A 72,089-nucleotide genomic window follows, 5' to 3' on the forward strand; every position below is an offset into this window, starting at 1 on the left:
CGTTTCCGTCATTTGGGCCGTAGCATTAAGTATATATTAACAATTAAATTTGGCCTGGCGGCGTTCGCTCCCATTTAGACCCGCAGCTGTGGTCGGGTTGTGACATTTCCGCCATTTGGGCCTTACCATTAATTATATATTAACAAATATGTTTGGCGACTCAAGTCGCCACATAAATACTATTTATTCCATTGCTAAATTGGGGTAGCCCTTTAGAACCTCCACACCCTCGGCCATTAAATCCACTGTTGCGTCTTTGTCATTCTTTCAACATAGCCCACCTTCCTCAGGGAGGTGGGCCATCGCTGTAATATCCTGCAATAATGATGGAATATTGCTAAAAGCGGGGTAAAACCAAACTCACTCAGCCACTCAATTTTATATCAATCACAAATTGTTTTGAATCTGTGACATATTTGTACTTTCACAGTCCTTTGTCGGAAACAGATGTAAAACGCAAATACAGCTGAGAACCAGTCTCAACGACAGTGAGTGAGTGAGTATGGTTTTATGCCGCTTTTAGCATTATTCCTGCAATATCACGACAGTGGAACACAAGAATGGGCTTCACACATTTTACCCATGTCGGGAATCGAACCTGGGTCTTCGGCGAGACGAGCGAACGCTTCAATCATTAGGCTATCCGACCGTCCCCAGTCTCTACGAGAAAGACATATCATTGTGGAGTGTAATATACTCACAAGCAAAAGAAAAGCAAATGGTTTTAAGCAAATAGGTAACAAACACGGAACCATAAATTGATACAAGTTTTAGCATGTAGTGAAGCCTGATGGTGTTGTCAATATTTTGGGTTGCATTTTGGAAGCCCCGAGTAAAAACGATCAACAATGCCACGCCTAACTAAAATTCAGAGAAACCAGGCTATCGGACGTTTGGAAGCTGGGGAGTCTGTCCGAGATGTTGCCCGTCATTTCAACGTTAACATAACCGCAATTTACCGTCTCCTGCATCGATACAATGCTACACAGACCACAGATGACCTTCCTCGGAGCGGTCGTCCTTGGGTCACCACACCTCGACAAGATCGGCAGATTACCCATCAACACCAGCGACATCCGTTCCTAACTGCAAGTGAAAGTGCTCGACAGACCATAGGAACAAATAATCGACACATTAGCCGGGACACTGTGATCCGACGTCTCCGTTCCAACAACCTCAGATGTCGCTGACCAGCACGTCGTCCTGTTCTCCAACCACGGCATCGACAAGCACGACTTCAGTGGGCACAGGGTCATCACAATTGGCGTCATCGTGAGTGGAGGCGTGTCATCTTCTCTGATGAAAGTCGCTTTTGTGTCTCCCATGCAGACGGAAGAGCGATAATTTGGCGGCGTCGAGGTGATCGTTTCGCTGACAGAAACGTTGTGGAAAGGGTTCCATGGGGTGGACCTAGCGTCATGATATGGGCGGGAATTGGACTTAATGCGAGATTTGGATCCATGGGCTTTCTGAATGTTGGTCAAGGTCGGGGACACGGCGTCACCCCCAGCGGTATATCGACCAAGTGATCAGACCCTACGTTGTTCCATTTTTTTGCACAACAACAACAACACATTTTCCAGCAGGACAACGCTCGTCCCCATGTTGCCAGAGCTACCATGGCCTTTCTGCAACAACACAACATCCGTGTTATACCGTGGCCAGCCCTCAGCCCTGATCTGAACCCCATCGAACACTTGTTCCTACAACTGCCGTTGAACTACGCACAGCTGCTCTGGATGTGTGCAGGAGGATCCCTAGGCCTAGGGCCTGGTGGGCCTGGTGGTTTGATTCACTCAATGTACAGGAGATGTGTGGCAGTGATCAATGTTAATGGTGGTCACACCAGGTATTGATCTGACATTTTGGGTATTGACCCGAAACTGTGTAAGCCCTTAACATTTGAAAAAAACCCAATTATGTCATATGCCTTTTAATCCATTAAACTGTCTTGAGTCAAATGATTGTCAATCTTGCCCTATTAGTTTTTCTTGCCTTTACTGTTGAAAAAAATAACATGTATACTGCATACTCGACTTGCGTTACTTGTGCGTGTGAGTATATTTTGGTTTGCGAAGAACGGACTGAGGCATATTAGGCAGATTCTGGAGGACTATGTGTAAATATGTTGAAGTTATGATGGGTGGTGGGTGGCACTGTATGAGGGTGTGTGTTTAGTGTTTAGTATGGACATAGTTTAGAGATTGAGTGAGTATGGTTTTACGCCGCTTTACAAAATATCCCAGCAATATCAGGGAGGTGGACACCAGAAATGGGCTTCACACATTGTACCCATGTCGGGAATCGAACCCGGGTCTTGGGCGTGACGAGCGGACGCTTTAACCACGAGGCTACCACCCCCACCGCCCCGACACAATTAAGTGTGTAGATAATATAGTCATGTATCAGCGCGCAAAACCAAGGCCCCCGATGGTGATTCTTGGTCCCCAGCGACTAAATGGATCAGGTGGTCGGGATCGGAGATTTGGTTCATTCCGTGTCATAATATCCCGACGTCAGGGACGATTCTAATAATATCAATCACTGGTTTGTCTGGTTATCTCTCGATTATTTACAGGCCGCCGTCAAATAGTTGAAATATAGCTGCATGAGGCGTTAAAAACATACAAACACAAGCCACCTGGGCCATAGCCATTAACATAGGTCACGGTGATAAATGTGTTAATGTTGTTGTACAACTACAGGGAATGGATGATGTCAAAGATAATACTTGTGTCACCCTGACCCGTGTTAGCCCTGAACACGGTCAGTTGTCTGTGGCGAATGTTCAGAGCTATCTTGCTCACAACACAATATCTCGCCCAACTTCTCCATCAAGAGGCCCATTTAAGGTGAGGGAAAATTATCAATCGAATATGAACCAATCTTGAACACGTAGGGTGCTGCACCCAGACAAAGAGATTTATGGATCTATAAAGTATATTACTATGTCTAATTCCGTACAGTCATAAACGGTTATTAAGATTTATAACAACCCTGATCAGGCCCCTATGCTTGTCACGAGGGAGGCCGTACATCATGTGATCAGTCTGTACCTTGATCTCAAAGCCCTGCCTGACACGACAGAGAGTAGAACGTAAGACTTTTCTTGCTCTCTTAAAGAATAAGTATATTGTTAAATATCTAAATTTATTCTAAGATTATCTTTCTAGTCAAAGAAAATATTTTATTTGAGGAATTCTGCATGAAACTCTTTGTAAGAGGTCGTGCGCTCCAACTGTATGATGTGGAGGGAGTGTCGCGGATATCCTATATAGATGTGGTCAATGTTCGTTGTTTAATTATTCGTTAAACACATGAGCATGAGCGACGCCCACAGAAAAACACGTAAATATGTATATATTTTTAGATAATAATATTTGGGGTGGGGGCGGGGTTTCACGTAAGGTGGTATTAAGGGTGAGTTTCATATAATGTGTGTATTGGGGTGGGGAGTGGGCACTTTCATGTAAGGTGGTAAATCAGAATAATCCACTCATGTAGGATATGACTGAAACATTGCCAATACAACATCAAACTTTCACTTGCCCACTCATATATATCTTAAACCTAACATGGCTACGATCACCTGTTTACAACAAGCTTCACGCACACAGACACTGAAGACTGTTTGATATATTTATGAATGTACTAAAATGTCCTTGTAGTGGTACATTGTGAGTGTCATCCACGTCGAGGCACCAACCATTCCTTGGGGACATAAGGGTAGAGGAACTTGACCACCACGTGGAAATGGCCAGTTCGGGTGTGGACCTGGGTAGTTCAGACGAGGAAGACCCTTCAGTCCGTGGCAGTTCAGATCTACGCGAGGAGGAGCCTGGAGACAACACGGCCATTGCCAGATCGACAGAGCATGGACCTAACCCTGGAGACAACACGGCCATTGCCAGATCGACTGAGCATGGACCTGACCCTGGAGTCAACACGGCCATTGCCAGGCCGACTGAGCGACAACTTGTTCCTGGAGACAACACGGCCATTGCCAGGCCGACTGAGCATGGACCTAACCCTGGAGACAACACGGCCATTGCCAGGCCGACTGAGCGACAACTTGTCCTTGGAGACCACACGGAAATTGCTGAAGCAGGGAGTCAATCTTTCGTCTCCAGGCCAAGGCGTGGTATGTTTCCTGTATCTGTGTTTATAGGGCTTTAATTTGCTGCGCATGGGTGTAATGTTTTGTCTTGAATATTATGGCTGCTCTCAGTAACGTCAACCGTGTCCTACTCTTCATGAATTTTATACCAAATTTATTTGATAATTGCAGTAGACCATCTTTTCGAGGCAAGAGAGTTAACTGACTTTAAAAGTCCAGTATCACCCTTGCCGAACTATGCTGGAATTCCTGGGCTCGACGTAGCGCCACCAGTTATGTCCCTTCTATGCCTTTCCTATGGACCAATCAGATTCCATCTCTCGTATCACATGCATTGAAATAGAAAGAAATCTGCATGACAGTTTACGAACCGGATTTCGATTCCGTTTCGGGATTGTGATTGGATTATGCATAGATTTTTTTACTTATCCTGCATTACTCCTTAATGCATACTACTGCTTGTTCTTGATAGAGAAAAGAACTGTGTGAAGGTCTTTGTTTGAAGACGATGTTCCAACTAGGCCAACCCTGTCACGCAGCCCCCACGTGACCAAAGGAAGTGACGTCATGGATCCTCACATTACTCTTGTCACTTGTTGAGTGAAGACCTGTTTTTCAACTGTAACATAAGTAGTTCAAACCCTTATGTGTTTTCTCCTTGAGTTAATATTTATTGTCTTGTGCATACGGTTTGTATTTTGTAGATTCCATGTTTGATAACATGTGCATAACATTTTAGCCATCTTGAACATTTCACTTGGCCAGCGTTTATGAACTGGCTTGTGTGGCATATTCTTCTTGCTTGGTACCCCGCGATTGGCGTATCCTCGTAAGTATTGTTTGTTTTGTTGTATGTTGTCTTACGTTTGTCGTAATATTTGTTTCATAAACCCTAGCAGTGGGATAAACAAATTATAGCATACACAATCGGGCGGGGACACATCGTGATTTTACACTGCTTCATTGCAGATATCATGCCCTCCTGCTTAAAGTGCCGGCGTAATATGTCGGTGTGGATTCCCCACCCCCTGTGCCTGAATTGTACATCTCAATGCCTCCAGGGTCATCTATGTAAAGACTGTCTCCTGCGTTCCCCCACAGCTATCAGACGGTACCTCCGTGTGTCCAGGAAACGGGGAAGCAACAGGCCAGGAAACACCGGCGCAAGATGTCTGACCTATCCGAGGATTCGCCCTCTACAAGATGGGCGGCAACGTCCCAGCCTCCACCATTACCATTATGCCAGGCCCCATGGTCTCAGTCTCTATCCAGAGCACCATGACAACCACCACTGCCTCTATCTTTACGGCGGCAACCCCCACCATGACTCCAGGCGTGGCGCTCTCATATCAAACGGCGCCCCCGCCTACGGCACAGACGCCCATGATAAGCGCCTCTCTCCTTCAGTACATACAGTACTTACAGGCCACGCCGACGCCTTTTGCCCCAGCGCCTTTACAGGCGCCTCTACAAGCGCCACCCATAGCGCCTCTGCAGACGCCTCTCCAAGCGCCTATACAGATGGCGCCCATCCAGCAAACAGCGACTATACAGCGCCCTTGTCACCGCCTAGTCGGACGCCTATACATACGCCATCTCTTTCATCGGACATGAATGCCCCTTTTACCTCTCGTTAATCTGTGGACTCGGCTTCCCCGAGTACGTCTTCACGTGGGAGGGAGAGTCGGTCGTCTCGTTGGGATCCTCGATCTAGGAGCCGCACCCCTGTTCGCAGGCGCTCCAGTGGCTACCGTTCCGACACCTCGGAGGGTGCCTTCGTCCCTTGTAATGACCACACCCCCACGGACGGCGAGTCCGTCTTGGCGTGGACCAGGTTGCAGACTGGTTGGCTGATAGACTTAGAGACAGTTGCTCCCTTTCCTGGCCTAGAGGTCCATAGCAAGCCATCCCTTCGGAACCTACCTCGCTCCCACCGGACCCGCTGATCAAGGACATGATCGTGGCCCTTGATGAGGACTTCAGTAAGTTCTCTCATACTCCGTCTCTCAGGCCCCCACGCTATAAACAAGGCGACTACCCAGCTCACGCTCTCCAGGTCGCGGACTATGCTCATGCCTTAGATTAGGATCTACACCACATGTCTGGGTCTAACGGCTCCACCTCAGTACGATTTTCTGACAATAAACTCGCCTACTTGGAGACCGTGATTCGCCACACTCTCAAGCCTCTCTCACTGATGGCGTCGTCCTCCAGAGCCATTCTCCGGGACTCGTCGGAGGATAACCCTCATAGGATAGACCACCTGACCACCGTCGTATCCTACCTCCAGCAAAAAAATCGAGCATATGCGCTCTCATATGCACGCCGCCCTGATTGAGCTCACAACCACGGGGCGCCTGGGCTACTTTTCTCTGTCGGATTCTGACCCAGAGTTCAAGAGAGATCTTCTGCGTCAAACATGGTCCTCCCCTGACCTGTTTAATGGACAGATCTCCAAGACGCACTGCCTTCGACCGAGCCTTCATGGCCCTGGCTAGGGTGTCACAGACAGCCTTCTCTAAGGCGTCCCAGTCTGGCGCATACCAGACACGACGCAACACCCTCCACTCCGGGGGCGGGGCTCCACCTCAACCTCTCGGGCCAGAGGCAGACTGCAGGGACTTCAGGTGAATCGCCAGACATGCACGACTGGGACCACCCACACCCAGTAGTCTTTATTGACGACACTCCTTTAGGAGGGAGACTGAGTCGATTCTGTCAGAACTGGGAGATGCTGAGGGACCCAAATGTCACCAACATCATCTGACATGGGTACCAGCTGGCGCTCATAGACGACCCACCGCTCTTTCACCTATCTTACTAGTCCCCAAGAAGGACTCGGACAAACATTGGATGATCACAAACCTCGCTGCTTTCAACAAACACTACCTGACGCGTCCACCTTACTTCAAGATGACCAAGCTCAGGCTGCTGCGATCACGGATCCAGGCACAGGATGTACTCATCAGCCTGGATATCGAGGACACATACCTACACGTCCCAAAACATCCCGACGACAGGAAATTCCCCCGCTTCATCTTCATGGGAGTCCATTACCAATGGGCAGTCCTCCCATTTGGAAATTCTTCAGCCCGGTGGCTATTAACATGGCTTACCAAGCAGACAGCCTCGTACCTCCATCTCTGGGACATTCAGTTCGAGACATACATAAAGGATTGTCTCCTGAATCATTGGGACACGTCACTCTACTTCGCCACAGGGACTTCACCCTCCGGATCCAGTTGGGTTGGAAGAACCACCTCAGGAAGTCAGAGCTGACACCCTCAAATCCCCTTCAGTTCATCTTCCTCTTCCAGTGCCTCTTCCAGACGCACCTCGACCTCCTCACTGTACCCAGGGACCGGTGGGAGCGCATGCAATCGCACCTGATTCCTGCCCTCCACCCACCACACACTCAGCGCCAATGGCATGTCCTCCTTGGCCTCCTAACCTCAGCGCAGGACCTACAGAGGAAGGCTCCAACTGCACCCAGTTCAGATGGTCCTGGCTTCCTACTTCAGACCCTACACCAGGACCCCTCAGTATCCATCGTCCTCCCGGATCACCTCAAGCAGCATCACCGGTGGTGGACGGTGGAATCGAATGTCTTAGGCTTGTCTCCTTGACAGGGCTTATGATCTCTCTATGACTATTCGTAGATGCTTCCCTATGGTATATCAACAATCTCTCACTGGAGGCGCTTATCTTGGCCATTGCTCATTGGAAGCAGGCCTTCAGACACGCCTGGCTCTCCATCTGGATGGACAACATAACCGTCGTCTGGTGCCGACGGAACCAGGGAATGACTCAATCGACCTCGCTCGTTCAACAGACGTTCCAGTTCTTTCGCCTAGTGGATCATCTAGGGATCCAGTTCCAGGCTCAACACATTCCGGGTGTCCGAAACATCCTAACAGATGCACTATCAGGCAAGGCAAGGTCTCCCCACATGGTCTCCCCAACATAGACCTATTCGCAACCAGCCAGAATTACCAGATACCGACCTACATATAACCGGTTCCAGATTCCCTGGCTTGGGCAGTCAACGCCTTCAGTGTCCCTTGGGAAGGAGTATGCGTAAGCTTTTCTGCCACCTGTATTCCCTTCCAGGGTCGTCCAGAAGATCAGATTGACACAGAACCTCGATCTGATCTATGGTCACGCACTGGTGGCCGGTGAGGGCTTGGTTTGTCAACCTCAGAGAGCTAGCCGATGCCAACTCACTGCCACTCCCAGATTGGCCAAACCTGCTGATCCACCCTCGCAGCAGGCAGCCACACCCAGGACCAGAGAAGTTATGTCTTCACGTTCCGGATAATCGCCGCATGACGAAAAACCCGGATATAAGGCTCTGCTCCGTTCATTCAGGCTGGAAGTCTAAAAGGCGAAAAAGACGGTATTCCTACCGTTGCTCATTACAGCAGACCATGTCAGTAAGTCAAGACTTCATTGCCAAGAATCAACTCCCAGGACAGCCAGATAGATCGTTCCCCATCCCACACCTATCTTTGATTGTGGGTGCAAAGATGAACCAGAGCTCCGTCTATGTCCGGTTAGGTCGCTCCATTGCTTACATCAGACGATCAAAAGAACGCCGTAGACAACGATGATGCCTCTTCATAACAGTATCTGCGACCTCACGACTGGAAGTAAGCCACAACACGATCGCCCTTTGGCTACGAGCTATCATTCTCATTACCTACGAGGCAGCGGAATTGGACCCCCCACGCTCCAACAACCCGAATGAGACCTTGGTGGTCGCCTCCACCATGACGCTACACAACAACTGCTCTCTACGTACCATGACAGACGTTGCATTGGAGGATGTGCAAGGCATGCACAACTTTGGTCTGATAGTAGTGGCCAAACAGGTCACTACTACTACACGCCACTGACCTCGCCTCCAGTCCAGAGCCGGTCTTTTGACCTCAACTGGCTTAATGCCCTGGGCTAGAATGTTCATGCCCCACTTGCATATGGCTCGACACTCCAGTCTAAAACTTAAACTTGAGAGGGTTATCGTCGATGGCAGCATAGCACCTTGACACAACGCATACCTGACTTTTCCCATCCATGAAATGGTCATTGAGGCCGACCACACAGCCGAGGATGGGCTGAGGGAACAGAGTCTGGAAAAAGTGATGAAAGTCCACATCTGAAGGTATGCCCTCCACCAATTCCCTCAGATAAAGATGCATAAAGGAGTAATGCAGGATAAGTATACAAATATACAAGTAAAAAAATCGAGTAAAATCCTGGCTATTTTTTATATTTGTATACTTACCCTGCATTACTGCATCTAAAGAGACCTAGTCATCGCAGAGCTGCCTCCCCACGATGCCCTCTGATGTTCCGGACTCCAGAGTAATGTGAGGATCTGTGACGTCACTTTCTTTGGTCACGTGGAACCTGCTTGACAGGGTTGGCCTCTCAGCTAGTTAGAACACCTTCTTCAAGCAAAGACCTTCAACCAGCTCTTTTCTCTGTCAAAAACTCGCACTTATATTCATTAAGGAGTAATGCAGGATAAGTATACAAATAGAAAAAAATATCTCGGATTTTAGTCCAGCCAAAATGTAACTCCAGACTTGTTAGTCCATCCAAAATGTAACTCCATAATACCAGCCTAGTTCAGCAAAGGTGGAAACTGGTCTTTTACAGTCAGTTAACTCACTTGCCTTTGGAAGATGGCAGTAGACAAGCCTGGTGTATGTGAGAAATTGGAGGCATGGATTAAACGCTTTCATTGAGCAAACCTTAAGAAGCTAATGCTTGGAAAATACTAGTATTCTAAACATTCAAAATATTTCAAATTTCACGAAGAGTAAAGAAGAATTATTGCAAGGTCCTAGGATTAATAATTTAGGATTCTATGAGCTGTGAACCATGCCATGAACCAAAGTTTAATATACCAGTATATAAGATAGCTACGCTATAAATCCTAAAGAACAATGAAGAATAAAGCGTATTTGTATACTTCTGTATTAAGTTACATCATATAATATTCCTACACTTGAACAGTGAATTGAATATATGATAGGGGCCTTGCAGTACTGATAAAATGTTTTTTTGTTAAATGTTAAGTTGTAGCATAATGTTGCAATGGCGGGTTATAAGAGATGACAAATCTGCATCAGTGACCAAACAAAAGAAAACGTGGCCCATTTGAATGATACATTTAATAAAGAAAGTGAAGCTAGTTTATATTTTGTATCAAACGTAAGAGTTTGTTGTTGTACACCATCGTTGATTTGTTGCCAGGTGGTCCAGCCACGGGCATCATTGTTGCCAACTCGAAGTACGTCAACATCTCCACTGGGCAGATGGTACCGGGCACTGTCGCAGAAGGTGAGAAATGAGTACAAGTCACAGCCCACACCCACAGCCTCTAAACATTAGGGTAAGGGGTAGGGGAAGGGGGCAAGGGACGTTTTAACAAATACAAAAGGTCTTTCAAACCCATGATCTAAATGTCAAACACCCAAACCCCAAGGGCCCCGTAGGACTGTGTCTCCAGCACCCTATTGCTAATCGTAGATGCAAACCCATGGGATATTTGGAACTGATGGAGAGTTCACGTCAGAACCGTATGAGGTGACTTGGTGGATCGTTGCTCATAATCCCAGGCACTGGATTGGTGACTTGGTTGACAGGGGTTGACAGGATTGGGTGGTCAGGATCGCTGACTTGGTTGAAGCATGTCATCAATCCCAATTGCTTGGATCGATGCTCACGATATCAATCACTGGATTGTCTGGTCCAGGCTCGATTATTTACAGACCTTCGTCATACAGCTGGAATATTGCTGAGTGCGGCATTAGACAATAAGGGAATTGTCAAGGCATTGGTGTAGCCGTGGTGCACAGGGTAGCTTAAATACCGTTTTTATTTTGGAAACAGAACAAACTAGTGAAAGACAGACAAAATACAATTCCTAAGTTACGAAATAAACATTTGATAAATTATCCAAAATCTGGCCAATTGTCGACAATTTCATGAACATCAACTGGGTCGCGTTGCATCGCTGTGCTATATAATACCACGCTGTGGCACAGTAATGATGTGTAAAAGTCAGCAACTGTGTGAGGTGCTTATTAGCAGTGTTGAAAGGCAAAAAAAATTGCGGCCAAATACAACGTCGATGACGACAACAACAAACATTGGAGTGTGTATCTCTCATAATAAAAAAAAAAGATTTAAAAAGGCAAAAGCTATGTTCTGTATGGTATTCTACTTCGTAACATACACATACGTCTATACGTCCAGATACAGCGGAAGATAGCGCACTGTTGCACTCATCCAGGTTGTTGTCAAGCTTCCATTTTTTGCGAACACCTGGTGTCATCACTGATTTTCGGGTATTCACTGGTATCACTGGTATTCTCTTGCATTGACGTTTTATGTTTAAACAAGGCAACCCGGATATCATACATTTTGAGTAGACAGGACAGGGCGCCAGTTGCCATGAATTACATCACAATCCAAGGAGGTAACTCTTGACTGATTATTGTGTAATGAAAGGTCTATTTAGCTGTACATAAGTTACCCATCTTAGCAATGTAGTTAGTATTAGTATACTTATATCCCTGTAGTTTACTTCCAATATGTTCAGTATTCACATAGGACTTTGTTTCTTCACAGATACTCTCGAACTCCGCCTTATTGAAGCAAAGAAAACGTTTGTTGAAACAGAAATCTACAGAACGATGAAGCAAAAAGTGCAGCAGTTTGGTCATGTGACCCTTTATGGTGCCTCTGGAGAAGGGAAGACAACGATGGCTCTGATGTTGAGTTTACGCTATAGAAACCGAGGTTACCAGGTCGTGTTTGTGGACAGCATTGAGAAGTTTGACTTGGACAGCTCCCTCAGTTCTACACCAAGAGTATTTCTTATCATTGATGACATGTTTGGCACTGTTGGCTTGTCCACTAATGTTCCACTGATTAAATCATTTCTAAACAATCTTATTCTCCATATAGACCAGTGCAAACAGTCCCGTGAACAAATGCAGTCATTTTGGCAAGATGGAGGTAAATCCAGTCATGATGACAAAAGAAAAGGTCAAACAAAGGACATTCGTGTCATTTTCACATCAAAGTCATACAACTTCCATGACGGACTTGCACAACTGCACTTTAGTTGTTTCCCACTGTTTGGGGAAGAAACAATTATGAATATAACTTTACATGATGTCAACTGTCTTTCCCCAGAAGAGAAACAGGAAATATATGAGAGACATAAGAGCATGCTAGATGAATGCTCCAGAGATAACCTACCTGAATACAGAGATTTGGAAACAGATTCGAAACTATTTGGATTTCCACTTATATGTAAATTTGCTTCCTTTTCAAAAAATGTCAGAAAGCTTTTCGAAGAACCCTTGTCTTATTTGAGGGAGGAACTCACTGACATAATTACTTCTAAGAATGATAGATCTGGTGTGTTAGTTCTGATGTTATTGTGTGAAGACAGATTAAAATTGACAAAGTTAGAAAGCGAGGATGAGGACCAGGACTTGGATACGAAAGTCAAACATGTGATAGGTCTCATGCCTTCCGCTACACGCTCTGGGATGTGTCAAGCAGCAAGAAGTTTCCGAGGTACATACTTCACAAGAGGAGACACTGTAGGCTTTGCTCATTCTTCAATCTATGATGCTTGTGCCTGTGTCTTATATAAAGTCAATCCAAGTTTTGTTTTGAAGCATTGCAGTGAAGACTTTCTGTACGAGCGTGTACAACAAGGGACAGTTCAAGAAACCAAAGTTGATGAACATCTTCACTTGATTTCCGTTTCTGAAGAGTATCATGATCTTCTTACCACACGGCTTGCAAATTCTCTGAAGCAAGGACATTTTTCTAAGTCAGTAACACATCCAATTCTTAAGCAAGACAAACTTTCTGAACAACTTCTTGAAAGACTACACTTTGATGGGATGAAACATGATTCCACAGGCAATGCCTGGTTTCATCAAAGAGAAAAAGGAAAATGTTTTTTGTATTGGGCTGTTCTTGGACATAATCCATATTTGGTTACAAGTCTTGAGAACCAAACTGGAGAAGTGTTTACACAAGGCGAGATCAGAGAGGGTTTGGGAGGTTGTGCCCAAGCAAACAACCTGACATTACTACAATGGCTACTCTCCAGGAGTGATGAACATGACCAGATTAGCAGACTGAACAAGCTCATGTTGTCAGCAGCAGAAAATGGAAGTACTGAAACACTGTTGTATCTGCTGAATGAAGGAGCGAATCCCCATACTTGTGACTCGATGATGCAAAACATCTTCCATTTGGTATGTAAATCACGACATGAAAACACACTTCGTGCACTGCTAAATGTATCGGTTAACAAACATGTTATAGACAGTGTTGATGTTGATGGCCACACTCCTCTAATGATTGCAGCAAGAACAGGGTTAGAGGAGTGCTTCCAGCAGCTAATGCCATTCTCAAATCTGGATGTCATGGACACGTATGGAGATGGTGTTATTCACATTGCTTGTGAAGGAGGAAGCATTGCTATTGTTAAGGAACTGCTACCATCAATTTGTATCAACGAAAAAGGAATGAATGGATGGACACCGATAATGGTTGCTGCTATCAATGGACACAAAAGCGTGTTTGACTTCCTGGAATCAAAGGGGGCGATCCTATCGCTGGTTGATACAGATGGTAACAGTTTACTTCATCTTGCCTGTGCGGGAGGCAACATTACTATTGTACAACATCTGATATCAGATTCAAACATCAACCAAAGGGGAATGAATGGATGGACACCAATAATGGTTGCTGCTGTCAATGGACTCAAAAGCTTGTTTGACTTCCTGGAATCAGCGGGGGTGGACCTATCGCTGGTGGATACAGATGGTAATAGTTTACTTCATCATGCCTGTCGAGGAGGCAACATGACTATTGTACAACATCTGATATCAGATTCTAACATCAACCAAAGGGGAATGAATGGATGGACACCGATAATGGTTGCTGCTGTCAATGGACACAAAACCTTGTTTGACTTCATGGAATCAGCGGGGGCGGACCTATCGCTGGTTGATACAGATGGGGATAGTTTACTTCACCTTGCCTGTCAGGGAGGCAACATGACTATTGTACAACATCTGCTCTCAGATTCAAACATCAACCAAAGGGGAGTGAATGGATGGACACCGATAATGGTTGCTGCTGTCAATGGACACAAAACCTTGTTTGACTTCCTTGAATCAGCGGGAGCGGACCTATCGCTGGTTGATACAGATGGGGATAGTTTACTTCATCTTGCCTGTCAGGGAGGCAACATGACTATTGTTCAACATCTCTCAGATTCAAACATCAACCAAAGGGGAATGAATGGATGGACACCAATAATGGTTGCTGCTGTCAATGGAAACAACAGTGTGTATGACTTCCTGGAATTAAATGGGGCGGAACTCTCTCTTGTTTCGACATCTGGTAGCGGTTTACTTCATCTTGCCTGTCAGGGAGGCAACATGACTATTGTACAACATCTGATATCAGATTCTAACATCAACCAAAGGGGATTGAATGGATGGACACCGATAATGGTTGCTGCTGTCAATGGACACACAACCTTGTTTGACTTCCTGGAATCAGCGGGGGCGGACCTATCGCTGGTGGATACAGATGGGGATAGTTTACTTCACCTTGCCAGTCAGGGAGGCAACATGACTATTGTTCAACATCTGCTCTCAGATTCAAACATCAACCAAAGGGGAATGAATGGATGGACACCGATAATGGTTGCAGCTGTCAATGGAAACAACAGTGTGTTTGACTTCCTGGAATCAAATGGGGCGGATCTCTCTCTTGTTTCGACATCTGGTAGCGGTTTACTTCATCTTGCCTGTCGGGAAGGCAACATGACTATTGTAGAACATCTGATATCAGATTCTAACATCAACCAAAGGGGAATGAATGGATGGACACCAATAATGGTTGCTGCTGTCAATGGACACAAAAGCGTGTTTGACTTCCTGGAATCAGCGGGGGCGGACCTATCGCTGGTAGATACAGAAGGTAATAGTTTACTTCATCTTGCCTATCGAGGAGGCAACATGACTATTGTTCAACATCTGCTGTCAGATTCTAACATCAACCAAAGGGGAACGAATGGATGGACACCAATAGTGGTTGCTGCTGTCAATGGAAACAACAGTGTGTATGACTTCCTGGAATCAAATGGGGCGGATCTCTCTCTTGTTTCGACATCTGGTAACGGTTTACTTCATCTTGCCTGTCAGGAAGGCAACATGACTATTGTACAACATCTGATATCAGATACTAACATCAACCAAAGGGGAATGAATGGATGGACACCGATAATGGTTGCTGCTGTCAATGGACACAAAAGCGTGTTTGACTTCCTGGAATCAGAGGGGGCGGACCTATCGCTGGTGGATACAGATGGTAATAGTTTACTTCATCATGCCTGTCGAGGAGGCAACATGACTATTGTTCAACATCTGCTCTCAGATTCAAACATCAACCAAAGGGGAATGAATGGATGGACACCAATAATGGTTGCTGCTGTCAATGGAAACAACAGTGTGTATGACTTCCTGGAATCAAATGGGGCGGATCTCTCTCTTGTTTCGACATCTGGTAACGGTTTACTTCATCTTGCCTGTCAGGAAGGCAACATGACTATTGTACAACATCTGATATCAGATACTAACATCAACCAAAGGGGAATGAATGGATGGACACCGATAATGGTTGCTGCTGTCAATGGACACAAAAGCGTGTTTGACTTCCTGGAATCAGAGGGGGCGGACCTATCGCTGGTGGATACAGATGGTAATAGTTTACTTCATCATGCCTGTCGAGGAGGCAACATGACTATTGTTCAACATCTGCTCTCAGATTCAAACATCAACCAAAGGGGAATGAATGGATGGACACCAATAATGGTTGCTGCTGTCAAGGGACACAAAAGCTTGTTTGACTTCCTGGAATCAAATGGGGCGGATCTCTCTCTTGTTTCGACATCTGGTAACAGTTTACTTCATCTTGCCTGTCAGGAAGGCAACATGACTATTGTACAACATCTGATATCAGATTCTAACATCAACCAAAGGGGAGTGAATGGATGGACACCAATCATGGTTGCAGCTGTCAATGGAAACAACAGTGTGTATGACTTCCTGGAATTAAATGGGGCGGATCTCTCTCTTGTTTCGACATCTGGTAGCGGTTTACTTCATCTTGCCTGTCAGGTAGGCAACATGACTATTGTACAACATTTGATATCAGATTCTAACATCAACCAAAGGGGAGTGAATGGATGGACACCGATAATGGTTGCTGCTGTCAATGGACACAAAACCTTGTTTGACTTCCTGGAATCAGAGGGGGCGGACCTATCTCTGGTGGATACAGATGGTAATAGTTTACTTCACCTTGCCTGTCAGGGAGGCAACATGACTATTGTTCAACATCTGCTCTCAGATTCAAACATCAACCAAAGGGGAATGAATGGATGGACACCAATAATGGTTGCTGCTGTCAATGGACACAAAAGCGTGTTTGACTTCCTGGAATCAAATGGGGCAGATCTCTCTCTTGTTTCGACATCTAGTAACAGTTTACTTCATCTTGCCTGTCAGGGAGGCAACATGACTATTGTACAACATCTGATATCAGATTCAAACATCAACCAAAGGGGAATGAATGGATGGACACCAATAATGGTTGCTGCTGTCAATGGAAACAACAGTGTGTATGACTTCCTGGAATTAAATGGGGCGGAACTCTCTCTTGTTTCGACATCTGGTAGCGGTTTACTTCATCTTGCCTGTCAGGGAGGCAACATGACTATTGTACAACATCTGCTCACAGATTCAAACATCAACCAAAGGGGATTGAATGGATGGACACCAATAATGGTTGCTGCTGTCAAGGGACAAAAAAGCGTGTTTCACTTCCTGGAATCAAATGGGGCGGATCTCTCTCTTGTTTCGACATCTGGTCACAGTTTACTTCATCTTGCCTGTCAGGGAGGCAACATGACTATTGTACAACATCTGCTCACAGATTCAAACATCAACCAAAGGGGAATGAATGGATGGACACCAATAATGGTTGCTGCTGTCAATGGACACAAAACCTTGTTTGACTTCCTGGAATCAAATGGGGCGGATCTCTCTCTTGTTTCGACATCTGGTAACAGTTTACTTCATCTTGCCTGTCAGGAAGGCAGCATGACTATTGTACAACATCTGATATCAGATTCTAACATCAACCAAAGGGGAATGAATGGATGGACACCAATAATGGTTGCAGCTGTCAATGGACACAAAACCTTGTTTGACTTCCTGGAATCAGCGGGGGCGGAACTCTCTCTTGCTTCGACATCAGGTCGAAGTTTACTTCATCTTGCCTGTCACGTAGGCAACATGACTATTGTACAACATCTGATATCAGATTCTAACATCAACCAAAGGGGAGTGAATGGATGGACACCGATAATGGTTGCTGCTGTCAATGGACACAAAACCTTGTTTGACTTCCTGGAATCAGCGGGGGCGGACCTATCGCTGGTGGATACAGATGGTAATAGTTTACTTCATCATGCCTGTCGAGGAGGCAACATGACTTTTGTTCAACATCTGCTCTCAGATTCAAACATCAACCAAAGGGGAATGAATGGATGGACACCAATAATGGTTGCTGCTGTCAATGGACACAAAAGCGTGTTTGACTTCCTGGAATCAAATGGGGCGGATCTCTCTCTTGTTTCGACATCTGGTAACAGTTTACTTCATCTTGCCTGTCAGGAAGGCAACATGACTATTGTACAACATCTGATATCAGATTCAAACATCAACCAAAGGGGAATGAATGGATGGACACCAATAATGGTTGCTGCTGTCAATGGACAAAAAAGCGTGTTTGACTTCCTGGAATCAAATGGGGCGGATCTCTCTCTTGTTTCGACATCTGGTAACAGTTTACTTCATCTTGCCTGTCAGGAAGGCAACATGACTATTGTACAACATCTGCTCACAGATTCAAACATCAACCAAAGGGGAATGAATGGATGGACACCAATAATGGTTGCTGCTGTCAAGGGACACAAAAGCGTGTTTGACTTCCTGGAATCAAATGGGGCAGATCTCTCTCTTGTTTCGACATCTGGTAACAGTTTACTTCATCTTGCCTGTCAGGAAGGCAACATGACTATTGTACAACATCTGATATCAGATACTAACATCAACCAAAGGGGAATGAATGGATGGACACCAATAATGGTTGCTGCTGTCAATGGACACAAAAGCGTGTTTGACTTCCTGGAATCAAATGGGGCGGATCTCTCTCTTGTTTCGACAACTGGTAACAGTTAACTTCATCTTACCTGTCAGGAAGGCAACATGACTATTGTACAACATCTGATATCAGATTCTAACATCAACCAAAGGGGAATGAATGGATGGACACCGATAATGGTTGCAGCTGTCAATGGACACAAAACCTTGTTTGACTTCCTGGAATCAGCGTGGGCGGAACTCTCTCTTGCTTCGACATCTGGTCACAGTTTACTTCATCTTGCCTGTCAGGTAGGCAACATGACTATTGTACAACATCTGATATCAGATTCAAACATCAACCAAAGGGGAATGAATGGATGGACACCAATAATGGTTGCTGCTGTCAATGGACACAAAAGCGTGTTTGACTTCCTTGAATCAAATGGGGCGGATCTCTCTCTTGTTTCGACATCTGGTAACAGTTTACTTCATATTGCCTGTCAGGGAGGCAGCATGACTATTGTACAACATCTGATATCAGATTCTAACATCAACCAAAGGGGAATGAATGGATGGACACCGATAATGGTTGCAGCTGTCAATGGACACAAAACCTTGTTTGACTTCCTGGAATCAGCGTGGGCGGAACTCTCTCTTGCTTCGACATCTGGTCACAGTTTACTTCATCTTGCCTGTCAGGTAGGCAACATGACTATTGTAGAACATCTGATATCAGATTCAAACATCAACCAAAGGGGAATGAATGGATGGACACCAATAATGGTTGCTGCTGTCAATGGACACAAAAGCGTGTTTGACTTCCTTGAATCAAATGGGGCGGATCTCTCTCTTGTTTCGACATCTGGTAACAGTTTACTTCATATTGCCTGTCAGGAAGGCAGCATGACTATTTTACAACATCTGATATCAGATTCTAACATCAACCAAAGGGGAATGAATGGATGGACACCAATAATGGTTGCAGCTGTCAAGGGACACAAAAGCTTGTTTGACTTCCTGGAATCAGCGTGGGCGGAACTCTCTCTTGCTTCGACATCTGGTCACAGTTTACTTCATCTTGCCTGTCAGGTAGGCAACATGACTATTGTAGAACATCTGATATCAGATTCAAACATCAACCAAAGGGGAATGAATGGATGGACACCAATAATGGTTGCTGCTGTCAATGGACACAAAAGCGTGTTTGACTTCCTGGAATCAAATGGGGCGGATCTCTCTCTTGTTTCGACATCTGGTAACAGTTTACTTCATATTGCCTGTCAGGAAGGCAGCATGACTATTGTACAATATCTGATATCAGATTCTAACATCAACCAAAGGGGAATGAATGGATGGACACCAATAATGGTTGCTGCTGTCAATGGACACAAAACCTTGTTTGACTTCCTGGAATCAAATGGGGCGGACATGTCTCTTGCTTCAACATCTCGTAACAGTTTACTTCATCTTGCCTGTCAGGGAGGCAACAAGACTATTGTACAACATCTGATGTCAGATTCTAACATCAACCAAAGGGGAATGAATGGATGGACACCGATAATGGTTGCTGCTGTCAATGGACACAAAACCTTGTTTGACTTCATGGAATCAGCGGGGGCGGACCTATCGCTGGTTGATACAGATGGGGATAGTTTACTTCACCTTGCCTGTCAGGGAGGCAACATGACTATTGTACAACATCTGCTCTCAGATTCAAACATCAACCAAAGGGGAGTGAATGGATGGACACCGATAATGGTTGCTGCTGTCAATGGACACAAAACCTTGTTTGACTTCCTTGAATCAGCGGGAGCGGACCTATCGCTGGTTGATACAGATGGGGATAGTTTACTTCATCTTGCCTGTCAGGGAGGCAACATGACTATTGTTCAACATCTCTCAGATTCAAACATCAACCAAAGGGGAATGAATGGATGGACACCAATAATGGTTGCTGCTGTCAATGGAAACAACAGTGTGTATGACTTCCTGGAATTAAATGGGGCGGAACTCTCTCTTGTTTCGACATCTGGTAGCGGTTTACTTCATCTTGCCTGTCAGGGAGGCAACATGACTATTGTACAACATCTGATATCAGATTCTAACATCAACCAAAGGGGATTGAATGGATGGACACCGATAATGGTTGCTGCTGTCAATGGACACACAACCTTGTTTGACTTCCTGGAATCAGCGGGGGCGGACCTATCGCTGGTGGATACAGATGGGGATAGTTTAGTTCACCTTGCCTGTCAGGGAGGCAACATGACTATTGTTCAACATCTGCTCTCAGATTCAAACATCAACCAAAGGGGAATGAATGGATGGACACCGATAATGGTTGCAGCTGTCAATGGAAACAACAGTGTGTTTGACTTCCTGGAATCAAATGGGGCGGATCTCTCTCTTGTTTCGACATCTGGTAGCGGTTTACTTCATCTTGCCTGTCGGGAAGGCAACATGACTATTGTAGAACATCTGATATCAGATTCTAACATCAACCAAAGGGGAATGAATGGATGGACACCAATAATGGTTGCTGCTGTCAATGGACACAAAAGCGTGTTTGACTTCCTGGAATCAGCGGGGGCGGACCTATCGCTGGTAGATACAGAAGGTAATAGTTTACTTCATCTTGCCTATCGAGGAGGCAACATGACTATTGTTCAACATCTGCTCTCAGATTCTAACATCAACCAAAGGGGAACGAATGGATGGACACCAATAGTGGTTGCTGCTGTCAATGGAAACAACAGTGTGTATGACTTCCTGGAATCAAATGGGGCGGATCTCTCTCTTGTTTCGACATCTGGTAACGGTTTACTTCATCTTGCCTGTCAGGAAGGCAACATGACTATTGTACAACATCTGATATCAGATACTAACATCAACCAAAGGGGAATGAATGGATGGACACCGATAATGGTTGCTGCTGTCAATGGACACAAAAGCGTGTTTGACTTCCTGGAATCAGAGGGGGCGGACCTATCGCTGGTGGATACAGATGGTAATAGTTTACTTCATCATGCCTGTCGAGGAGGCAACATGACTATTGTTCAACATCTGCTCTCAGATTCAAACATCAACCAAAGGGGAATGAATGGATGGACACCAATAATGGTTGCTGCTGTCAATGGAAACAACAGTGTGTATGACTTCATGGAATCAAATGGGGCGGATCTCTCTCTTGTTTCGACATCTGGTAACGGTTTACTTCATCTTGCCTGTCAGGAAGGCAACATGACTATTGTACAACATCTGATATCAGATACTAACATCAACCAAAGGGGAATGAATGGATGGACACCGATAATGGTTGCTGCTGTCAATGGACACAAAAGCGTGTTTGACTTCCTGGAATCAGAGGGGGCGGACCTATCGCTGGTGGATACAGATGGTAATAGTTTACTTCATCATGCCTGTCGAGGAGGCAACATGACTTTTGTTCAACATCTGCTCTCAGATTCAAACATCAACCAAAGGGGAATGAATGGATGGACACCAATAATGGTTGCTGCTGTCAATGGACACAAAAGCTTGTTTGACTTCCTGGAATCAAATGGGGCGGATCTCTCTCTTGTTTCGACATCTGGTAACAGTTTACTTCATCTTGCCTGTCAGGAAGGCAACATGACTATTGTACAACATCTGATATCAGATTCTAACATCAACCAAAGGGGAATGAATGGATGGACACCAATCATGGTTGCAGCTGTCAATGGAAACAACAGTGTGTATGACTTCCTGGAATTAAATGGGGCGGATCTCTCTCTTGTTTCGACATCTGGTAGCGGTTTACTTCATCTTGCCTGTCAGGTAGGCAACATGACTATTGTACAACATCTGATATCAGATTCTAACATCAACCAAAGGGGAGTGAATGGATGGACACCGATAATGGTTGCTGCTGTCAATGGACACAAAACCTTGTTTGACTTCCTGGAATCAGAGGGGGCGGACCTATCTCTGGTGGATACAGATGGTAATAGTTTACTTCACCTTGCCTGTCAGGGAGGCAACATGACTATTGTTCAACATCTGCTCTCAGATTCAAACATCAACCAAAGGGGAATGAATGGATGGACACCAATAATGGTTGCTGCTGTCAAGGGACACAAAAGCTTGTTTGACTTCCTGGAATCAAATGGGGCGGATCTCTCTCTTGTTTCGACATCTGGTAACAGTTTACTTCATCTTGCCTGTCAGGAATGCAACATGACTATTGTACAACATCTGCTCACAGATTCTAACATCAACCAAAGGGGAATGAACGGATGGACACCAATAATGGTTGCAGCTGTCAATGGACACAAAAGCGTGTTTGACTTCCTGGAATCAAATGGGGCGGATCTCTCTCTTGTTTCGACATCTGGTAGCGGTTTACTTCATCTTGCCTGTCAGGGAGGCAACATGACTATTGTACAACATCTGATATCAGATTCTAACATCAACCAAAGGGGAGTGAATGGATGGACACCGATAATGGTTGCTGCTGTCAATGGACACAAAACCTTGTTTGACTTCCTGGAATCAGAGGGGGCGGACCTATCGCTGGTGGATACAGATGGTAATAGTTTACTTCATCTTGCCTGTCGAGGAGGCAACATGACTTTTGTTCAACATCTGCTCTCAGATTCAAACATCAACCAAAGGGGAATGAATGGATGGACACCAATAATGGTTGCTGCTGTCAAGGGACACAAAAGCGTGTTTGACTTCCTGGAATCAAATGGGGCAGATCTCTCTCTTGTTTCGACATCTAGTAACAGTTTACTTCATCTTGCCTGTCAGGGAGGCAACATGACTATTGTACAACATCTGATATCAGATTCAAACATCAACCAAAGGGGAATGAATGGATGGACACCAATAATGGTTGCTGCTGTCAATGGAAACAACAGTGTGTATGACTTCCTGGAATTAAATGGGGCGGAACTCTCTCTTGTTTCGACATCTGGTAGCGGTTTACTTCATCTTGCCTGTCAGGGAGGCAACATGACTATTGTACAACATCTGCTCACAGATTCAAACATCAACCAAAGGGGATTGAATGGATGGACACCAATAATGGTTGCTGCTGTCAAGGGACAAAAAAGCGTGTTTCACTTCCTGGAATCAAATGGGGCGGATCTCTCTCTTGTTTCGACATCTGGTCACAGTTTACTTCATCTTGCCTGTCAGGGAGGCAACATGACTATTGTACAACATCTGCTCACAGATTCAAACATCAACCAAAGGGGAATGAATGGATGGACACCAATAATGGTTGCTGCTGTCAATGGACACAAAACCTTGTTTGACTTCCTGGAATCAAATGGGGCGGATCTCTCTCTTGTTTCGACATCTGGTAACAGTTTACTTCATCTTGCCTGTCAGGAAGGCAGCATGACTATTGTACAACATCTGATATCAGATTCTAACATCAACCAAAGGGGAATGAATGGATGGACACCAATAATGGTTGCAGCTGTCAATGGACACAAAACCTTGTTTGACTTCCTGGAATCAGCGGGGGCGGAACTCTCTCTTGCTTCGACATCAGGTCGAAGTTTACTTCATCTTGCCTGTCACGTAGGCAACATGACTATTGTACAACATCTGATATCAGATTCTAACATCAACCAAAGGGGAGTGAATGGATGGACACCGATAATGGTTGCTGCTGTCAATGGACACAAAACCTTGTTTGACTTCCTGGAATCAGCGGGGGCGGACCTATCGCTGGTGGATACAGATGGTAATAGTTTACTTCATCATGCCTGTCGAGGAGGCAACATGACTTTTGTTCAACATCTGCTCTCAGATTCAAACATCAACCAAAGGGGAATGAATGGATGGACACCAATAATGGTTGCTGCTGTCAATGGACACAAAAGCGTGTTTGACTTCCTGGAATCAAATGGGGCGGATCTCTCTCTTGTTTCGACATCTGGTAACAGTTTACTTTATCTTGCCTGTCAGGAAGGCAACATGACTATTGTACAACATCTGATATCAGATTCAAACATCAACCAAAGGGGAATGAATGGATGGACACCGATAATGGTTGCTGCTGTCAATGGACAAAAAAGCGTGTTTGACTTCCTGGAATCAAATGGGGCGGATCTCTCTCTTGTTTCGACATCTGGTAACAGTTTACTTCATCTTGCCTGTCAGGAAGGCAACATGACTATTGTACAACATCTGCTCTCAGATTCAAACATCAACCAAAGGGGAATGAATGGATGGACACCAATAATGGTTGCAGCTGTCAAGGGACACAAAAGCGTGTTTGACTTCCTGGAATCAAATGGGGCAGATCTCTCTCTTGTTTCGACATCTGGTAACAGTTTACTTCATATTGCCTGTCAGGGAGGCAACATGACTATTGTACAACATCTGATATCAGATTCTAACATCAACCAAAGGGGAATGAATGGATGGACACCGATAATGGTTGCAGCTGTCAATGGACACAAAACCTTGTTTGACTTCCTGGAATCAGCGTGGGCGGAACTCTCTCTTGCTTCGACATCTGGTCACAGTTTACTTCATCTTGCCTGTCAGGTAGGCAACATGACTATTGTAGAACATCTGATATCAGATTCAAACATCAACCAAAGGGGAATGAATGGATGGACACCAATAATGGTTGCTGCTGTCAATGGACACAAAAGCGTGTTTGACTTCCTTGAATCAAATGGGGCGGATCTCTCTCTTGTTTCGACATCTGGTAACAGTTTACTTCATATTGCCTGTCAGGAAGGCAGCATGACTATTTTACAACATCTGATATCAGATTCTAACATCAACCAAAGGGGAATGAATGGATGGACACCAATAATGGTTGCTGCTGTCAAGGGACACAAAACCTTGTTTGACTTCCTGGAATCAGCGTGGGCGGAACTCTCTCTTGCTTCGACATCTGGTCACAGTTTACTTCATCTTGCCTGTCAGGTAGGCAACATGACTATTGTAGAACATCTGATATCAGATTCAAACATCAACCAAAGGGGAATGAATGGATGGACACCAATAATGGTTGCTGCTGTCAATGGACACAAAAGCGTGTTTGACTTCCTGGAATCAAATGGGGCGGATCTCTCTCTTGTTTCGACATCTGGTAACAGTTTACTTCATTTTGCCTGTCAGGAAGGCAGCATGACTATTGTACAATATCTGATATCAGATTCTAACATCAACCAAAGGGGAATGAATGGATGGACACCAATAATGGTTGCTGCTGTCAATGGACACAAAACCTTGTTTGACTTCCTGGAATCAAATGGGGCGGACATGTCTCTTGCTTCAACATCTCGTAACAGTTTACTTCATCTTGCCTGTCAGGGAGGCAACAAGACTATTGTACAACATCTGATGTCAGATTCTAACATCAACCAAAGGGGAATGAATGGATGGACACAAATAATGGTTGCTGCTGTCAATGGACACAAAACCTTGTTTGACTTCCTGGAATCAGCGGGGTCGGACCTATCGCTGGTTGATACAGATGGGGATAGTTTACTTCACCTTGCCTGTCAGGGAGGCACCATGACTATTGTACAACATCTGCTCTCAGATTCAAACATCAACCAAAGGGGAATGAATGGATGGACACCAATAATGGTTGCTGCTGTCAATGGACACACAAGCGTGTTTGACTTCCTGGAATCAAATGGGGCGGATCTCTCTCTTGTTTCGACATCTGGTAACAGTTTACTTCATCTTGCCTGTCAGGGAGGCAACATGACTATTGTACAACATCTGATATCAGATTCTAACATCAACCAAAGGGGAATGAATGGATGGACACCGATAATGGTTGCTGCTTTGAATGGACACACAAGCGTGATTGACTTCCTAGAATCAAATGGGGCGGATCTCTCTCTTGCTTCGACATCTGGTGATAGTTTACTTCAATGTGCCCAAAAGGGAGGCAACATGACTATTGTTCAACATATGCTGTCAGATAAACTATAGAGTTTTCCCGGAAGTGAGTCGCTCCAAAGCAGTCACAGCATATACAAGTCTCCAACGTATACAAGCTGTATTGTATCATCTATGCAGTGTTATCAACAAAAAACAAAAGAAAGAATATGGAAATTGGGTAACATTCATTCTGTCAAATGCTAACATCAGGATTAACTATTGATAGACATTTTTGAAAAAGTTTCAACTTCCAAATTAAAATGCGTGTACAATATGTATACCACTGTGTACTATATGTTTAGCATTGTGTGCTAGATGTATTCCCTTGTGTACTAAATGTATGCCACTGTGGACTAGATGTATACCATTGTGTACCAGATATATACCACTGTGTACTAGATGTATACCACTGTGTACTAGATATATACAATTGTGTACTAAATATATACAATTCTGTACTAGATGTATACCATTGTGTACTAAATGTATGCCACTGTGTACTAGATGTATACCACTGTGTATTAGATGTATACCTCTGTGTACTAGATGTATGCCATTGTGTACTTGATATATACCACTGTGTACTATATGTATACCACTGTGTACTAGATGTATACCACTGTGTACTAGATATATACCACTGTGTACTAGATGTATACCACTGTGTACTAGATGTATACCATTGTGTACTAAATGTATGCCACTGTGTACTAGATGTATACCACTGTGTACTAAATGTATGCCATTGTGTACTAGATGTATACCACTGTGTACTAGATATATACCATTGTGTACTAGATGTATACCACAGTGTACTAGATGTATGCCATTGTGTACTAGATGTAAACCACTGTGTACTAGATGTATGCCATTGTGTACTAGATGTAAACCACTGTTTACTAGATGTATACCATTGTGTACTAGATGTATACCACTGTGTACTAGATGTATACCACTGTTTATTAGATGTATGCCATTGTGTACTTGATATATACCACTGTGTACTAGATGTAAACCACTGTGTACTAGATGTATACCACTGTGTACTAGATGTATACCACTGCGTACTAGATGTTTACCACTGTATTAATCGTCTTATTCTATTGAACTGCGTAGTTCAGATGACATGATTGTATCACACATTTGTTTTTCTTAGTCTTTTATTTCTGACCTGTACACAAGTAGAAAAGGTTTGTAGTATACTTCCGTAGTAAAGATTTGGGTTTTGGTGTCAATTACTCTGAACCTAGCTGCGGTAACCGTACCACTGCGCTGCCCCCAACATACGATTTCAATACTGACCTGTCGCTACACAGAACATCCCATAATGTTTTCCTTATTGATTCCCAGTCCAAACCTGCCCAACGCGTTATAGGTTTCAGCAAAGTGATGCGTCGTGATATAACGACAAATACAACACAATTCTCTTCCTTAGACACCTGCCTTCAAATACGACTACTTATATTTTATATCGTGTTCCGATACATTTACTTATCGTTTTGAAAAGTGGACCGGAAAATATATTTTTTATTTCTGCCATTATATATCCGTACCCTCTCGATGATTCAGACCCAATACGTACATAGAAAGTTTCATGATCAAATATATAAGTACACATATTTGAGTGCACATTACGATTCATGTACTTTATGACGGGGCTGCTCGTGATTTAAGTCCTGAAGGAGGAATATACTAGGAAAACACAATGGAATAGTCCGCAGCAATCATATCGTATATAATGACCAGACAACAGTTTATCGAAACTGCCCTGAACCCTCAAATCTGAATTTAATTTGTGACACATACTACGATGATCCTTGTCATCTCGGGAAATGTATCGGAGGTATGGTCTACAATATTCCTGGTATCAACAGAGGAGGGCAGCATTAGTACTACTTATTTGATAGTGATTGAACACTCTTATATATTTTATACAAATATCAACATGGGTGAAATGGACAAGTTTTACAAATATTTTATCACGTTACATGCCACATATTAAGGATTGGAAATAGGAAATTTTACAAACTAAGAGACCGCGTTCCAGTATTTTAAACCTGTCAAGGGTCAAATCGATAACTCACATCGGACATAATCCAGGACCAGTATATCTCATTATGCTGGTCAGATACAGTTGGGTCAAAAACATTTAACTTCACTCATATTCATCTCTATCATCAATGCTTCGGTCAAACTAAATTATATAATCCTGTCGAGATAGCGCCACTGAAGTTCACAATAACGACTTTATCGGCAGTTTAATCAGTAAATGAGATTATGTGCTCAGCTAGAATAGGTGTAAATACGGACGACAGACACTCATAATCAATCTGTGGCTGTCTAATACACGGGTTATAGAGAAAACGTCCGCCCGCGAAAACGGTCGCTGGTTAATTAGAGAGAACGGCCGCCGCGTTAGAGAAAACGTCCTTTGTACTTAGAGAAAACGTCATCTGGTCGTTTTCTCCAGTTCCTTAATAAACTGATTGTTTATGCACTCAGGTAAGAACGTTACTATCTTGTTCTATGTTAATTCTTCACTGTATGCTATTACCCTTGGCAAAACCTGCAAAACTATTTGGTAATTGAAAATGTCATGCTTGTGTGTATATCTTAGATATCCCCATTGTACAACTGCTGTCAAGACATTATGTCAATCTGTTAACTTTATAACGTTGTTTACCTTCTGGAATATGTATTGTGGCTGAACTAGAACATATCTCGTGTGAATGCCCACTCGGGTAATGTATTAGCCAGAGTGTGTCGGGTATACTATATTCAATCATATGTAAACTGTTGTATAACGTTGTCTACCGTGGAATATGTATTGTTGCTGAATTAGAACGTATCTTGCTTGAATGCCCACTCGGGTAATGTATTAGTTAGAGTGTGACGGGTATACTATATTCATCCATATGTAAACTGTTGCATTACGTTGTCTACCGTGGAATATGTATTGTGAGTAATGTTGTACAAGTATGTATCTTGTGTAATGATTCTCTTTCACGCTCATCTGATGTTCTTCGCATATATGTACTTCTACAGCTGATAGTAAACATGCTCTAATAATTGATGGTAAACATTCTATTGTTGACTGATTATATATAGATTCTGTGGCTGTCTAATAAACTGACTGTTTATTAACTCGGGTCTTGTGTTGTTGTGTGGACTGGTCGTGTACAGTGGTACCTCTGTAAAGCCAACTGATTCCCCAACTCTCGCTTTTTATTACAAAGAGGGGCGATGGGGTAGCCTAGTTGTTAAAGCGTTCGCTCGTCACGCCGAAGACCCGGGTTCGATTCCAGACATGGGTACAATGTGTGAAGCCCATTTCTGGTGTCCCCTGTGGTGATATTGCTGGAATATTGCTAAAAGCGGCGTAAAACCAAACTCACTCACTCACTTGTTACAAAGATTCGGTGAAGCACTACATTAAACTTGCTCCTGAAAGTCACGTGGGAGACATGGCATCTTTAAACGTTATACAGTAACGTCGATTATCAAGTATCAAGTTTTGTGATGGCAGATGTGTGATCCCGGGACTGGTACAGATGGTGCATGGAAGTAATACTTCATCAACAGATGAAACAAATAACATTTTACAAAATGTTCAACATTCAACACATTTTTGATTAACATATGTTATATTTGGGATGACACTTTCTAAGTAAACTACAGATTATAGTCTAGATAGTCTACAGATTAGATTGGAAACCACACTCTCAGAGTTAGGCACCTAATCGTCAGCACACAAAGACAACTACTCAACCAACTCAGCCACCAAGGCTTCCATAAGATGGAAGTCTGACAACTGGTATGTCTAGGGCTCTGATAAATGTATATTTATGTATTTTATTCATTGTCCCGATGCCGGAGACTATATCTGCAGTATGTGATGCTTCATTGCGGTATACAGGTCTTACATACTCAAAGCGACACAACCCTCTCCATAATCATAGGATATCTCTTCTCATAGTCCATTGTAAGATTTCGATTATATCAAAATAAATACCAGCGATGATTGTACGATTCTGATAATAGGTGAGGTGAGATGAGGTGAAATTGGGTTTAACGCCGCGGTCAAAATTATTGCACTTTCATTGCGACGTGCATGCACGCGTGTGTGTGACTGCTTGTGCTGATGCCGATTTATAGGGCTAGCTCACTGAGATACCATGGCACAGTTTAACATGAATACCCCACTCAGACACAGTATACTGACTCCGAGCCGACCAGTTCGTGTTTTAGTCCCTTAATGCCGAGCGCCAGACAGGGTAACATCAAGGACCATCTTGTAACGTCTTGTGGTATGACGCGGCCGGGGATCGAACCCCGGACCTTCCGGTCTCCTTGCGGACGCTCTACCACAAGACCACGGAGGCGGTCGATTCTGATAATGAGATTAGCATGTGTTTATGAACACTTTCGGATCTGCTGAACGAAGGATCAAATCCCCATACTAGATAATGCAAAACATCTTTCATTTGGTTTGCAAGTCATGATATGAAAACACACTTCGAGCACTGCTGCTTCTAGCGGCAAACAAACACGTTACAGGCAGTGTAGAGACTAATGACTACGCCCCTCTATTGGTTGCAGCAAGAACAGGATCAGAGCCGTGCTTCAAGCCAACGCCAGTATCAAATCTGGATGTTGAAGACACGTATGGAAATGATGTTATTCATCTTGCTTGTCAAGGAGGAAACACTGCCAATGTTAGGGATCTGCTACAATCATTTAGCATCAACCAAAAAAGAAATGTATAGGTCGACACGTCCCATTACTGGTTGCAGCGTTCCATGGACACAATAGTGTGTTTCACCTCTTGGAATCATGGGGCGGACCTCTCACTGGTTGATACATCTGGTGATAGTTTACTTCATCTTGCAAGAATGTCGGGGAGGCGATATGTCTATTGTACGATATTACCTGTAGGATTCTAATATCAACCATAGAGAAATGAATGGGCAGACCTCTCTCTTGCTTCTACATCTAGTGCTAGTTTACTCCATCTTGCTCAAAAGGCAGTCAATGTGTCTTATGTGATAATGGTTGCAGCTGTCTTTGGACACAAAAGCGTGTTTGGCTTCCTGGAATCAAAAGGGGCGGGCCTCTCTCTGGTTTATTTCATCTTGCCTGTCAGGGAGGCAACATGACTATTGTACAACATCTCCTGTCAGATTCTAACATCAACCATAGGGGAATGAAATGATGGACACTGATAATGGTTGCAGCTGTCTTTGGACACAAAAGCGTGTTTGACTTCCTGGAATCAAAGGGGGCAGACCTCTCGTGGGTGATACAGATGGTGATAGTTTACCTCATCTTGCCCGTCAGGGAGATGAGAAAGGTATCATATTACATCTTCTTGCACATTTATATATTACGTCATAGGAACGTAGAAATATTTTAAAATTCCACTCAGGAACAGATTGGTGAATACACGTACAAATGTACGTATGCGTGTCTTCATAATGAAATATTACATGCCTGTTAAATAATGAGTTCCTGTGGTGTGAAGAGTAATATACACATTTATCAGAATCTTTCCCATGTAGCCTTTATGAAGCACAACGACCATTGAGCATAAAAATACAACCAAACAGTACACACATTCTCCAATGTCAACAATCACCGTACGTGCAATGATCGCTTTGTGCAACTGAGCCCAGCGCCAGTGAGGTTAGGAGGAAATACACACTTGTCACACATCAGCAGGACACAGGTAAACACTTGATGACATTTATTGGCAATCCTCGAAACGAGCGCGAAACCCGAGCGAGCCTCCCAAGACAGGCGAGCCACCCAGGGGAGCTAACTCTGCTTACATTAACACATGCCAAGCAAGCAAATACACTATCATGGAAACAAGAGTCAAAGGGAGAGTAGCAACTTTTCAATAGGCAACACTCAGCTGGAAACTAATGACTTAAACTATACAGGATTGACTGTGTATTTTGTTCGTTTCATTGAGGTGAATCGAAAAACCGATGTGCAAACTGTACGAATCCGCGTTGCAGTAAAACACGTTTATCTGCAATAATATAACCAAAAACATTATATATCAAAACAGGCGAACATGACGAGATTGATAAACATTTCAGGTGTATGAATACATACTGTGGCGTGTCATGAATCAGGTGATCGTTTAATTTATGCACATAACTTGACACGCCTACACAGTCAGCAGCCAATCAACGGAGAGTAGGATCAAAGCACTATTCAACGGATCTGTCAATTAAGGCAAGAGGCGAGAAGAACTGCAAGTCAGACTGTAACAAACCGGAAGAAATATATCCGGGAGAAGGCGGCTGTTTCAAATGACATGGTCAGGTACCCCAAGATTCAAACATATGTTCACTGAAAACGGGAAAACACAGTTGGAAACATGCTAGGTTGAAATGAAACCCGAAGACATGAAAGTTGTGGAACCGAGGTGAGCGAGGGAAAATGCAGGCGAGCAAGCCTGCACGTTTGCTGTTTCATTCCTTCTTGGCCTTCGGTTTCAAAGGGTAGTTTGGAAATGAATATGCATGAATGTCACTAAATGTCCCGTCCATGACGATACACGTGATCATGAGCAGAAGGGAATTCCCTCGACTGTAATATTGGGATTCCCCGACATTTTGCAATAATAAAGGTAGTGCGCCTCGGTGGGCGTGGCTTATCACGTGATCAATTCAGCTGATCAGAATCAGGAATATCAATGAACACAACGAAATTTTAATTATTAGAGATTAGCAGAGTTTTTTAACTACAGAACGCAACACAGACGAGGTCGTCTCTGATATACGACAAGCTAAATAACTATACCAAAAGCAAATACATTAAAATCTGGATTCAAACACACAAAAATATTTCCAAATAATGTAAAATGAATCGCAGAAATGCAACAGACAATGGTGCAACTGATACTCTTGCGTTAGTCCATAAAAACGCGTGAAAAAATGACTGAATTTGTTAAATTTGGAAATGCTCATGCAACATGATGATGTGAGTTCATCTCTCTGTAGTCATCAATGCATGAAGAGTTCAGAAATCAAACGTAATATGCCAAGTGTTTCGGCAGAACATCGGTATGCTACGATTGACAGCAAGACATGACATCATCGCAGGACAATTATGTTGACCAATGTTAGCACATGTTAACGTTGACATCATACTTCGGTTGATCAAAGACCTCCTATTTTAACATACTTATAGGCCTATTATGAGCTATATATAAGAGTGAGTGAGTGAGTTGGGTTTAACGCCGCTTTTAACAGTTATATCACGGCGTGTCAGCTTAATGTGGAAGGAAAGCCCGAAGTGATGCAGGTCTCAGACGTTTACCACTTCGGTGAAACCCACGAGCATGGGTATGGTGCTGACAAATCTAGAAACATAATCGGGGCGAATCGGGATTCGATATATCTAAGATGGCCGCCAAATATTAGAGTGCATAAGAAGTTTTTAGTCTGTGAAAATTAAATTAAAGGGATTTTCATAAGTCTTTTGAAGAATTGTTTCAGGCAACTTAAGATAATTCTAAGTATGGTTTCAGAATCCTCATGCATACGGCTCTGGACTTTCTGCATCACGCTGGGTGCAGGTGGTTGTTTACTACCTCAGCCTACATGTATAAAGTGATGCATTGTACCGCTGCTCATAACTAAGGGAGCTTAAAGTGGTATCTTGAGTCATCAATATTTAACACTGGCTTTTATAGTATTTCTTCGCTTAAAGTAATATCTTTTTGTAATTTTCTCAAAATCCTATAAAAATGGCCTTAGTTAAGTGCAGGTGATAAAAGCTCGGTGCTAGATATTCTCAATCTGTTTCATCAATTTATTTGAAGAAGCAGACAGCTAACGGATGAGGGTTGACACAAAATCAGCCAGGTGACACCTTGTAATCCCCCGATCATCATTAGCATGATAACGCTATCATGGGGTGACTGTTCTCGTAATATTTGCATGCATTTACACCATTCTGAAGTCTTACTCAACAATAGCGTAATAAAATCGCCCTCAAAGAGTTTCAATCGCGATAGTCCTATATTGATAATGCATTTCAACATTTTTGTTCATTGATATCTTCTGGTCCGTTAGGGGCCACGGGTGGCCCAGTCGTCTAAGGCGACGCAATTCGCTGTGCAGAGTTGCATCCCTTGATTGTGGGTTCGAATCTCGGTTCGCCCGGATTATGTTTCTAGGTTTGTCAGCGCTATACCCGTGCTCGTGGGTTTCAACCGAAGTGATAAACGTCTGAGACCTGTATCACTTTGGGCTTTCCTCCTACATGAAGCTGACACGCCATGATATAACTGGATTAATGTTAAAAGCGGCGTTAAACACAACTCACTCACTCACTCTGGTCCATCATCGGGGTTAAAACCTGATGCAAGGTGGTAGGCTGGAGCCACGGCTGTACAAGCTGAACTGCTTGTTCTTAGGAAACAAACGATTATTATTTTGCAGGTGTTTTCACTTTGCCCATTATCTTCATTGAAGAGGCGTGTTCATTGAGTCATATAGTCACATTCTGTACACCTTCACACAGGTAATGGCTTAAGTAATGTAATTGCATGTATTGTTCATAGCGTTCTCTGAACTCCTCATTCATCGTTAAATGATCTATAACATTAAATGACGCATCAAGTTCTCTGTTTAGACTACCAACATGTGACACTTTAATGATGTTCGCGTTGAGCATTGATAGAAACCCGTCTGAAAGTCAGCCATACGTGGACCATTTTCTACAATTGATAAAAACTTGGTTTGTGTGAAAAAAAGGGTTTTCAGGTCAACTGTGAACAAAACAACCAATGCGTGCCTCATACAAAAAGAACCAATAACGGCCATGTTAAGTGTTTTGCCGTTTGCGCATGGCTTTATGAAGGTTACTTTGGGGCAGAGATGTAAGCATACAAGACGTATTGGTGAAATGTCTGCGTAAGCTATTCCCATTGAAGGTAAAGAGGATTTCCAAAAATGTCTGACATTGTGAAACTGATGTTCATCGTTCTGGTCATGTTAAACCGTGCAAGTACTGCGGGAAGTAGCTTGTGTGTAGATGAGGTTTTTGACCTGATATTCAGAGACAAGTCCGCCACAGATTACGTTGTAAGTGGCAAGTCGGGCGGAGTGTTCTGTCCTGTGTCATCAAGAGGAAGAGTGTGTGTCTATGGCGTATTCAGGCTCAGGAGAGTGTGTCCTCCACGGCGAATTGCCACAGACTCTGACAGTGGTCAGTAAACAGGACACTGACATCTACTACCGCCAAGGTAAGATATACCTGACACTGACATTTACTACCACCAAGGTAAGATATACGCCACACTGACATCTACTACCACCAAGGTAAGATATATCTCACACTGACATCTACTACCACCAAGGTACGATAAACCTCACACTGACATCTACTACCACCAAGGTAAGATATATCTCACACTGACATCTACTACCGCCAAGGTAAGATATACGCCACACTGACATCTACTACCACCAAGGTAAGATATACCTGACACTGACATCTACTACCGCCAAGGTAAGATATACCTGACACTGACATCTACTACCACCAAGGTAAGATATACGCCACACTGACATCTACTACCGCCAAGGTAAGATATATCTCACACTGACATCTACTACCGCCAAGGTAAGATATATCCTATACTGACATCTACTACCACCAAGGTAAGATATATCTCACACTGACATCTACTACCGCCAAGGTAAGATATATCCTATACTGACATCTACTACCACCAAGGTAAGATATATCTCACACTGACATCTACTACCGCCAAGGTAAGATATACCCCACACTGACATCTACTACCACCAAGGTTAGATATACCCCACACTGACATCTACTACCGCCAAGGTAAGATATACCCCACACTGACATCTACTACCGCCAAGGTAAGATATATCTGACACTGACATCTACTACCGCCAATGTAAGATATACCCCACACTGACATCAACTACCGCCAAGGTAAGATATACCTGACACTGACATCTACTACCACAAAGGTAAGATATACCTGACACTGACATCTCCTACCACCAAGGTGAGATATACCCCACACTGACATCTACTACCACCAATGTAAGATATATCTTACACTGACATCTACTACCGCCAAGGTAAGATATATCTGACACTGACATCTACTACCGCCAAGGTAAGATATATCTCACACTGGCATCTACTACCAACAAGGCAAGATATATCTGACACTGACATCTACTACCGCCAAGGTAAGATATACCCCACACTGACATCTACTACCGCCAAGGTAAGATATATCTCACACTGAAATCTCCTACCACCAAGGTAAGATATATCTGACACTGACATTTACTACCACCAAGGTAAGAAATACCTGACACTGACATCTACTACCGCTACCAAGGTAAGATATACCTGACACTGACATCTACTACCACCAAGGTAAGATATACCCCACACTGACATCTACTACCACCAAGGTAAGATATACCCCACACTGACATCTACTACCGCCAAGGTAAGATATATCTTACACTGACATCTACTACCGCCAAGGTAAGATATACCCCACACTGACATCTACTACCGCCAAGGTAAGATATATCTCACACTGGCATCTACTACCAACAAGGCAAGATATATCTGACACTGACATCTACTACCGCCAAGGTAAGATATACCCCACACTGACATCTACTACCGCCAAGGTAAGATATATCTCACACTGAAATCTCCTACCACCAAGGTAAGATATATCTGACACTGACATTTACTACCACGAAGGTAAGAAATACCTGACACTGACATCTACTACCGCTACCAAGGTAAGATATACCTGACACTGACATCTACTACCTCCAAGGTAAGATATACCTGACACTGACATCTACTACCGCCAAGGTAAGATATATCTCACACTGACATCTACTACCGCCAAAGTAAGATATACCTGACACTGACATCTACTACCGCCAAGGTAAGATATATCTCACACTGACATCTACTACCGCCAAGGTAAGATATACCTGACACTGACATCTACTACCGCCAAGGTAAGATATATCTCACACTGACATCTACTACCACCAAGGTAAGATATACGCCACACTGACATCTACTACCGCCAAGGTAAGATATATCTCACACTGACATCTACTACCGCCAAGGTAAGATATATCCTATACTGACATCTACTACCACCAAGGTAAGATATATCTCACACTGACATCTACTACCGCCAAGGTAAGATATACCCCACACTGACATCTACTACCACCAAGGTTAGATATACCCCACACTGACATCTACTACCGCCAAGGTAAGATATACCCCACACTGACATCTACTACCACCAAGGTAAGATATATCTGACACTGACATCTACTACCGCCAATGTAAGATATACCCCACACTGACATCTACTACCGCCAAGGTAAGATATACCTGACACTGACATCTACTACCACAAAGGTAAGACATACCTGACACTGACATCTCCTACCACCAAGGTGAGATATACCCCACACTGACATCTACTACCACCAATGTAAGATATATCTTACACTGACATCTACTACCGCCAAGGTAAGATATACCTGACACTGACATCTACTACCGCCAAGGTAAGATATATCTCACACTGGCATCTACTACCAACAAGGCAAGATATATCTGACACTGACATCTACTACCGCCAAGGTAAGATATACCCCACACTGACATCTACTACCGCCAAGGTAAGATATATCTCACACTGAAATCTCCTACCACCAAGGTAAGATATATCTGACACTGACATTTACTACCACCAAGGTAAGAAATACCTGACACTGACATCTACTACCGCTACCAAGGTAAGATATACCTGACACTGACATCTACTACCACCAAGGTAAGATATACCCCACACTGACATCTACTACCGCCAAGGTAAGATATACCCCACACTGACATCTACTACCGCCAAGGTAAGATATATCTTACACTGACATCTACTACCGCCAAGGTAAGATATACCCCACACTGACATCTACTACCGCCAAGGTAAGATATATCTCACACTGACATCTACTACCAACAAGGCAAGATATATCTGACACTGACATCTACTACCGCCAAGGTAAGATATACCCCACACTGACATCTACTACCGCCAAGGTAAGATATATCTCACACTGAAATCACCTGCCACCAAGGTAAGATATATCTGACACTGACATTTACTACCACGAAGGTAAGAAATACCTGACACTGACATCTACTACCGCTACCAAGGTAAGATATACCTGACACTGACATCTACTACCACCAAGGTAAGATATACCTGACACTGACATCTACTACCGCCAAGGTAAGATATATCTCACACTGACATCTACTACCGCCAAGGTAAGATATACCTGACACTGACATCTACTACCGCCAAGGTAAGATATATCTCACACTGACATCTACTACCGCCAAGGTAAGATATACCTGACACTGACATCTACTACCGCCAAGGTAAGATATATCTCACACTGACATCTACTACCACCAAGGTAAGATATACGCCACACTGACATCTACTACCACCAAGGTCTCACTGGTCTCCTTTATTTCTAGTTGAGGTTGATAAATCAGTGGAGGGAACTGGCTCCTTGATGGTTATTGAACAATATGAGATAATCGATATAGCTGAGGCTTTATTTAATCTTCTTGGCCAAATTACCTTGTTTTGACTTTGCCAATCCGAAAAGAAATTCCGATTCATATGCATGAACAGATCCACAGGAAGGGGAGCACACTTGGTGTCCATGGGGATGCCTACTTCTTGCCCTCATCTCTTACCCCCCTGAATTTTACATAGATGTTGTCAATGAGGAAGTCCAGCATTTCACATAATGTTTTCTTAGTAAACTTCAGATGGCATTTGCTTTCATTTTTGACAAATTGTCTTGAACCGCTGAGTATAGATACGTAACTGTATCGGTGTTCACCACGTTTTGTAAGAAAAGCCCCCTGGATCAAGGAATGAAATTTTCCTTAAGTTTTTAATGTGGGATAGTGGCGTACAAAGTTGAAAAATCAATTTTTTCGACAAAAAGGAACTTAGTTCTTTTCTGAGTTTGCAAAAAGACAAGAAATCGTTTGAGTTTGAAGAATCCACATGATATTAATTCCATTTTTCTCAAATACGTTTTGTGATCATAAAGAAAGTCCTTCCTTGATCGTATTAAGGATTAGAGTTACTCTTTGAGACGGGGATTTGGTGGTACATTTGCTGGACCCTATTTGTGCGGATGTTTATGGAGCATTGGAATCCAGTACAAAAGAAGAATGGACATGTCTTCAGGGTTTCGAGTCAAGTCAAAAGTTGATAGTAATGATGCATTTTTTTGCACATTTCTTCCTCCGTTCCCGGCGCGGTCGGGTAACCTTGTGGTTAAAGCGTTCGCTCGTCACGCCGAAGACCCGGGTTCGAGTCCCGAGATGGGTACATTGTGTGAAGTCAATTTCTGGTGTCTCCCGCCGTGGTATTGCTTGAATACTGCTAAAAGCGGCGTAAAACCATACTCACCCACTCACTCCTCAGTAACCATGTTGGTCTTATATGTGGCATTATTTAATTCTTTGATCAAATTAATGTAATGATGCTTTCATATAATGGTTATGTTATTTGCGGCCTGAGTGGTGGGAATAGCTACAAACTTTTCTTGTAGGGCAGCCAGACTTTGGATGACAGGTGGCTGGGACAGAATAGGTTTATTCCAATTCCGTTTCCTCTTTTGTTGTGCCTGACATAACATCAACTACCACCGAGGTAACAAATAATATCAGTCCATTGCCACTCTGCAGTATATACTCTTACTAATCGTAGAGTTTCGAAAAAAACAGATGCGGTTCCCCATTCGACAACTTCAGCATCAGCAACAACATCACTGATGATTGTAACAACAACGGCACGACCAACGACACCTACTACAAATGTAACGCCCTTGACAACGTTTGAAGGTACCCACAACATGAATATTCTGAAGCTGTACTATCTACGCTTATTACGCTGCCAATATAAACTCCAAGTTATCAATAACAAACAGCCATAGTTAGATAAAAGAAAGGTAAAACTATGCCCTTTTATAGATTGTTCTTTAAAGAATAATTATTTTTACCAACTTATGGTTCAACTGTTATCGGCCAAGCGGGGCTTCCATATCAGTTTCCTTAACAACATGTCGATAATACATGTTATTACGATAGCATATACGCATGTAGATAGCGCATCACGTATGTAAGTATGACACCACGGATCACGTGCAGTTGTATGCAACCACTTGAGCGGAAGTAGAAGACTTCATTCATTGTCTCAGCGTTTATTCAACATAACTTAACAAAATCTAATGAAATATATGTAATGTGATATTATCTCTAGAATATGTCTCCTTTCCCGCTAGAATTAAGATGGGTGATTTCCCCATATTGACCTGAACGAGAATATTAGATGGACCAATTTATGTAGCCCAATGTCCAAAATTATGACAAGTATGTCACAAGAACTTGTGTTCCAAGTATTTGTTTTATGTCTGTATCCCCTATGTCGGTTTTTTCTTCATATCTATTCACTTACTCGTAGATGAACGAAGCAAGGCGAAGGGAAAACAATCTTAAATTTGACCTTCAATCACCTACCAAAGAACATTTCCCGCTTGTGATCGATGTTGAATCAGGAAAACAAATGCTTTTTTCTTAACCAGGGTTCTTCAAACTCGACATTTATTCATTTGTAGATGTTGTTTTGTTGAACATGTATATTAAGTTTAAATCAACTCGGGAATTACTGAATTATGTCACCACTAATCACACAATGATTACAATGAAATACTTCTCTCATGCGTAGAGCTTTCGCCCTCATCGACCGTCAACGCTGCAACACCACTGACTACACCTGTAGGCTCCACAACGACCCCCGCTGTATCAACTATGACATCACCGATGACAATTGCATCAACTGTGACGGTCACAACCACCCGGGCAACATCCACGTCCACAAGTACAACGGCCACTACTACCACTACTACTCCAACAACAACAACTACATCCTCTATCACGACTACACCAACAACGATCACTTCGTTAACGACGACCACTACGACTACTGCTTCTACTACAACTACTACTGCTGCTACTCCATCTACAACTACAACAACATCTACTTCCACAACTACATCCACTTCCACGACTACACCAACAACGATCACTTGGTTAACGACTACTACTGCTTCTACTGCTTCTTCTTCTTCTACTACTACTACTACTCCATCTACAACTACAACTTCTACCACAACTACATCCACTATCACGACTAAACCCACAACTTCGTTAACGACGACTACGGCGGCTACATCACAACGTATGAAACTCGTCTGTATTGTAGCTTCCTCACAATCTGAAGTAACTGAGATCGTCTACATGTATTGATAACTTGGAACTATGCACGATGATGGCCATATGAACATATCTCTATTCAATATTAGTGCAAAAGTACTAGGGGAGGGTGGCACGGGTGGCCTAGTCGTCTAAGGCGCCGCGATTCGCTGTTCGGAGTTGCGTCCCTTGGGCACGCCAGAAACCTATGATTGTGGGTTCGAATCCCGGTTCGCCACGATTATGTTTCTAGGTTTGTCAGCATCATACCCGTGCTCGTGGGTTTCACCGAAGTGGTAAACGTCTAGGACCTGCATCACTTCGGGCTTTCCTCCCACATTAAGCTGACACGCCGTGAAATAACTGGCCTTAAACCTAACTCACTCACTAATACACAACGTGTCACAATCTTGAATACATGAAACCCACTGTAATGACCGGTGCTATCAGTAACCGAGCGAGATGGGCGCTGGCGAGGGCATGACCAATGAGCGTTAAGGTTACATCGCACGTACGGCAATGCTTTCGCTTGATAACATGTGCATCATGTGGTCATCAGCTCCACACATTGCTTCAACAGCAGACAACGGTAGGGTTCGCCAAAGGTTCGTGCACGGAGTAGGGTAGGGTTCATTTGACTACCGTTAGCTTTACGTATCTATAGCTGACTAAAATAGACACGTGTCATCTTTACACATACGGTATACTGTATGTATTCACTGATGATGGAGGAACACAATGTGCTTTTAGCCCGTGTCATTTTCTATTGTAATGTCGGCAGCTCCTCTGTTTTACAGTGGTGGAACTGTGGGTGACAGCTGTGCTGTCATATTCGTCAGAAGAAAACACCGAGGGAAGGTAACTTACATACACTCTTTACCTATATTTAATACATGAATCATAAGAGACAAAAAAAAGACTCTTTTTTATTTTCCGGTTTACGAATTCAAATTTATTTTTATTTAATCTATATTTGGTGATTTCGAAAAGTGTGAAAGACAGAAAAGCAAAACAATAATAATTATTACTTGTTTGTTTTGTTTGTTGTTTAACACCGCATTCAGGAACATTCCAGCTATATGAAGGCCATATGTAAATAATCGAGTCTGGACCAGACAGTCCAGTTATTGATGTCATGAGCATCGATCCACGTAATTGGGATACGATGTCATGCATCCATCAAGCTAGCGAGCCTGATCACCCGATCCCGTTAGTCGCCTTTTACGACAAGCAAAGTCGCCTTTTACGGCAATCATGTACCAATTACTCAAAAGCATTGTTTGTAGTCTCTGGCAATTGCAAACCCCTTGTAAAGATCTTATTTTTCATAGAGGAACAATTTGCAGTAAAAATCCTGAACATGCACTACAAACATAATTAGCAAATTTGTTCCCAAAAACTCATTAACTTCACAAAGCTGTTTTTTTCATTAAGCAAACATCCGTAAAACATGAAATAAAAAAAATTGGAACTTACTTTGAATAACATAATAATTTGCCGTATTACATGTACAGACATACATTTTTGCCAAAACAACCCTTTGTTTAAGTGAGTGAGTGAGTATGGTTTTACGCCGCTTTTAGCAATATTCCAGCAATGTCATGGCGGGGGACACGCCGAAGACCCGGGTTCGATTCCCGACATGGGTACAATAAGTGAAGCCCATTTCTGGTGTCCCCCGCCATGATATTGCTGGAATATTGCTAAAAGCGGCGTAAAACCGTACTCACTCACTCACTCACTAGAAAGCAATGTCTTAATACGTATGCGACTGAATGATGTTGATTGTTGATGAAAGGATCTGGGGATCTATCCGTTAATCTACTGACAATAAGGAAATCGATCATTACAAAACGAGAATCCAAAAGGGAAGTTTTAGTGATTAAAGAACTAAAGGTGAACTACGGTACCGTTTAAGCGCCATTTCGTCCTGTTTAACGTATGCGGGATTTAGATCACGTTTTCTGTTTGTCAGCAACGCCGCTAGCCAAGTGATTGGAGAGTCCAGTTCAATCAATCTTTATTGTATGAAAGGCCATTGGCCCATATACACATACAGATAAACAATATCATTTACAGCTGTACAGCGCATTATGTAATTATTGGATAACTAATATGATGCTTGACATGTATTAGAGGTATTGTAATAACAGTGGTAATAACCACAGTGGCAGTAGTAGTATAAAATACAAAAGGAATGGAATAGCATAGCACGAATACAATACAAAATAATCTATCAGTAATATACTCATCATGTCATGACAATTTGACAATTTAAATGTATATGCATTTCTAGTAGAAACAAACAGACAAAAATGAAATGTAGATACTCCTGATCTAGATTTCAAAACAACTATTTTTTTCTGGACATATCGGATTCACTAAGTAATTTACTACGCACTCGTAGACTTTGATAGATGTATTGTAATATCTTAGTTAATTTTTGACTAGGGATACCATTAAAAGATAGTATTTTGTTCATGGAATAGTGGTTCTTAGTGATATCAGGCATATATTTCAATCTTAGGTTGTCGTAAATTGGACATATAAACAAAAAGTGTAATTCGTTTTCAATATGGTTTTCGCAGAATGGACAAAAACGCATATCCTTAGGAATAGAGGAGAAGCGACCCCTGTTGCACATCAAATCATTTAACCCTAGCCTAAGTTTAATAAATGTGTCTCTTATTTTTCTCTCTGTTATAGTATGCAGGTAAACCTCTGGTGTTAGACAATATTTAAAGGTATTATAGACGTCGTAGCGTGTACTGTTATCTAGTGACGACCTCCAGTTTTGAGTAAACATATCAATTGCTACCTGCTTAAAAGAGCTAAGAAAATACATTTTGTCTCCAACGCTTTGATTTAGCCAAACATATCAAAATCCGTGAGAGAAGAGTAAATGCTTAATGTTTGATGCCCAGGTTACGTAACCAACACTATCACGATAGACAAGCATTTCGTAGCATTTTCTTGGGGATTCGTTCCCAATGTATATTGTATATTGTATATTCCCGATGTATATCCCGACCACGGCCACAACGTCAAAGCGTGGGGACAGTCCGATATAAACAACGATCATCAATATGTTGAGGTATACAGTGAAATTTGTCTGAATTTATGAAAGTTCATCTCCTTTATTACAAGATCCAGTAAAATCTGTATCTGAGAATTTCAAATGTAAGTCCCGAGGGTTGAAAAAGTAGGATTCGTATGAATATATACAATGAGGGTTTACTTTGAGTGTGAGTGAGTGAGTTGGGTTTAACGCCGCTTTTAACAGTATTCCAGTTATATCGCGGCGTGTCAGCTTAATGTGGGAGGGAAGCCCGAGGTGATGCAGGTCTCAGACGTTTATCACTTCGGTGAAACCCACGAGCACGGATATGGTGCTGACAAACCTAGAAACATAATCGGGGCGAACCGGGATTCGAACCCACAATCATAGGTTTCTGGCGTGCCTAAGGGACGGAACTCTGCACAGCGAATCGCGGCGCCTTAGAGGACTGGGCCACCCGTGCCCCCGGTTTACTTTGAAATACACACTATAAATGTTACAGGGAATACAATAATACCTTTGTCACATTTTATCAAATAAATGAAAAATGATTGAAAAAATAAAATAATAATAAAAAGAAATATAAAAATAATACCGTAGTACTTATGTAAAAATATCTAATATTTATTTTTATTTTAAAACTTGGGAAACTTACAGTGAGCATACATGTATATGCTCGATCTCTATATCAAATCCGGAAATTCACATAACCCTTGACTACCTATATATTATCAGAAACACACAGGGTTACATTAAATGACAAATAAATTAAAAATTGTGTGAACAGACACTTAGAAAGTTACGGGCAAGCTATGCCATAATGATAAAGTTATAGCGGGCACTGAGAACCATCATTCAAGTCGCACTTGTTTCCAGTTGAAGTACGCCATGAAACTCTTCACCTCGGAAGTGCACGTGTATGAGACGCACCGCACAGGCGCAACATGGTTGGTGGAGATCCTGACGCCTAGTTGGGAATATGTGACCATGTATCGGGCGAAAAAGTTATATCGTCTTTCTTCAAGTCGAATCGAGGAACTCGTTTTGATACACGTAAGAACTCTTTCATCGCATTCCTTAATTTCTTTAACTAAATGCAGTCACTATTGTGAACTGTCTCAATGACGTTTGCATTCTCATTCACTCCACGTCGAGTTATAATAAGTATAATAATTACAACTTTATTTGAGAACTCTCTCCCTCCTCTCACCGTCACCATCGCACTGTTCTCTCTCCCTATAGTTCTCTCCTCTCTGTCCTCAGGTATCTCCCTTTCTCTGTCCCCATACACTACATATCTCTCCTCTGTCTGTCCAAGTATCTCTCTCTTCTCTTGCACTACATTTCAGGGGAATGTTCGAATCCTGAACCCATGGCTTCAAACACGCCAATGTTTGCCTCGCATCTTTTGGTGTGTGAATGTTGTTTTACTACGCTGTCAGCAATATTCCAGATAGAACGGCGGCCGGTGATTAACAGTCTTGCTCAGGCAAACCTGACTCTCTCCTACCCCACTCTCTCTCCCTACATCGCTCTCTCTTCTCTCCCTATATATCATTGTCTCATCTCTCCTTCGCCCTCTCTCTCCTCCCTCTCTCTCCCTCCTACTCTCTCTCTCCCTCTCTCTCGCCGTCGCCCCTCTCTCTCCCTCCCTCTCCCTCTCCTCTCTCTCCCTCCTATCTCTCTCTCTCCTTCGCCCCTTTGCTCTCTTCTCTCTCCCTCCTATCTCTCTCTTTCTCTCCCTCTCTCCTTCGCCCCTCCCTCTCCCTCCCTCTCCCTCTCCTCTCTCTTCCTCCTATCTCTCACTTTCTCTCTCTCTCCTTCGCCCCTCTCTCTCCCTCCCTCTCCTCTCTCTCCCTCCTATCTCTCTCTCTCCTTCGCCCCTTCTCTCTCCTCTCTCCCTCCCTCTCCCTCTCCTCTCGCTCCCTCATTCTCTCTCTCTCTCTTTCTCCGCTGTCTCTCCCCCTCTCCCTCCTTCTCTGTCTCTCCCTCTCTCTCCATGTCCAAACCCTTCTAATGGTTCATATTTTGGTTCACATCACCTGCTGTTGCAGTTGACCAGCTTCACGTCTGACGTCATCCGGGTATGGGTGGATCCTTCTTATGCGGGTGGATCTGTAGAGATAGACGCTGTCAAGCTTGTGGGGATGACAGACCCCAATCAGCAATAGACAATGTTTCCAAGATATCGACAAGACAAATACACTCTTCAAAAATAGAAACCCACGGAATTGAACTGTTTGTATCGGTCCCAAAGGCGACAAATGGTGCTGTGGTGGACGTTGAAGTGGCGTGCAACAGAAGATTGCGATTCCCCTCTTTGGATACATCCTATGGTGATGTTCCGATCGGCAGCGCAGAGTCTCGGCATTTTCGAAATTGAAAAATGTTGACAGTTGAACGACAAATTATTGACTTATGCTTCTCTTTTTAAAGCCACTACCACGAGTAAGGAATGCCATAACTTGTACGTGCATTTTGCTTTACTGTTTTCCTCCATGACATTTTTGAACAAGTGTGAAAACAATGCCGTTTAAGACGCACCGTTTGTCGAATATCAGGCCACCAACATTATCCAATAAAATATGTCCAATTTATATACCGGATTTTGTGTTCACTCAGTTCCAATGAACTACATTCTACCTGTGCGTTTATTTTCTTTGAAGAGTATAGATATCGATTATCTGCTTGTCTCGACAAAACGGATGACCTGATATATTTTCGATGGTCCCATGGAAATCAAGTTAATAATACAATTTTGGTATTTTTCATTAAACATTTGTGTTAAGCATTTTATAGAATAAGTATCATTTAGTATTTGTCATTTAACGTATTTGTGCATATGCCTTTGTACATTTGTTTGATTTATGTTTTCAGGATGTTATGTAAATAAGTATCATTTATGATTTTTCATAGATTATATTCACCGATTTATATAAATAAATATCAAACAGTATTTCTAATCATTATTTTTTTCCACCGATTTATATAAATGAATACCATTTGGTATTTGTCATTAACAATCTTTGTTCATATGATTTAGTGCATACATTTTCATGTTGAAAGAGATGAGTGAGTGAGTATGGTTTTACGCCGCTTTTAGCAATATTCCAGCAATATCACGGCGGGGGACACCAGAAATGGGCTTCACATATTGTACCCATGTCGGGAATCGAACCCGGGTCTTCGGCGTGACGAGCGAACGCTTTAACCACTAGGCTACCCGACCGCCCCTGAAAGAGATGAAGATGTAGATTCAGGTGTTGATGAAGACGATCATGACCAATTTCGTTTTTATTAGCATTACATATTTTTTAAAAAGTTTTAAGTATAAAGTCATTACTGCAAGCGTAATTGTTTCATAATTAAACATTATTGATTTTCCAAATCCACTGTTTTCATCACTTCAAAAGCTATCCTGTGTGAACTACATGACAACTAACTCGTGTGAACTGCAGATGTGTGGTGTTGTGACAGGTGGGAAGTAACCTGACTGTAGTGTTGGAGCATGTTGATTATACGTGCGATCACTGCACCACGGGGAATTGCCTTCCTCGTTCGTCAAAGCCATTCAGACAGAGGCACCTTGACTGGACGCCCAATCAGCAATCTACACAAGGAAACGTTAGTGTTCTCCTTCCCTTGCGTAAAGGCACGGGTAGCGAAGCACAGCAGAGGGTTCCACTGGCATAGGGTTCGAATCCCAGATTTTCCCTCTGATGACCCTTGTCTTGTGACATTCACATCGTAGTTTCATCCATGTCGTGAACATCCGGCCTCAGACCACAGTTATCCCCCCTACGTTGTACCGGAAGTTGAACCGAAATAGTGGATATAGTGCCCTGGGCTGTTCAGCCTGTGCCAATTTTTTTGGAGTGACTTGTGATAGCTTAAATGAAAGATTATACATTGTAGTATGTTGCCAATGTTTTGTAAGCCACATGCTGTGAAGGTATTGATTCCAGCCTCCCATGACTAGACCCCAAGTTGAAGGCCGCTCTGTGTGTTTCGGGTCGACACTTCCGGTGAGCACTGTTGACAGTGGATACTGCGAAAGGTAGCTGGTGAATGCAGGCCGAAACTTTGCGTTTTAAGTGCCAAGTGGCAGGTTGGTCAGCATGCAACGGAAGAATAGCCTACGACCGATAATTACTATGGTGGGATTGAAGATAGCAAAGAAGGAAATTAAGTGTGGTCTGAGGCCATCTAAGTCCTGAGTCACACTTGGGTTCTCTCCCTTTGACACGCCGGGATATAACTGGAATAATGTTATACCAACCTTAAATAGATTGTTTCTTATGCGTCTCACTGACAGATTTCAGTTACTTTAGAGACATTACCTTTGAGTCGACTGATATTGTGAAACATATTGCCAAAAAATGATTTCTTTATCTGTCTTGAGCAACTAAGGAATACACCATTTTATGTCAGATATACGTACATACATACATGTACGTAGACGACCCGTGAAGATCCGGGGTAGAATAGGTCTTTAGCAACCCATGCTTGCCGTAAAAGGCGACAATGCTTGTCGTCAGAGGCGACTAACGGGATCAGGTGGTCAGGCTCGCTGACTTTGTTGATGCATGTCATCGTATCCCAACTGCGTGAATCGATGCTCATGATGTCAATCACTGGATTGCCTGATCCAGACTCGATTTTTTACAGACCCCCGTCATATAGCTGTTATTTGATGAGTACGGCGTTAAACAAAAACAAACAAACAAACAACCGTAGACTCACAAAGCACTCCCATGCTTGTGCACACGCAAACACACATACGGATAGACTAAAGAGACAACACATGTAGACAGTTATTATCCGATTGATTGATGTTTTCATTGTCCGTGATTTTAGTGCTACAATAATACCATTCGGATAATGCGCAAATCCTGAAGATAATACGGCTGCACGTGTCCTAATTCTAGTAATGCGGCCACGTCTTGATGAGGGCGTACAGCTTGGTCCCAGGACAGGCGGTGGCACCAACATCTCGGTGGCCCCTGAGGATGTAGTTGGACTGGATCTTGCCTTTAGACACCCCACAGGCTATCAGCTTCTGCACGGTGTCCAGGGCCTTGGAGTCGGGGAGACGCTCCATGAAGTTGCCCATCATACAGAACCCTGGTTGAAAGCAATCCACTTTAATATAAACACTGTCAATCTTTATATTGTAATATACAGGAAACACATCATATGGAACCCAGATTGAAAGCAATACCACTTTAATATAAACACAGTCAATCTTTATATTGTACAGGAAACACATCATATGGAACCCAGGTTGAAAGCAATACCACTTTAATATAAACACTGTCAATCTTTATATTGTAATATACAGGAAACACATCATACAGAACCCTGGTTGAAAGCAATCCACTTTAATATAAACACACTCGATCTTTATATTGTACAGGAAACACATCATACAGAACCCTGGTTGAAAGCAATAACAGTTACAAAAAACTATATTTTGTGATATAAGATAGCTACGCGATAAATGCAAAGAGCAATGACGAATTTAGCGTGGTTTATTTCACGATAAAACATAGAGCTGTCATGACGTCATTTCTGGAGATTCGAAATTGCGCTCGCAACTTGATGACGTCGAATATATGACGACGTTATTTTTGAGAAGGGGGTGATTTGTTCCTCAAAGATGTAGCCGGGCAACGAAGACAAACGATCGCATCCCAAAGCATGAGAGATATGACAAACGGTATTTGGAGACAATGTTCACGTAATCGACGTGTGGATTGTGAGAATATGCGGGAAATACCCACCTCTGCGTAAAATGGACTTATCCGACATTACGGAAGTTGGATCGTAATGAGGGAGTCATCATATTTAAATACGGATAAATATTTTTAAAGCTTGTACATTTTATCATCATCCTTAAACAAGCTGTTCACAATGTTGATATCTCATATCGTCGTTGTTTATCGTACAATAAAACACTGCAGGGAGAATAAACCAGTCGGGGCTGCGCTCCTCGCGGTTTATTCTCCCTACAGTGTTTTATTATATGATAAACAACGACCTCGAGTCGTTTATGTCTTAAATAAACAGGAAACACATCATACAGAACTCTTGTTGAAAGCAATTGCAATTTACAATGTGCGCATTTTAAACCTTTATATTTAAGAATTCAATATTATTTTTTATGAAGGTTTGGTCGACTCGGGATATATCATTTTGGTTAATTTATATAATAGATTGAGGATGGGTTAATGTAAGGGGAGTGATTGACGTGACGTTCACCTCGAAGTCGGTACACATTTGAATCCGTCCATCGCTGTGGCTGAGGTGAAAACGAGACTCGTCAGTGAATAGAACTTGTCCCCACTGCATGGCCACTGTAGACGCTGTCTGCACCACTGTAGACGTGCTTGACAGTGGTTTCCTGTCAAAATGGGACGTCTGGCGGGTCTTCTGGCGACAATCCCTGCACATCTGAGGCGGCGGTTTGTGAAGATATTCGTCGAAGGCCAGGGATGCTTCTTGGAGTCACTGCTGCTGGCTGGAATCGAATTCGTAGGTGTGTGCCTGCCACTCCGAGAATGGTCTCTGACTGCATTCGTCTGTTGCCAACGTTGCCATAAACACCAAATGGTGTTTCTGTGGACGTTAAATTTTCTTGCAACAACACGTTGACTCGATCCTGTTTTAAGCATACCAATGACTCGCAGACGCTCATTTTCGGACAGTCGTGGCATCTCGTAATGTTGAATATTTAGCGTAATTTTGTTGTTTTTCTGAGTGGTTGTTGTCAGCACGATGCAAAACAATGCATATGGAATCCTATTAACGCACATGTTTTTATACCCATTATCGGTTCGTGAAATGCATGGGGCTTGCATAAAAGTCAACTTTTGCATGGAATGCATGCAGTTGCGTTTTTTGTGACTTGATTCCGTACATGTACTACAATATTGAAAACCAAACTTCACTTGTTTGAACAATACACTAAAATATTGGTGTCACAGGAACTTTTGTTGTTGAGTATATATGTACAGTTAACTACGGTTATAACGAACACGCTTATAACGAACTGACGGATATAAAACGAACTAACTTTTTAGTCCCGACTATTTGCTGTAGTTATGCTGTATATATGCTTTTAACGAAGTTTTGTTGTTGAGTATATAAATATTGCAATGAATATAAACACCCACTGAACTGAAACAACAAATTACATAATTTTACAGTTGCGAATTCTCTGGCCGTGGTTATTGGTCTGATTACATATTCCTACAGGGCATTCTGTATTGTTTACATGTTTCCAACCTCCGTCGTCTCGTTCAAACACTTTGTTTCATTATCAAGCCATGTATTTCCATCTAAGGCTTTAGAAACGTTACTGGTAAATATGTTACGCAGAAGATGCTGTAAATTGATTCGGTGTGAGTCTCACATATTTTGTAGATATATGGTGAGATTCACTTGTGTACAGTAGCACATATATAATGAAATTCACAAATTAATCAGGCGACTCGATTAATCAAATTGTATTGCATTGTGACGTCATGACATAGTGACATGATAATATAATCTGTCTGTAACTGTAATCACTTCTCACTGAATATAAAGCTGAAAAATATAGCAGAACAATTCGTTAATATTGGCTTTAGGTTACTTATGGATGTATTAGAATACCGCTCTCCAACTGCAAAGGCATGACTGTTATGAAAGGCTACTGCATAAGGTACTGTTTAGCGACGGTGTCTCCTGTGTAGGACAAATATCGCGACCGACACGCGGGAAAAGTTTTCTCCTAATGTAACACTATAACTATATGGAATATAATCAATAATTAATCACTGTAAGGTTTTTACGTGTGTGGCATATATTAATGTCTTAGGCGGCAGACGCACAGGGCCACATGTTCTTGTGATGCAGCATAACAAGTATACACAATGTAAATTCATGTGCAGAAACTTGGAAAATTACCCCCAATAGGAGTTTAGAACGAATATAACACACCTTGTGTTATGTTGGTAATTAAGAATGCTCCATACTGAGTTTAAATAACCAATGCACCTGTACAACTAACGCTCCATGTCGACTTTGAATGACAAATTTAAACTTTAAATATCACAACCTATATTTCTTTGATAATGAGTGAACATGAGTAGATATGGCTTTACGCCGCTTTTAGCAATATTCCAGCAACATCACGGCGGGGGACACCAGAAATGGGCTTCACACATTGTACCCATGTCGGGAATCGAACCCGGGTCTTCGGCGTGACGAGCGAACGCTTTAACCACTAGGCTACCCGACTGCCCTCTTTGATAATGAATAACGGTCAGTACTAACTGAGAATATAATTATGTCACATACATTGACACGAATCAATTATCGAGTGGATGTGCATGTATTCGTCATTAAGAATAGGTCTCAATGAATGAATAATTTCCCTGTAATTCCCCAGTACAATGACACGTACGCTACACTGCACAGATCTAGTCAGGGTGGTTTTCACAAGGCAAAATTCCCATTGTGAATCTATCATGATTCACTAAGACACTGAGCTCTGTATCAAGACAGACACCGCAGTAGTTGAATGGGAAAAATGTATTCAGCTCCTGTGATCTATGTGTTTTGTTTTAATTGGCGCCTAAAGATTATGACACGTAGAGTATGTGTTAATTGCCATGTCTAAAGTTCTTGCTTAACTTATCAAAGTATAAGACCATTCTTCCTATGCTCCATTACATACATAACATGTGTTGGAACAACAAGTGACAACGTTCCCGTGTCCATCAAATATCGGGGAAACAGATACCTGCTGAGATTTAATATAAGAGGAGACTGAGACTGTAAGGACGCGTAGCAAAGACAAAAACCTCATTCAGCATATAAAGGCTCATTCACAAAAATCTAATAATACTGTGAGTCACAACGCTGTTGCCGTGGATCGGTTGCTGTCGGCTGTATCCGTGTAGTTGACGACAGTCGCTTTAGAAAGCATTTCAAAGCTCTTTGTAATGTACCAAATAGCACTTTAGCTTTTCAAGTCATATGATCTCAAAGGCACATTCACTGAAGGATCCGGTTACATGATCTGGTGTCAAAGCTTTAGATACAAACGAATTTGATTTTCTATTGGGACTGTCACATGCCCATGACTAATATAAAGACGTCACTTTGTCCAGAGAATAATGTCTTTTTAAGAAGATGTGGTTTCTCTTGTTAAATGAATTGCCATTTCCAAACCACACCCAGCCTTTACGTCTCTGTCCACTTGTAAATGCAAAATATATACAAAACTTAATGGTAGTCCTACTGACTTTATAGTCGCATTATAACATGAAACATTTATCCAGTCATAATATACTTGAACCAGAATTAACATGATCATACGTGCAGGTCGTGAGAACCGTTTCTTGGACCTCCGCAGTTTGTCTTGGCATTGTAATTATCTTAATAGCGAGATTTCCCGCTCGAACCTGAACTAACATGATCATATGTGCCGTCCATGAGAACCGTTTCTTGTGCCCGGCATGTATTGGCGTTGTTATGATCTGAAAAGTGCGTCTTCCAACAGGATGTCGAAGGTCGAAGTTAATTATTCATGGTTATACAAAGGTCAACGCCGGAGAATAACAAGTCTCGCTTATCCGCCGAAACAGATTCCATTGTCGTAAAGGGTTAGAATAGGTCTTCAGCAAGCCATGTTTGTCGTAAAAGGTGACTATGCTTGTCGTAAGATGCGACCAACGGGATCAGGTGGTAAGGCTCGCTGACTTGGTTCATGCATGTCATCGTATCCCAATTGATTGGATCGATGTGCTTCATATCAATCACTGGATTGTCTGGTCCAGACTTTATTATTTACAGACCGTCATATAGTTGGGATATTGCTGAGTGCGGCGTTAAACAACAAACAAACAAAATATTTGGTATAAAAAGCAATAAAGCGATGAATTATGAGTGAAAAATATATGAATGTCAGTAAAAGTTAGCGAAAAAGGATGAGCATGTACTGTCCTCCCGGTAGCACCCAACACTCACTCAATTTACATGAAATAGTGAGAGTTTGTTTGTTGACTACAACCCTGAATTGTGAATGATTACCAATTTTTGAGAAAGTGTTTTGGTTCAACGCTTTGAGGCAAAGATGTAATATTTCCCTATTTTTGTTATGCTAAAGTAAATTTTAACGTCTTTCAAAGAGAATATTCAAAATTCGACAGTATAACCCGATGGTCCGGGACATTTTCATTTCCTTTATGTTTGAGGGCGTTTGGTACTTCATTATGGGTTAATTCTCCCTCTCTGCTATTATGTTAATCTGTATTAGGCTTAGGTGTACCAAATATTCGAAATCCTCGTGATATTGGTAATATCTGAATACATTTGTACTTGGTTGATGAATTATTTTGTTTTTGATACAGTTGTCACGTTTTTGGCTTCAAGTTTCAACCGTGCTTTGTTTAAAAACGTCTTTCTCTCAATGGCAAAAATATGTTTAGTTGGTTTCTCCAATTTTCAGTCCATTACCTTTTGATCTAATGATAAAACCTTCGATATTTGTATTAGTGACTTCATCTTATTTAGTTTTTGTTATATCTATGTTTGGTATTATTTGCGTCTAAATTAGCAATTAGCATGTAGTTCAGGTTTATTTAGCAAAATTTGTGCTATAATTTCTTGATTTCTTTCCTTTTCATCTTGTGATATTACGATTTAATGCTTTTACTTTTAACATCGGTTAAAGTGTTTCCCAAGACAGTTTTCCATGCTATCACTGTCCATGTATTTGTTATATAGCAATTCAGCTTCTTTACTTTTTCAGCAGTTTGGTGTATTCAGTATCAGTCAATTGTAGTGTAATTCGATATCGTGAATGATCTAAGTTGGACTTTCGACTAGACAATTTTATGACGTCCTCGAAAGGAAAATAGAAAACAGGAAATAGGCAGATTCATGGTTTGGACCGTACTATATGTGCTAGGTGGCGCGAAATTTAAGTCTGGCGTGCATGATAATTTTTTCTTACCAACGTACTTTTCTGACAAGATCAAAGTCAAAGTATTCTTTGAATATAAACTAATTCTGCACTCATTTTAGTGTCATTAATATATTTGTGTCTCCATATCACCTGTACAGTGTACATCCTGTAAACAATAGATGTGTGATTTTCTGGTCTTAAGATGTCTTAACACAATCTACTTTTAAGGCTCTTGTTCTATTCCTGGCTATTTTAATGTTTCCATGGTTAACGACATTCTTTTCCCTTCCAATAAATCACTTTGTTTTAAATACTGATGCTCATCATCAAAGTCATGTTGCTTGCATAAATTACACATCCTTTCACCATCTTTTATTTTGTTACATCTGTGTCTCTCAGCTTGTAAATAAAAGCGACAAAACACTTTCCATATTCCTAAGAAATGTCCTTGTGATACATTTTCAGCCACAACCCCTTTCCCCTAAAAAGATAAGTATCAAAACACTCATGAAGTTTCCATTCTGAAAGGTTGCTGATTCGAAATGCTAAATGTACACCCTAACAGATGATAATACTCACAACCTCACAGAGATTCCATTCATTCTGCACGTCGATGCCTTCAGAGCGAGATTATAGGTCAAAATTGAAACAACGCCAATTCCTAGGATATGCGAAAATGAATTTACAAACATACCGTTGACAACTATCTTCTTACACAACATACGTTTGCTACGAAATAGTTTTGTTACTTCATTACCCTTCAATTTTTTTATCTAGTGTGTATGTGAAGCTATACAATGTTTCAGCAAGCGTTTTTTCTGATATTTAAATATAAGCGAGGCTTTGGGTCTCTTTTATACTGCGATAAAGTCTAACAAAGGACAAACATTTTTTTAAATATTCACAGGGCTTGGTCATGGCTATTAATTTTACCACGTTAACCTCATCTCTGTGCTTATTCCATGGCCTATGTGACAAACATTTAAAATATATGCATCATTTGGATTAGAGCTGGTAAAATAAACATGTTAACTCGAAACAAAACTAAATGCATGTGGTTAGATCGAATACCGTCAGTTTACTTAATGGAATCTGTTTACAAATGTTGCAGTTGCAAAACATCAACATTTAATAAAAAAAGTTAGTTCTCATTGCTTAAAGTACTGCACTGATTTAAATATTTCAATAAGAGTTGAGTCACTATTGAAAAATATTTCAGATTATAACCATGGGTGGAAAAATGCATATTATTTCCGATATTTGCTTAGTATTTGCATGTAAATAGAAAATGTATAGCACCTTCAAAATGATAACAACATAAGCAGTCTTATCTCCCCCATACATGTCAGTTAGATTTATCAGCGTTTCACATGCTACAACAGAGCCTGTGGCAACAATGAATAAGGTAACAAGACTAGTACCGAAGTTCAAGTGTGTTGTTTAAGCTAGGGGAAATGATGGTAAATTTTCTTCGTGACCAATCGTCAATAAACTTCCCGTGCATAGTGAGTGAGTGAGTGAGTATGGTTTTACGCCGCCTTTAGCAATATTCCAGCAATATCACGGCGGGAGACACCAGAAATGGGCTTTACACAATGTACCCACGTCGGGAATCGAACCCGGGTCTTCGGCGTCACAAGCGAACGCTTTAACCACTAGGCTACCCGACCGCCCCCCGTGCATAGTGTTCCACAAGCTTATCGTATTGGCTAGAAACGGTTTAACATATCTCTGGGACTTACAGTTGATTGTCTGGACATCAGATCTATTTCTCGGGTTAAAGTTACTCTTTTGCTGAGACAAGACATGGAGAAATACCTGTGATAAAATTGGTTTCATTATACTTTTTGCCATGACTGTTATGGCGACCTGCACCGCAAATAGTTCTCAATGCGTTCAAATATATATTTAAAAAAAAATAGTGACTGTTCGTAACTAAAAAGACACTATAAAATCAATCTCTCATATTTTTCCATATTACCTAAACTTAAATTCCTGAAGCAGTTGATTATTACATTAATCTTTTAGCAATTTCATAACTATGCGTTGTCCATGAACAATTGCTTTGAAGTGTAATACGGCTTATTTATGTCATCCTGCTTCTTGAATGGAATGCTCAGCACTGACCGGTACCACCTACAGAACACTGCAGTGTCCCGTGTATGTTGCGTAGTTGTTAACCCATACTTTATCGCCGCATTGCATTTGTTACTTAAGCATGGCTTTGAGGGAGTTTAATAAGAAGGTTGTGAGATGTGAGACGGCAAAATGAATGCGACAAAACCCTTTCCATATTGAAAGAAAATAATTAAATAAAGCGACAAATCTCTTTCCATATCCAATAGAAGTCACAGCATAATACAGAGGCGACTGTACGCTTCCGACTATATCCTGAACATGTGTTTATGAATCTTTCACCGGAAGGAAAAACACGGGAACGTATATCACATCATGCACATACATTGGACATCATTTTTGTCACTGATGCGTCAAATTTGGAAATGTCCTCCACATCACTACCATACACCTTTTTGAAAGCTTTACTGAGACCTTGAATGTTGATCAAACAGCTTCTGAGCAAGAGTCGTATGACGCCCTGTGAAATCTTCGGAGAAAGAGCATGCTCGATTGTATCTCAAAAGTTGTGAAATGTAAACACCAAAGGCTTGAGCTGCAGTAATTGCAGAGGGTTGCCTCTTCCCCCAACACGCTTGTTACTCGGGTCATCGCTTCTGCAGCGCTCTGAGGATACAGCTACCCCTCTCCGGCTTTCTAATGGCGACAACCCTTCTGCACATGTGATGTCTCAGTAGTTGATTGAAGACCTGTGTGATAAACGGGTGTACATCAACAGAAGTCACCATCCGGTGCGGCCATTTGTTTAAATGGTGTCCCGATCTTCTAGCTGCTCACCTCTGTCTTTGCGCATGTGATGTCTCATTAGTTGATTGAAGACCTGTGTGATAAACGGGTATAATCGTTTCCTCTTCTCGTTCTTGCCTTATTCAATCTCCACGTGAGTTTGATACATTGACGAAGCCAAAAACGAGATGCCAAGCTGGTCCGCCTTACGTTCTTGGGAGCGTATGTGTGAGGTCTGTCTTGTAGAACCTGCGCCGGGGACGGGGTGAGGTTTAAGTCGTGGCCGAGTAGGTGTCGCCTGGCTCATGGTTATGCGGTCGTTCTTGGAACGGTGTCCTGTGTGAAACAATGGAACACATGATTCTCCGATGTCATGATGTATATATGTTGGTAGCACAAAGAGGTTTTTTTGAAGCAACCCTTACACGAGTTTATCACTAATCCTTGTAAAATCCTTTGAATGTTCCCGATTAGTCCCAGCTTCCTCGTGTACGTCTCACGGTTGAAGTCCTTACATCTACGCCCCACCATCCAACAGTGGGATGATAAATGCTCAGTGTGAGACGTGATAAATTTAAAACTTTGAAAATTTTCTAATAAATTGTATATTTATAAATACTAAACAACAAAAGTTCCTGTGACATTGAATAATATTTTATGCAAAGTTCAGTTTTTTCAGTTTTCAACAGATAAAAGACTCCTGTAAGTGTTCAAATGGTTTAATTTGCCACACTGACTTCAGAAAATGCATGATTTCATAAAAAAACATGAACATGCCAAAATGTCAATTTACAAATCGTCTTCGTCTCATGGAATGGACTAGGCGTCAAACAAATCCTGTGGGATATCTGTCCGTATCTGCTGGAGCATGTTTCGAAATTCCTGGAGTGTCTGTGGAACAGACCATCTCATCCCACATGTGCTCGATTGGTAAGAGATCAGGGGAGTGAGCCGGCAAGCAATATGAGGCCGGGCGTTGTCATGTTGAAAGTTAATGCCTGGGCCATGACGACGCAAAAACGGTAGAATAAAAGGACCGATGATCTTGTCACGGTAGCGCTGTCCATTGAGATTTCCCTCGACCACTATCAAACGGGGCCTCTGTCTTGCTGTAATCCCACCCCATACCATAACGCTGCCGACATCGAACCGATCTTCTTCCATGACACAATGATTGACGTAACGTTCACATCGACGTCGGTACACTCGAATCCATCCATCGCTGTGGCTGAGGTAAAAACGAGACTCGTCAGTGAATAGAACTTGTCCCCACTGCATAGCCGTCTGCACCACTGTAGACGTGCTTGACGGTGGATATCTGTCAAAATGGGAGGTCCGGCGGGTCTTCTGGCGACAATCCCTGCATATCTGAGGCGACGACGTACGGTTTGTGAAGATATTCATCGAAGGCCAGGGATGCTACTTGCAGTCACTGTTGCTTGATGGAATCGATTTCGTAGGTGTGTTGTTCGAATCCAGTTGTCTTGTTGATTATTGGGTACGCGTGGCCTGCCACTCCCAGGATGGTCTCTGACTGCATTCGTCTGTTGCCAACGTTGCCATAAACACCAAATGGTGTTTCTGTGGACGTTAAATGGTCTTGCAACATCACGTTGACTCGATCCTGCTTCAAGCATACCAATGACTCGCAGACGCTCATTTTCGGACAGGCGTAATGTTGAATAATTGCGTAATTTTGTTGTTTTTCTGAGTGGTTGTTGTCAGCACGATGCTAAACAATGAATATGGAATCCCGTTAACGCACATGTTTTTATACCCATTCTTTGGTTGTAAAATGCATTGGGCTTGCAAAAGAGTCAACTTTCGCATGGAATGCATGTTTTTCTGTAGCAGTTGTGTTTTTGTGACTTGATTCCCTACATCTACTACAATATTGAAAACCAAACCTTACTTGTTTGAAAAATACACGAAAATATTGGTGTCACAGGAACTTTTGTTGTTGAGTATACTTATCCTATCTCACACGCTAAATGCCCGCGCACCTATCCCCGCATCACAGTTACACCAGCCTGTATGTTCCAGATTGAGAATGAGGGTGCTGGATGTGTCAGGTGATCAGGCCGCTTGGGTCGTGTCGCACGGGATTTTAGTGGTGCGTGAACCATGATCACAGTGGTGATTTGGTGATGTATAGGATGTGTTTGGGTGAGTGGTGTTTTTGAAGCTGGAAACTTTGTTCTAGGACGTTTCCACACCAAGATCAAGGAATTAGAGGAAATGCATAGTGTGAGATAAGATAAGTATATAAATATACAATTTATTAGAAAAGTTACAATTTTTGTAGCTATATATGCAGAATACATGTGTGCGATATGTGATATTTTTAGCATAGAACTTATACGTTATTTTGACGTTGTATAGCAGAGACTCTTGTGAGTGAGTGCGCATGCGTGAGTGAGTGAATGAATGGGTGCATGGATGGGTGTATAGGTGAGTGTATTATGGGTGAACACGTGACAATCGGTCCCTGACATTAGTGCTAGTTGCCATCTACGATATCTGTTTTGTAATGAATACTTTGTTTATCATGGTTGAATGTGCAGTTATTTAGCTTTTATTATTTCATCTTGTCTATGTGTATCTTTAAAATTATATCATTTATTTATGAAAAGGTTGAAATTTCTCGGAAAAAAATAAGTTGTAATTCCGGATAAATAGATACTTAATGTATGCATTTGTTTTGTTTTTTTAAATTGGTATGATGGATTAAATACAAGTTGTGTTATATTGATTGTGAATAATGGACATGAATCTTAAACAATCATGTCTCAAAACCAATCCCTGCATCATGTATTGCGGACAAGTGGCTGACTCTGCAGCCATAAAGATGATGCAATGCAAATACAGCTAAGAACCAGTCTAAATGAGAAAGACATCATCACAGTGCATGACATTTTGATTTGCGAAGTAAGAACTGAGATATATATCTAAGGGAATATGTGTTCACACAAAATGTTAAAGTTATGATGGCGGGTGGTAATGTGTCAAGGTATTTGTTTAGTGTTAATAATATAGACATAGTTTAGTGTTTAGAGGATATATTCATGTATCAGTATGCACAAACATAGGCATCTGTGGGGCTTCTATATTAGACGAAATGGACCGGGTAGTCAGGGTCGGTGATTTGGTTGTTTGCGGATCATAATATCCCGAAGACAGGGACTATGCTCGTAATATCAATCACTTGATTGTCTGGACCTAACTCAATAATTTACAGGCCGCAGTCATATTGCTGGACATTTTCTGAGTGCGGCGTCTGACAACCAACAACCACACAATCTAAACATAAAGCTTGGCCACAGCGATAAATGCAAATATGATCTTGCACTGTGAATAGCTTCATTGAAATGGATTGGTAGTCACAGCAAACAACCTATGTGTCACCGTGCTGAACTCACAAACAGAGCTGTTCAAGTTCTCACATACGAAGAAGCCCATTTAAGGTGACGGCAAATGATAATAAATCTTTACATGATAAACATTTTAGCACATGCTTTCAAGTATGTTGTAATCAGTAGTGTCCTGCTCCCAGACGACAGTGTTTACAAAATCTTTCAAGTACAAACACACATATGTTTAATTTCGTACAGTGATAAACATTTTTAGATTCATAACAACCCTGATGGGGCCCCTTAGCTTGTCACCAGGGGGAATACATTTTCTGTCAGGTGATCAGTCTGTACCTTGATCTCACAGCCCAGCCGCACCCGACAGTGAGTAGAACATAAGGCTTTTCTTTCTTTGTTGAATATTTTCGTGTATCATTACATGTCTATTAAATGCATGGAAAGTGAGAATTGAGGTGAGTTTCAGGTACAGTGGGTATTGAGGTGAGTTTGATGTAAAGTGGGAATTGAGGTGAGTTTCATGTAAACGGGGTACTGATGTGAGTTTCATGTAAAGTGGGGATTGAGATGAGTTTCATATATTGGGTATTGAGGTGAGTTCCATGTGAAGTGGGTATTGAGGTGAGTTCCATGTGAAGTGGGTATAGGAGATGAATTTCATGTGATTTGGGTACTGATGTGAGTTTAATGTAAAGTGTGTACTGAGGTGAGTTCCATCTAAAGTTGGCATTGAGATAAGTTTCATGTAAACTGGGCACTGATGTAAGATTCATGTATATTGGGTACGGGTGTGAGTTTCATGAAAAAGGGGAATTGAGATGAGTTTGATGTAGCGAGTATGGTTTAACGCCGCTTTTAGCAATATTCCAGCGATATCACACCTTAAATGGGCTTCACACATTGAGTTTGATGTAAAGTGGGAATTGAGATGAGTTCCATGGCAAGTGGGTATTGAGGTGAGTTCCATGTGAAATGTGTATTGAGGTTAATTCCCTGTGGAGTGTGTATTGAGATGAGTTTCATGTAAAGTGGGTACTGATGTGAGTTTCATGTAAAGTGGGTATTGAGGTGAGTTTCATGTAAGGTAGGTATTGAAGCGGGTCTGATTTAAAGTGGGTATTGAGATGAGTTTCATGTAAAGTGGGTATTGAGATGAGGTTCACGTAAAATTGGTATTGAGGTGAGTTTCATGTAAAGTGGGTACTGATGTGAGTTCCATGTGAAGTGGGTACTGATGTGAGTTCCATGTGAAGTGGGTACTGATGTGAGTTACATGTGAAGTGGGTACTGATGTGAGTTACATGTAAAGTGGGTACTAAGATGAGTTTGGTGTAATTTGGGTATTGATGTGAGTTTCATATAAAGGGGGTATTTAGGTGAGTTTCATGTACAGTTGGTACTGAGATGGGTTTCATTTAAAGTGGGAATTGTATGTTTTTTTGTTTGTTTGTTTAACACTCAGCAATATTCCAGTTATAAGATGGCGGTCTGATTGATATCGTGACCATGGATCCCCGCAATTTTTGATACGTTGCGTGCATCAACCAAGACAGTGATTCTGACTACCCGATCCTGTTAGTCGCCTGTAACGACAAGGATATTCGCCTCTTACGGCGAGCATGGGTTGCTGAAGACCTATTCTACCCCGGAATCTTCACGGGTCAAGTGGGAATTGAGTTTCATGTAAAGTAGCAAAATGTTCAGTTTTACAACTTGGCCTAAAATGTATATAAAGTGTTAAGAAGAAATATTGAACCGTTTATCAGTTATACTCCGGAAACCAAGCGCGTCTGGTGGAAAAGAGAAAGGGAAGACTTAGTTTTAGACACAGTAAAATGATATTCTATCATGGGTTCCCAGCCTTGTCTTCCCAAACTCATCTCAACAATTGATTCTGACGTTGAATTTGCATTCGCGCTCTTTCAAATGTACTGACAGAAAGCTTTTTTTCCCTACATATTTCATTGTTTCATTATTCGTTTCAATCAGTATGTCATTGTATCCCAAATGCGAAGATCGATGCTCATAATGTCACTGGTTTGTTTAGTCTCGATTATATACAGACCGCCGTCATATAGCGGGAATATTGCTGAGCGCGGCTTTAAACACCAAACAGAAAAAAACAAGATCTTGACCTTGACTTCAGCCAGTCACATGCCCAAAAGTTCACCTGATCTCAGACAGAGACTGTTTTAAGAATGAAAAGCCTTGTCTGTGGTTGAAAACATTTTTATTCAAGTAATTTTGATGGACTACATTTTATCCTCAACTGATTTCACACGCCCTGTTTTAGAAAACAAAATTTTACTATATTGTAAAGAAAATGTTATGATGAGATGTTGATGTGCAGTTTTGAAGGGGAACAGTTTCTCTAAAGTTCAAACGGACGGGCGATTACAGACCTGATTTCCATCACTTGCATGGAATGCATAAAAGGAAAAGGAGGATCATAATGTAGTGTTATCATGGACATTTATTGTCTTCGTTTACAACAATCGTGCCACACTTAAACACCAAAGACTGTTTGATACATTTATTGTATGCTAATGTGTCACTACAGGGGTACATTGTGAGTGTTATCCACACCGAGGCTACAACCATTCCTTCAGGACATAAGAACTCGAGTTGAGGACCTAGACGACCACATGGACATGGCCAGTTCAGGTGTTGGCCATGAAGCCATTGGTGGATCAGACGAAGAAGATCCCACGGCCATTGCCATGCCGACTGAGCACGGACTTGACCCTGGAGACCACACGGCCATTGCCAGGCCGACTGAGCACGGACTTGACCCTGGAGACAACACGGCCATTGCCAGGCCGACTGAGCATGGACTTGACCCTGGTGACCACACGGCCATTGCCATGCCGACTGAGCATGGACTTGACCCTGGAGACCACACGGCCATTGCCAGGCCGACTGAGCACGGACTTGACCCTGGAGACCACACGGCCATTGCCATGCCGACTGAGCATGGACTTGACCCTGGAGACCACACGGCCATTGCCAGGCCGACTGAGCATGGACTTGACCCTGGAGACCACACGGCCATTGCCAGGCCGACTGAGCATGGACTTGACCCTGGAGACCACACGGCCATTGCCAGGCCGACTGAGCACGGACTTGACCCTGGAGACAAAACGGTCATTGCCAGGCCGACTGAGCACGGACTTGACCCTGGAGACCACACAGCCATTGCCAGGCCGACTGAGCACGGACTTGACCCTGGAGACCACACGACCATTGCCAGGCCGACTGAGCACGGACTTGACCCTGGAGACCACACGGCCATTGCCAGGCCGACTGAGCATGGACTTGACCCTGGAGACCACACGGCCATTGCCAGGCCGACTGAGCACGGACTTGACCCTGGAGACCACACAGCCATTGCCAGGCCGACTGAGCATGGACTTGACCCTGGAGACCACACGGCCATTGCCAGGCCGACTGAGCATGGACTTGACCCTGGAGACCACACGGCCATTGCCAGGCCGACTGAGCACGGACTTGACCCTGGAGACCACACGGCCATTGCCAGGCCGACTGAGCATGGACTTGACCCTGGAGACACCACGGCCATTGCCAGGCCGACTGAGCATGGACTTGACCCTGGAGACCACACGGCCATTGCCAGGCCGACTGAGCACGGACTTGACCCTGGAGACCACACGACCATTGCCAGGTCGACTGAGCGTGGACTTGACCCTGGAGACCAGACGGCCATTGCTTCACCAGGGTGTCAATCCTTCGTCTCTAGGACAAGGCGTGGTATGTGTCCATAATAATTCTTCCTCCTCTGTCACTGTGTTTATAGGTGTGTACTGCTTTGTCGTGATGATTACGGCTGGTGTTCTCCCAGGAACGTCAGACGTGCCATCCTCTTAATACATTTCATTACCGTATTTATTTGATAGGTTCTAAGGCAGTTAAAGTGTCGGGCAGTATGCAACCGTGGTATATGTGATAAATGGGAGGCATGGATTAAATTGGCCTTTTCCTAAACTCGTTCTTTGAGCAAACTATTTGAGATAATATCATGAAATGCAAAAAAAATATTATTTCAAGATCCTAGTATTAATAATTAAGAAATGGGGCAGACTAGTTAAAATGAACGTTTAAGTTCATCAACAATACCTCAGTATTAAACATTCAGTAACGTTCTAATACCCCTTCATTTAACTAGTCATTTAACTTCACCACACCTTGCACATTGAATGAAAGCTTTACCACTTGGCATGTATTACTCATTAAAAGACTAAGATACGTAAGTCCAGTATCATTCAAAGTATCTTTTCATGTCTCTGTGATTTTAATCGTAGTATTTTTTGTTGATTTTAACTGTTTGTCTGATCTTTCTGACCATCGCCAGTAGCCCGAGGGATGGTGTAAATCCTCCTGGGGTACCATGTAAGTAGCAGAAGTACCGTAAGTCCGCATGGTCTCTGGTGTGGTGGCCTAACTTTGGCTGCTGGCGATCTACAGGCCGTTTTCATAATGTGTCGTCTGTTATAATCTGATCATTTTATTGTTCAAAAACTAGTTTTACAATTATAATCTGTGATGTGATGCTAGTTGTCCTTCGACGACAGGTTTTCATATAGAATATAGATTTCACGTTAAACCCCATTTGATCTAACCACCTCACCTGATTAAGAATGTCCTGAAAGAAACAGGTTTTTCTTGATCAGAATGTTGGCTTCACGTGGACATCAGCTTACTGCTTTATGTGCAAAGGCGAATTATAAGAAATGACAGACCTGTATGAGTGGCCCAGCACACGAAAACGTAATTAACGTGGTCCTATTTAATAAAGAAAAATGAAACCCTTCCTCTATTTTTTTATCAAACATAAGAGTTGGTTGTTGAACATCATCGTTGATTTGATGCCAGGTGGTCCAGCCGAGGGCATCATTGTTGCCAACTCGAAGTACGTCAACATCTCCACTGGGCAGATGGTACCGGGCACTGTCGGAGAAGGTGAGTATAAATAAAGAAATAATTCACATCCATATTCTAAATGTAGAAGCATCAAAAGCCCAACGGGGCCCCGGGTAGAATGTGTCCCCAGCACCCTATTGCTAGTCATAATTTAAGAACCGAAAATGAGAAGACGTGAAGATCACACCTTAGAATCGTTTCCAAACAACTTATTCTGGTCGACAGAGGAGAAATAATGTATCGGGTGGCCATACAAAGAGATTTATCAAAGCATTTGTACAGCTGTGATGCATAGGGTAGCTGAAACATAACATTTATGCGACCAGAACATACTAGTAAAACAAAGATAAAATACAATTCGTAGTTAAGTTAAGAAATAAACATTTGATAAGTGGACAATTCTGAAACTGACAAATCGTCAGAAATAGATTAGACAGGGCTATAATGGGGAAAACTTACCATATAAGTGCGGAAATAAATTTGTATTTTAGTTTACATGACTTATCCATCTTACCAACGTAGTTTACCTCTGTATATTCAATGACGTGCATTAGTTTCTGTCCTACATATAACATTCTCATATAGTGTCGTGTTTCTGCACAGATACTCTTGAGCTGCGCCTTACTGAAGCAAGGAAAACATTTATTGAAACAGAAATCTACAGAACAGTGAAGCAAAAAGTAAAGCTGTTTGGGCATGTGACCATCTATGGTGCCTCTGGAGAAGGGAAGACAACGATGGCTCTGATGTTGGGTTCACGTTATAGAAACCGAGGTTACCAGGTCGTGTTTGTGGAAAGCATTGAGAAGTTTGACTTGGACAGCTGCCTCAGTTCTACACCAAGAGTATTTCTTATCATTGATGACATGTTTGGCACTGCTGGCTTGTCCACTAATGTTCCACTGATTAAATCATTTCTAAATGATCTTATTCTCCATATAGACCACTGCAAACAGTCCCGTGAACAAATACAGTCAGTTTTGCAAGATGGAGGTAAATCAAGTAATGATGACAAAAGAAAAAGTCAAACAAAGGACATTCGTGTCATTTTCACATCAAAGCCATACAACTTCCATGACGGACTTGCACAACTGCAATTTGATTGTTTCCCACTGTTTGAGGAACAAACAGTTATGAATATAACTTTACATGATGTAAACTGTCTTTCTCCAGCAGAGAAACAGGAAATATATGAGAGACATAAGAGCATGCTAGATGAATGCTCCAAGGCTTACCTACCTGAATACAGAGATTTGGAAATGGATTCGAACATATTTGGATTTCCCCTTATATGTAAACTTTGTACTTTTTCCAAAAACATCAGAAAGCTTTTCGAAGAACCCTTGTCTTATTTGAGGGAGGAACTCACTGATATAATTACTCCTAAGAATGATAGATCTGCAGTGTTAGTCCTGATGTTATTGTGTGAAGACAGATTAAAATTGACAAAGTTAGAAAGCGAGGATGAGGACCAGGACTTGGATACGAAAGTCAAACATGTGATACGTCTCATGCCTACCGCTACACGCTCTGGGATGTGTCAAGCAGCAAGACTATTCAGAGGTACATTCTTCACAAGAGGAGACACTGTAGGCTTTGCTCATTCTTCAATCTATGATGCCTGTGCCTGTGTCTTATATAAAGTCAATCCAAGTTTTGTTTTGAAGCATTGCAGTGAAGACTTTCTGTACGAGCGTGTACAGCAAGGAACAGTACAAGAAACAAAAGTTGATGAACATCTTCACTTGATTTCCGTTTCTGAAGAATATCATGAGCTTCTTACCACACGGCTTGCACATTCTGTAAAGCAAGGACATTTTTCTAAGTCAGTAACACATCCAATTCTTAAGCAAGACAAACAAGTTGAACAACTTCTTGAAAGACTACACTTTGATGTGACGAAAAATGAATCCATAGACAATGCCTGGTTTCACCAAAGAGAAAAAGGAAAATGTTTTTTGTATTGGGCTGTTCTTGGACATAATCCACATTTGGTTACAAATGTTGAGAACCAAACTGGAGAAGTGTTTACACAAGACGAGATCAGAGAGGGTTTGGAAGGTTGTGCCCAAGTAAACAACCTGACATTACTAAAATGGCTACTCTCCAGGAGTGATGAGCATGACCGGATCAACAGACTGAACACGCTCATGTTTGCAGCAGCACAAAATGGAAGTACTGAAACACTGTTATATCTGCTGAATGAAGGAGCAAATCCCCATACTTGTGACTCGATGATGCAAAACATCTTCCATTTGGTAGGTAAATCACGACAAGTAAACACACTTCGTTCACTGCTAAATGTATCGGTAAACAAACATGCTATAGACAGTGTTGATGTTGATGGCCACACTCCTCTAATGATTGCAGCAAGAACAGGGTCAGAGGAGTGCTTCCAGCAGCTCATGCCATTCTCAAATCTGGATGTTCTGGACGCATATGGAGATGGTGTTATTCACCTTGCTTGTAAAGGAGGGAGCATTGTTATTGTTAAGGAACTGTTACCACCAATTTGTATCAACAAAAAAGGAAGGAAAGGATTGACACCGATAATGGTTGCTGCTGTCAAAGGACACAAAAGCGTCTTTGACTTCCTGGAATCAGAGGGGGCGGACCTGTTGCTGGTTGATACAGATGGTAATAATTTACTTCATCTTACCTGTTTGGGAGGGAACATGGCTATTGTTCAACATCTGCTGTCAGATTCTAACATCAACCAAAGGGGAATGTTTGGGTGCACACCGATAATGGTTGCTGCTGTCTTCGGACACAAAAGCGTGTTTGACTTCCTTGAATCAGAGGGGGCGGATCTCTCTCTTGTTGATACAGAAGGTAACAGTTTACTTCATCTTGCCTGTGCGGGAGGCAACATGACTATTGTTCAACATCTGCTGTCAGATTCTAACATCAACCAAAGGGGAATGAATGGGTGCACACCGATAATGGCTGCTGCTGACAATGGACACAAAGGCGTGTTTGACTTCCTGGAATCAGAGGGGGCGGACCTATCGCTGGTTGATACAACTGGTAATAGTTTACTTCATCTTACCTGTGTGGGAGGGAACATGACTATTGTTCAACATCTGCTGTCAGATTCAAACATCAACCAAAGGGGAAAGAGAGAACGGACACCGATTATGGTTGCTGCTTTCAAAGGACACAAAAGAGTGCTTGACTTCCTGGAATCAAAGGGGGCGGACCTATCGCTGGTTGATACAGATGGTAACAGTTTACTTCATCTTGCCTGTCAGGGAGGCAACATGACTATTGTTAAACATCTGCTGCTAGATTCTAATATCAACCAAAGGGGAATGAATGGACTGACACCGATAATGTTTGCTGCTGTCAAAGGACACAACAGCGTGTTTGACTTCCTGGAATCAAAGGGGGCGGACCTATTGCTGGTTGATACAACTGGTAATAGTTTACTTCATCTTACCTGTTTGGGAGGGAACATGACTATTGTTCAACATCTGCTGTCATATTCTAACATCAACCAAAGGGGAAGTTACGGATTGACACCGATAATGGTTGCTGCTGCCTTCGGACACAAAAACGTGTTTGACTTCCTTGAATCAGAGGGGGCGGACCTATCGCTGGTTGATACAGATGGTAATAGTTTACTTCATCTTGCCTGTGAGAGAGGGAATATGACTTTTGTACAACGTCTGCTGTCTGATTTAAACATCAACCAAAGGGGAAAGAGAGAACGGACACCGATAATGGTTGCTGCTTTCGAAGGACACAAAAGCGTGTTCGACTTCCTGGAATCAAAGGGGGCGGACCTATCGCTGGTTGATACAGATGGTAACAGTTTACTTCATCTTGCCTGTTTGGGAGGCAACATGACTATTGTTAAACACATGCTGTCAGATTCTAACATCAACCAAAGGGGAATGAATGGACTTACACCGATAATGTTTGCTGCTTTCAATGGACACAACAGCGTGTTTGACTTCCTGAAATCAGAGGGGGCGGACCTACCGCTGGTTGATACAGATGGTGACTTTTGTTCAACATCTGTTGTCAGATAAACGATAGAGTTGTCCCGGAAGTGAGACGCTCCAAAGCAGTCACAGGAACGTATCCAAGTCTCCAACGTATACAAGCTGTATGGTATCACCTGGATAGTTTATTGTGTGTAGTCCCCGAAAGGATTCGCCCCTATGCAGTGTTATCAACAAACAACAAAAGAAAGAATATGAAGATGAGGTAACATTCATTCTGTCAAATGCTAACATCAGGATTAAATATTGATAGAAACTTTTGGAAATCTTCCTAAAAAAGATTCTAGTACCAGTATACCCCTCTGTACTAGATGTATAGCATTGTGTACTACATGCATACACCTGTGTACTAGATGTATAGCATTGTGTACTAGATGTATACCACTATGTCCTAGATGTAAAGCCTTGTGTGCTAGATATATACCACTGTGTCCTAGATGTATAGCATTGTGTGCTAGATATATACCACTGTGTCCTAGATGTAAAGCCTTGTGTACTACATGTATACCACTCTGTACTTGATGTATAGCATTGTGTGCTAGATATGTACCACTGTGTACTAGATGTATACCGCTGTGTACTAGATATATACCACTGTGTACTAGATGTATGCCACTATGTACTAGGTATATGCCACTGTGTACTAGATGTATACCACTGTGTACTAGATATATACCGCTGTGTACTAGATGTATGCCATTGTGTACTAGATGTATACCGCTGTGTACTAGATATATACCACTGTGTACTAGATATATACCATTGTATACTAGATGTATACCATTGTGTACTAGATGCATACCATTGTGTACTAGATGTATGCCATTGTGTACTAGATATATACCATTGTATACTAGATGCATACCATTGTGTAATAGATGTATACCGCTGTGTACTAGATATATACCACTGTGTACTAGATGTATGCCACTGTGTACTAGATGTATACCGCTGTGTACTAGATATATACCACTGTGTACTAGATATATACCATTGTATACTAGATGTATACCATTGTGTACTAGATGCATACCATTGTGTACTAGATGTATGCCATTGTGTACTAGATATAAGCCATTGTGTACTAGATATATACCATTGTGTGCTAGATGCATACCACTGTATACTAGATGTTTACCACTGTGTACTAGATGTAAACCTTTGTGTACTAGATGTATACCATTGTATTCTAGATGTAT

General features: G+C 42.3%; 2 protein-coding genes and 1 pseudogene across 3 annotated transcripts in view; all 3 read left to right on the forward strand.

Annotated features, from left to right (window-relative positions):
* Positions 1-4,016: 4,016 nt before the first annotated feature.
* Positions 4,017-26,758, forward strand: LOC139470077 (uncharacterized). The gene is made up of 9 exons (XM_071252367.1): positions 4,017-4,141; positions 10,379-10,465; positions 11,759-13,603; positions 13,790-14,410; positions 14,993-16,747; positions 17,528-18,307; positions 19,868-23,179; positions 23,960-25,129; positions 25,715-26,758. Exons 2-9 carry the CDS (start codon positions 10,441-10,443, stop codon positions 26,341-26,343), a joined length of 10,137 nt encoding a protein of 3,378 aa, XP_071108468.1. The 5' UTR covers positions 4,017-4,141; positions 10,379-10,440; the 3' UTR covers positions 26,344-26,758.
* An 8,506-nt stretch (positions 26,759-35,264) lies between these two features.
* LOC139469996 (uncharacterized) lies at positions 35,265-46,929 on the forward strand (annotated as a pseudogene).
* Positions 46,930-62,247: 15,318 nt separating this feature from the next.
* The window catches only part of LOC139470327 (uncharacterized), a 12,018-nt gene continuing 2,176 nt past the window's right edge, over positions 62,248-72,089 (forward strand). Inside the window, exons 1-4 of one of the 2 annotated variants that reach the window (XM_071252698.1) lie at positions 62,248-62,311; positions 64,506-65,713; positions 66,836-66,922; positions 67,487-72,089. The exon at positions 67,487-72,089 is cut by the window's right edge and continues 2,176 nt beyond it. In XM_071252698.1, the coding sequence (XP_071108799.1) occupies positions 64,591-65,713; positions 66,836-66,922; positions 67,487-70,917 (4,641 nt within the window). In that variant the 5' untranslated portion in view covers positions 62,248-62,311; positions 64,506-64,590 and the 3' untranslated portion in view covers positions 70,918-72,089. Of the gene's footprint in view, positions 62,312-62,376; positions 62,429-64,505; positions 65,714-66,835; positions 66,923-67,486 lie in introns of those variants that run through there. The other variant, XM_071252699.1, reaches the window with a different exon arrangement.

The sequence above is a fragment of the Haliotis cracherodii genome, unplaced genomic scaffold, assembly GCF_022045235.1.
Source record: "Haliotis cracherodii isolate W230 unplaced genomic scaffold, xgHalCrac1.p SCAF_20, whole genome shotgun sequence".
Lineage (NCBI taxonomy): Eukaryota > Metazoa > Mollusca > Gastropoda > Lepetellida > Haliotidae > Haliotis > Haliotis cracherodii.

Coding starts and splice junctions, on each gene's coding strand:
- LOC139470077 (XM_071252367.1), top strand. CDS start 10,441: ATGGTACCGGGCACTGTCGCAGAAG. Junction 13,604..13,789: donor CATGGACACGTATGGAGATG/GTGTTATTCACA, acceptor TGGTTGATACAG/ATGGTAACAGTTTACTTCAT. Junction 18,308..19,867: donor TCATCTTGCCTGTCAGGAAG/GCAACATGACTA, acceptor CCTGTCAGGGAG/GCAACAAGACTATTGTACAA.